This window comes from Dromaius novaehollandiae, chromosome 4 (assembly GCF_036370855.1).
Source record: "Dromaius novaehollandiae isolate bDroNov1 chromosome 4, bDroNov1.hap1, whole genome shotgun sequence".
Classification (NCBI taxonomy): Eukaryota; Metazoa; Chordata; class Aves; order Casuariiformes; family Dromaiidae; genus Dromaius; species Dromaius novaehollandiae.
Window position 1 is genome coordinate 72,081,542 of NC_088101.1, and position 72,089 is coordinate 72,153,630.

A 72,089-nucleotide genomic window follows, 5' to 3' on the forward strand; every position below is an offset into this window, starting at 1 on the left:
AGTAAAGGTAGGAGAAAAGGGAAATGACCAGGGATATGTGTCTGAGATAGGCTTCAGGATTCATTTTGTGCAACATTGACCAGAAAAAGAGTGTTCAAATACTGATAAACTGTATAAAGAGAGAGATGGTGGAAAACCTATTGGTATGCAACATCTCTCTCTTCCACCCCTCCCCCCTCCCCAAATCCTGAGGTAAAATTGGCATCAGGTAATGAGTTTTGCACAAATACATGAAATGAGAAACACTGTTTGCATTGATGCTAATGGGGGGATTCTGCATAAGCAGACTTAATTCTGGCATTTTTCAGGCTTCATAGTGCTCGAGTCAATGGAAATCTTTATCATGTTTTTTACTCTAGTCTTTTTTTTGTCTGTAGGAGCCTTTTTGCTCCCCATGCTTACTCTGCTGTAGCTCTGGTGAAAACTGCCTGTGACTTCCATCAGAGTAGGACTGACACCTGCGTCATCAGTTGAGGAAATGCTACAGGGCACAGGAGTAGGGTACAGACTACAGATGGTGCTCTGAAGGACTTGCCTGGGACTTCGGACTAAGCATTGTTAGAGAAGTATAACTGCTTCCAAAAAGGAAGGGAGAAGACCTCCAGTGAAGAGGAGATTTTTCCTTTTTTCAACTGAAATTTCTTCTGTTCCTCTTTGCTAGTGAGAACATGACAAACCTTACTCTTTTTCCACTTGACAGTCTTTCTTCTCACCTGCCTTCTTTTTCCTTAGTTATTGAGTTGTGGTTTTAATGTGACACAATCTCTGAAGTAACATTCAAACTGAGATGTTCTTTTCTTATTTCAAAGGTAGAATAAGCAAGAAGAAGGAACAATCCAATACAGAATTTCTTTAAAGATGTTTGATCTCTACCTGGAAGGAGATCATCTGCATTTTTCCCTTAAGAAAAATAAAAGCACCATTCTTGTACTCTTGAGTGAGCTCAAGGCCTGTTTTGAGAAAGATTAGCATGCTGTGTACTAACTACATGGGAAGAGCCACCACAAAACATGGCAAAGAAAGCTTCATAGTAAGACATTACCAAGAATACTAAAGACTCTTTGCAGTAAATTAAAATGAAGATAGAACCAAAAGTTAGGGAAATCTAAAGAGTTTGTGATGCCTCACATGAAATGAGACCCTGCCTGGTCTGGTGTGTCTGGAGCTTTTAGCTGGCTGACCCCGTTATTGCTGCCGCTCAGATGCTGAGGGTGGCCTTTCATATCCATGAGAGCTGGGCAGTTATAGGAGAGAGGTGTCTCTCTCCACCATGCAAGAAAGCGTGTAAGAAAGTTTCTATGTCCAAAGCGAATCATTGGGCTCTTGGAACTAGCTGTGAAAGCTAAGCCATCCCTGCCTCTGCAGGACCTTTCAAATGAGAGACTGCTTGAGTCTAGGCTCAGGGATCTGCTACTGGGCGCAAGAGAGAGATGCGCCTTTTCTTTCCAGCAGGCATCCAACACCCAGTTTGCCTGCTGAACAGTCCCCCAGTTCTATGTGTATGTTTATATGTGCAGAGTGCAGCATTCACCTGGGAAGGAAAATGTGAAGAGGTCTTTGCAGGGAGTACTGTTCAGAAATTTATTTATGCTCCTCCTAGAGGCCTTATAGGGGATAGACCAGTCCCCACTTACTTAGACTGGACAAAGTCCGTTTGACTTAGCAGCTGGACAAAATCTGGATTTACTTTCCAGGTAGTAAGAACAGAAATATGGTCTTGGTCGAGCTCTGTGTCCCATTCACGTATGATGGTGTGTCAGGAGGTCTGAGGAAGGCTATTTGTGTTCTGTCTCTGTCCCATTTTAAGGGTTTTGTTCTCACTCTTTTAGCTTTGAACAGCTAAAATTATTTTTCATGAAGCAAAAACACTGGCCTTGCTGGATAGGCAGCTTGAATGTATTTGATTTGTATTTCATTCTTATCATGAGGGTACTGACCCCATGTTTTCCCTCCACACCCATCAGGACTTCAGTACTAATGACAAGGCAGAGACATGATCTGGGTTGCTACACTTTAGGGTATGCTCAGTGTTGTCAAGGTTTTATAAATCAAATGTGAACAACTGAGTTTTGGTAGTGGTCTCTGCATTATGCATCTTAAATCTGCTTTATGAATACAAACGTAGAGAAGGAAGTTGAGAGAGGAATATGCTATAGTTCTATGGACTATCAAACAGTGCATTTCTTAGTCTATGCAGAATTGTTCCCTGTTGGCTGTCTTCAAGTCTAGTATTAGCATTGTGCCACAGGTGTGCAAATGCCAGAGATGTTCTATCATATTATTTCATTTCAGTTTTGCTAGTAATATGCACCTACATTCCTCCCCCTTCTTTGTCTTTACACACTAGTTATTGAAACATTTTTATATTCCCTATGGATCTTGTTTAGTCAGCCTATACATATCCAATACAGGCAGCTCCTCTGTGGGAGTCAGTCCTTCTATCAGCACCCTCCCCAAGCAAGTTTACATCTTCCTTGAATATGAAGTGTAGGCATACCCTTGGAAACTGAGTGACTTCAAAGAAAAACATCGTGGAAACATCATGAACTCCTCAACTCCAATGTCATTTCTATAATGACACTTTGATTTTCTAAGGATACCTTTATGCATTGGTATGCGTTGGGCAGAGACTTGGCTTAGAGGAAGCTGTTGTCAACTGCCATATGGTGAAAATATTTGGGGATTCCCAAAGCAGTAAGAAGAACCGGTGTCCCTAAACAAATGATAGCCAGCATCTAAACAAGTTAGCTGGGCCACAAGCTGGGCCACACGGCAGAGCTTGGAGGCAGTGCTGAACTGAAACGACAGTCTTGCACACTCGAGGTCATCTGAGCTGCTCTCCTGGCGATGCTGCTGTCTGTGCAGCCAGTCTTTTTGGCTTCTGCACTTCCTTTCCTTCCCCATTTTCCTATTACATAGTTACCATTTTTTGAACTTTAAAGTTTCAGTATCATCTCTGGGGCTATAGTCACTCTTCCTTCCTTCCCTCCAACCTTCCACCCCCATGTTTTTCTTAGAGCTGTAGAAGTGGCCATATTTTCTGAATTTTAGATCTTGAAAAGTATTTGAGGAAAAAGCTGATGGGAACATTCCCACCAAGCATCTTCAGTTTTAAGCATGGTTTATAAGTGTCTTAGTTGCATCTAACTCCACCTTCCAATGTTACTTTTTCTCAGGGTTATGCTTTTCAGGTTTTCTACCCCTTTTCCTCACTGTCTGCAGGATGAGCAATCATTCTCTTGGATGGCATGTTTTCAGGTAGCTTTCTATTTTGTTGCTCTCTGCTCATGCTCTGAATTGTTGAATTGTTCCTCTGTCCTTCGCCAGTACTTAGCAATATTTGAAAAAAGGACTAATACAGCTTTTTATCTCGTAGGTCATGAATGTTGATATTCAGATTGGACCCCATGCAGAACTAGCTCTTCTGGTGAAAAATCACCTCCTCTGTCATGAACAGGACTTATTTCCTGATTCTGAAAAGGATTCAGAGGTGGAAGTGCAGTTGACTCTTCACTGTCACAGCACTGACTGACTGAAAATAAAGTGTCTCCACAACCTCACTCTTCTATGAAAATGAGACTGTTTTAGCCTACTTGGCAGGCACCAGATTGGCAGTGACATTCTGCCCTTTTATGAAAAGTAAATTCAGTCACTGAAAATCTAAGTCTTAGTCCTGCAAAGGGATCTGTGTGGGCAGCCTGTGTGTCTTCGTTGAGGCCTATTGATCGAGGATAAGGGTCTGTCTCTGTAGATAGCTTTGAAGGTTCAAGGTCTCTGTTGAGGCAACATAAGCAGTTTGCTGAGAGCCTGTATATAAAAGGAAACTGGGAGATGAAGTGGAAAATCTTGTGTCTGGCCTCCCCCCTGACAGCATGGGAGGAAGGAATGTCAGCTTGGGCATTTTAGCTTTAACTATGAATAGCTTCAGTGGAGTTAATGATACATAACTAGTGTTTCTGTAGACAGCTAATCTGTTCTTCTTATCCTCCCAAGGCTCTCTGCCCTCTTTTCCCCTCTTTATTAAAAAATGAATCCAGTCGATGCAGAATTTTAACCTTTTATAACCTGCAGTCTTCATAAAGAGCTGGTTAGGACAGGAGGGATCACAAAGTTTGTGTATCTGATGGCATTGTTCTGGAGTATTTGTTGTGCTTCCCACTTGTGGTTTAGCTGATAAGCTCAGTTCAGAGAACAAAAAAAGCTTTGTTGACTGTCAAGGAGTGTAACAAAAGCAGATTGTGCTCTGATGGTATTTTAACAGAGGTATTCTTAAAAAAATGTGCGAAAAGTTGTGTTGTGTTTGGGGTAGATATTTCCTAAATGAAGTAAATACAGTGGAAATAGCAAAAGGCATCAAGATCTTTGAAATAAAAGAGATAAGACCAAAATTTGTCTGTTCAACCCATCCAGTTGCCTTTGGGATGGCCTAATTCTTGTTTATGTGCTGTAATTATGGCTACAAATGGACTTGACTTAATAATTTACATAATTAGGATATCGCTATGTGTCTTTAAAGAGAGCATGTATATATATATATACATGCATATGTATGTGTGTATATATATAAGGGGTCCAAGAACGGTACCTAATAACCACAGGGTTTTTCTCCGGACAAATTTCAAAGAAAGACCTGCATCCAACAAAGAGGAGCTGGAGATCTTCAGGAGAAGATTGGAATATTTTTTTGTATTCTAATAGTGCTGGAAACCTACACTTAGAAGCTGTAACAACTCCGCATATGAATAATATTAGTATGGTGATGAGATGCAGAGGACACTGTTGGGATTTTTTGCTATATGTTTTTAGGTCTTCTGTGTCAAGAGTCCTTCAATGAGGCATAACACACCCATATGGGTTGTGAGGCTTTTTGGAGTAACTGCTGAAATGCCACTGAATGAACAAGTTTGAGATCAGCTGAGCTGTTTTGATACAAAGGTTTTCCAGAGACAGCAGCTTCCTCAAGCTCAAATTCTAAATTTAGCCCTTTCTTTTCTCTTTTCTCTTATTTTTCTGTTTTCTCTTCTTTTCTCTTCTGTTTGCTTTTCCCTCTCCTCTCCTCTCATTTTTCTAAACATTGCTGGAGAAGAGTGTTGAGACAAAAGAAATATTTATTAACTTTGTAATGAGATTAAAGAGAATTGGAAGAGAGTATCGTTAACCCAAGGGATAAATGTTATATATGCAACAACTGCTATCCAAACCATTGTTCATCTGGAAAACCAATTTAAGTTAAGCCTTTTTTAATTGCTTCTCTGTGTACATTAACTCAAATCAAGGAAGGGGCAGAAATATTTATTTTCTCTCTGCCAGATTTTTGTTGTGTATCTCTAATTTTTTTTTCTTATGAAAACTTCTTATGGATATAGGCTTGAACAGAAATGTCTGCCTCACAGGCAGAATGACTCTGTCCATTCATGGTAAAAAAGGGCTCTCACTACAGGACTTGTGGTGCGGCTAAAGATGGCTAGATGAGACATCACAAGATACATTCATGGGATATATATGGAAAAAATTCCCATATCCTGCCTCATCACAATGTGACTGCATCATTACCAGCAATCTTTGTTCTGCACGTGATAATATTCTAGAGAGGAATTAACTAAAAAAATCTACTGCCTGAATAACTAAAAGTTAAGCTTTGGAGTGGCAAATTCTGCCCGTTGCTCTTTTTTACCTAAAAAATCCTTCTAAGAGCAAAGCCATCCTATAGCAGTCACTCTTCCTTCATCTCTCTTCACGCCCTTGCCCACACTCTAGCATCGAAGGCTATCCACCCTGGTTTCGGATCACAGGACAACTTGGGCTGGCAGGGACCTCAGGAGGTCCCTAGTCCAACCGCCTCCTCAAAGCAGGATCAGCTGTGAGGTCCCAGTCCGTTCTTGGGAACCGCCACAGCTCTGCACTGCTTTGGTGACGCATAAGGATGCCACCAGTTAGCTGTTGTACTCAGTTCAATGCAGAAACAGCAAATCCTGGAAACGTTTATAATATCCATATGTGGGTATGGGGAGAGAGTGGGGAAAGGCGCAGTGAAAGTCCTGAGAATGAGGATGCCACTAACAGATTCACACACAGCCCTAAGAATCAGGAAACTGAAAGGCGGAAACCTAAACAGCATTGCTGTTTTAGGTCAAAATGAAACATTACCTTCTCATTTTTCATTGGCTCTTGAAAAAAGGGAAATTCCTTGGAATACCTGCTACTTCTTGTCCAGGAAATATGTGATTTTCAGATCAACAAAAGTGTGCAGTTTTACTGCAGAATGGTAAATAGATGTCACAAGGGGACTTCATTGCATTAGTAGCTAGAATTCAGCCTGGTTAATTGTTCCCTTTTTGTCTAGCTAGGAAGGAGTTTCGAGATGAACTGGGCAATGCAAGGTAGAGGATTATGGTAACATTTGGGACATTGCTGGTTGTATTTCAATACCGACCTTGAACGCTGCCTTCTTGGTAATGTATATATTAAGCCTTTGAGAGCCAACATTATTTTACTGATGAAGTAACCTTTTGCTTGTGGTAGTACTGGGAAACCACTCCATGTATTTCAGTGCATTTTTTTCTGTGTGAGTAAAGAAACAGTAAAAAGCTCAATTTTACCAATTTCTTTTAGGTGCAAAACAGCCCACAGACCTCTGCATAAACCATTTTCCCTTTGTCAGCATATCAGAAGGTAAATGCTCAGTGCTAAATCTTGGAACTGCTTGTATATGGAGCTTCATGGCATACCTGTCAGATGTTCTGATTCATTTTTAGGACTCTGAAATATCACAGCTATAAAAGATTTAAAAGTTCAGCACAGATTCAGCTGCTCGATTCAAAGAACTGTATTCATTAACTGTTTACCTGCCCTTTGCATACCCTCCAGGCTCAGAATGGGAATTGGCATCTTAACAATGAGCAATGCACCAGCATTATGCTAATGAGCCGCTTGGCATATTCACCCCATGCCGCTCCACAGAAGTTCGTTAACTTTCACAGTACGCTATGCTTAAAGAAGGCAGCGACATTTAGAAAGGCAGGCAGCACAGACACATGAAAGTCTCAGAGTTTGTCAGACATGACTCAGCCCCCTTCCCACTTCCACAAGCAAACATATATCTACAAATGCAAAATGTTGTTTCTTGCAGTTGATGCAGACTTTCTGAGTGATCCCTTTAATCCTTCTTTCCCTTTACGCTACTTGCCGTCAGCTGGAGGAGTGTGAACACAGACAGGTGGTCCTCGCCTTGGAAGAGCTTCTCACATGTGCTGACAGCGAGGCTGTAGAGCAAGTTTTTCTTGATTTCATGGTACAGATTTCAAGGCTGCTTCCTGCAGGGCTGTCCAGTGTGAATGTGATCCCCCTATTCACCTGTAGAGCTGTTCTGAAGTCTTCATGAGAAGTGAGAGCCAAGCAGTGCCTAGAAGTGGTTTTAAAAGATGCAGATCAGCCACTGCCCCCGTCCTTTCCTCTTCAAGATCTATGTTCTGTTTACTGGAAAATAGTTGGCGGTCAGTCACAGGATGGTGAGTACCTACATGTTTCAGTGCTGGGAGATGTTGTGGAATGTAAACTTTTCTAATGACAGCTCCTTCAAATCCTTTTCAGTCCTGTCAATTTTACTTATTAATAGCAGAGAAGTAATCTTGCTTCTTTCAATGGCAGCAACTCTCTAGGCAACTGCTGAATTTATAAGAATACAGATGGTGCCTGCCATTTCTTTTTTCAGCACCACACTGCATTCCTCTTCTGACATGTGGAACTTGTTTGGTACCATAATGCAGCAGCTGGAGACACTTTTCTTAGAGGTAAAGCAGTTTTGCTTGCATTTTTCTTGGCAGCATTGAATTTTGCCCACCTGCAGGCAAGATTAATTTTTTTCTCCCTTCCGAGATAGCAGAGCTCATGATGGTGATCTGATTTGAAATTTTTTGGCACGGCACCTCTTCCACTCTGCCACCATAAACTGACAGAGCTAAGCATCCCTCTCCTTCAAACAGCAAAAAATGCAGGTGAGCATCTAGGTAAGTCTGTACAGTCTGCACATGGCATTCAAAGTGTTTGAATGGAAACATTACCCTTTGGGCTGCATCTCTGCCAGATGACACTGCTAATATTGAATTCTACCAAATTAAACAAAAAAACAAGCCCCTTTATTAGAAGAACTAAATTAACTGAACACTACGGGGCTGAGTGCTTTGCAGCTTGGGCTGATCTTTCCTGACAGTCTCGGATGTGCCGCTGACTCCACTGGGGCAGCTGGAAAATGGACAGACACAGGAGGATCATATGACTGAAGTTCAAAGCGCAAGCATGCACTAATCAAAAGGAAGGTGGTTATTTCTTAATCTCGCGCAGTAAAGCCTGCGTATTTGGTTGATCACATGCTGCTATTTAACAGTTATCTGGGATGTTTCTGTACTGTGTTTGTCAATAACTGTTACTGCAGCAGTTTTGACTTCAGATCTCTTGTTTTGTAGTTTTAAGTTGTCTCTTTCTTGATAGTTTTCAAAGCAGCCTGCTGGTCCAGTGCACAACACAGATGAAGAAAATAAAGTCTGACTCAGAATAAAATGGTGTAAAAATACCAGGCCCTTACTCCCAGTGCTGAACAGGTGCTCTTTTGCCTGGATATGCGTAATAAGCTATTTCCAGGCATGAACGTGTCTCTTTTCTCATTATAGATATACAACTTCAGCCTTACTCCATCACCTCTCTTTGGAAATAACATTCCATTGACTCCAATAACAACATCTCAGGGGAAGACTCAGACCACCTGGACACTGTTTTAATTTCAGCCTAACATAATTATGCTCTTTTGAAGCCTTTAACATCACTCACTTAACGTGATGAATTGGATAGACAGGTAGAACCAGGGTACCATCACTGATGCTTCAGATGATGCTTTCAGTAACTGCCCTGCTCCTGACCCTGGTGGAAAGCTTAATATCTCCTTTTATCAGATTTCAGCTCTGCACTACTTAGTAAATATTTGCTGCTAGAGTTACTGCCAGTGCTCGCTACCGGTTCTCACTGGTAGAGATACAAGGTTAGTCAGAGGTAAAAATTCTCAATCAGCCTTTTCAAAGAAGAGTATGAATCTCTCTTATTTGACATATTAAAGATTTCTTCAGAGTTTTCACCCTGAGCTGCAGAAAGTATGCTGCCAGATAAAAGGAGACACCCAGATGCAAGCAGTTTCATCTTAGTTTCTAAGAGAAGATGTGGATAGTCTGTTGACTGTCCTGCATGCAGGCAGAAGCTCCCATTTGTTACATGCATTTTGCATTAGCACATCACAAAAATCTGGTGCTGACTGTAAATATCAGCAGACCACTCTTTTCATATGTGCAATAAAGGGAGGGGGAACAAGTCATATTGTCCAGATGCAGCTCAATCAGATTATTTTCTTCATTTGTGTAGTGCACTGGCCTGTTGAGACGGCTTAGGTATTAAACAAAGCAGGCACACATATTTGTATATATTTTTTTATCCAGGTCACTTGGATCTTGAAGTGAATTACAAGATCAGCTAATCTGTCAGGCCAAAAGGAATATTTTTAGTTCCACAGTTAGTAAACCAAATCAGCAGGGCATGACTTTTTGCTTGTTTTCTGTGAAAACCAACTGTTCCCTAGTGCTGGAGGTGAAAGGGTACATTTTTTGCTTTGGCACATGAAATGCCTGAATCTCAGCCACTCCACGGTTCTAGCAGAGCTCGTTCTCTCAGCAGAGCTTGGTGGGCAATCCGAAATATCTGTTAGGGCAGCTTGACCTGCAGCTTATTTGGCCCTGCCCTAAAGTGCCTCTAAAAATTATATGAGTAATTTGCTAATGAGCTGTTGAAGATTATTATTCCTTATATAAAACATTGAACAGGAATGTTACAGCTTTGTGGGCTGCTTATTTGAGGCTTACATTTTGCTACAGCATCAACAAGGTCCCCATCGAAGCACAGGCACTGCAGGGCATGATGGGCAGCTGCAGAGATCTGGCATGACAAATCACTCTTCTCACTTTCCTCTTCTTATTGGTAAAACCTGATGTGACAGAGAAATGAGGGGAGAATTGCTGTGAACTAAGCCATAGGACAAGAATAATGCAACTAATTACTCCTGTGTTTCCTAGAAATCTGTAGACAAATGGCAGTATCACATAAAATCAGCAAGCTGTTCTGGTAAAGGTACCTCATCTGATGTGAGCAGAGATTAGATTAGCATGACAGGACTTGGAAAAGAGGTGAGTGAAGGGAAGATGACAGAAGTCTATAAAACTGTGAAAGGTACAGAAAAATCAAATAAGGAAAGATTATTTACTATTTCTCACAGTTTTGTTACCTGCTTTGCATGATCAGGTAACAGGGATTTAAAACAAACAAAATGAAATCTTTTTTGCATGCAATACAGTCAATCTGGGGACGCTTTTGCCACAGGACATTGTGGATGCTAAAAGTGTAAGTGGCTTCAGAAAACAATTACCTGGATTCGCGGAAAAAAGATCCTCAAGGGCTATTAAACAGAGGCAGATATGACAGCTGGCTCAGGAAGCCCTGGACTTCTGAAAGCTTAGAGGGCACACAGGGGAGAGTATCCAGGTATCCTTGTCCTTTTTCTGCAGCCTTTCCTTATACCTTAGCTCCAAGTTTTGGCCTAAATACACCTTCGATCTTTCAGTTTTAATATTGCTAAAAGCAACTTCTGTTGTTAAAGAAGGGTGGAAAAGGTCCTGTTTGATGCCTGTCAAGTAGTGTATTGATCTAATATTCAAGCCTTTCTTTCATGCTTTCATTATGTCTGCAAAGTGGCAAATTCAGAGGAATAGTTGTCAATTAACTAAAGTTCTAGCAAAAGCAGCAGAAATTCCTCAAATCGAGAATTTTAATTCTTCTCAGAAATAGTGTCTTTCCCCTCTGTGTGGAAAATTTCTGAAAAATTCCAACAGTGGAGCAAAGCCACTCATTTTGTAAGCCAGAGCTTAATATGTCAGTACTTCTCTGTGTCTCTTTGGATGGTGCTCCTTAAAGCTTTTCTGTGTGTTTCAGAAGGCACATGTTTGGTTGAACAACAATCACTATTCTATTGCCTCTGTCAGCACAGTTTTAAGTTCACTTTTCAAGAAAGTTTTATTTGCATTAGTTGTCTTTTAACTTGATCTGTATATGATAATTTAATGTTGCTGACTGTATGAAATGAAGTCCTGTTTTTATAACTCAGTATTTGGTACTGAGGGTTTCCCATTATTGTGCTATTGTAAATTTTGAAACGGTTAGATTTTCCTGGATTACATGTATGTTAAAGTTTATATTCATAGAATTTAAATATCTGTTTTTAGTGATAATGTTTAAACAATAATTTTCTTAATCACTATTACGGGTTTTGTGAATGTAGAAGTCTGTGATATGGGAGAGATTGAGAAAAGAGATCTGGGATGGCTCAGAGGAGCAGAGGTTCCTTTCAGGTCCTGTTTCTTGCCTTCAGAAGAGGCAGAGTTAGGAAAGCTTTGAGCTCTTTTTCGTCTCTGATCCCTTAGTCTTGTTTTGAGGGTTTTTTCAGAACAATCCGTCTGCTCTCCTGGAGCTTCTCTGTTCCACCTCCAGCTTTCTCCTCTGGCCCACACTGAAATCACAGGACAGATTATTAACATCTTTATGGTCTGTCTCTGCAAAACAGCAGAGGAGGATGATATGACACTTTTACCACCGATACTTATATATGACACCCTTAAGAGGAGGTTAATTATAGGAACTTTCTAAAGAGACTGTTGAAAAGGTAAGCCAGTTTCTCTGTTTAACAGCCCTGGCAATCTCCCCTTAATGAAAGAAAATAAGCCAGGTGGGTAGCAAGGCTTTGGGTGTTGGAACAGGCTACAACAGGCTGGGGGAAAACTGCAGCGTGATGCACATTGTGTAGGCTTCAGCCCCGTGCCAAGCACGGGTGCTCCAGCCCCAGGCGTTCAGTATACCAATATCATTGATATTGTCGATCTGTTTGTCTTGCAGCAATTCCCTGGCTGTGCTATGGTGTAAATCCTTCTAGTGTGGCTTCAAGCAAGGCAATTTTTCATTCACAGGCTGTAATACAGCTCTGTGTATCCTGCGCCCCGCCCCCCCCCCTTTCTGGGGTGGAGGTGTGGAAAGTATTCAGAAACAAAAGGTATAGGTGTTCGCTGTTGTGATGTTGCACATGTACACTAGTTAGGTGCCTGAAGAGAGGCTGATGAGGAAGCTAGAGTGTTACCGTGTAGGACAGTTGTTAAATCGCTTTCCCCATTAACTAGTGACATTTGAGTTAAACTAATGAGAAGCACGTCTGCTGCAATGCAGTATATACGCTTATTCTTGGAGACTGCTTTTTCAGCTTATGTACTCTTTCACCAACACTCAGCCACCATTACAACTGATTAATGATGCCTTTCATTAAAGGGAAACTATTATGGACAGCCTTATTTGATCTACTTTGAAACTTTTCTATTTCTGATCATCATCTTCTGTCCCTCCCTTCTCCTCCTCCTCATCTTTTCTCAGAAATGATAAGCGAGGCAAGAGATAATGCATTCACAGCCTTTGATCAACTGCTGTACATATGGCACATGATGAAAATCAGACAAAAAGCAAAGTGATATTCTCGATAAAACAGGTACTTCTACATTAATAATTTGCCATCATCTAAATTGCCATAAAAATCTCAGCTAGACTGATATAAGCCTAATGCCTCCTGCACAATAGGCAGGTTTTAAAGTACAAAGCTACATCTCATCTCTGATAAAATCTGTATTTTAATGGAATTTGCTCTATAAGAGATGGCCTCAGGATTTCTAAAGCTAGGGTATTTAGCTGCTTGCTTTAGGCTTATCTGACCTTGCCTGTTTTATACTTAGCTTTTTGCAAGGAGTTTTCTGTAATATTGGAAGGGCGAAACATTCAGTTCTGATCTTTTTGAACCAACAAAAATGAACGTCTGTTCTGGACAGACCTGCAGATCTATTGATGGAGACTGGCGGATGTGCCCTCTGCAGGGTATGCTCCCTCGCTGAAACTGGATTACACCATGTGGTGGTCTTTCTCATTTCACACAAAGAAAAGAAAAGGTGTGTGCAGGGGGAATGTTACCCCTTTGGTTACAGAGGTGTCTGTAATCTTTGGCGTTTCCTCAAAATGGTGAAGTGGAATGGCAGGAATTCCCAGAGAAGTGCAGGCTGAGCTGAGCAAAGAAGACCCTTCCAGGGGTTTTGGCATTGCCCTCTTCTCTGGTGTGACGGTGTGCAGAGGACCTGACTTATTCCCACTCCCGTTCAGTGTGCATTAACTGGTCACGGAAGAACTTTGTAAGATGGGGCAGGAAGAACCGAGATCGTACTCTAGAGAGGAAAATACTTTTTCAGAAGACCATAGACCAATTACAGCTTGTGAAGATTCAGAAATATTCAGACTACCGCAAAGGCAGCACCCTGTCTAATGCTATGATAGAAAGATGAGGTAAAGAGGGACAATGTTATGGGTACAAAGTTCCAAAGTTCCAAATATTTTTGTACCACGATTCATTAATCATGTAAGACTTACTATTTATGTACTGTATTCACCTCCATTCAGCTAGTCTGATTTCTCCCATGCTGTATCCTAATTTTCTTGAACAATACCTTACTCAGTCCAAGTTTGATTTCATGTTATCCAAACTCAGAGAAAACAAATAGGTTCAACAGCATGTCTACAAAGTATCTGGACTCAGAAAAAAAGATAAAGGCAGAACAGCCAAGGTTCCCATAGATGTGAGGCCTTGACTTAATTAACTCCGATCACAGCAGGAGGCAGCCAAATGTCTCAGGATGCCACTGCTGCAATGATGCCACTCAGCTAGAGACACCCTCTCTTGACAGTAGAGCCATTATCCACATTGTATTTAGTTCCATCACATCACCAAAACAAATAATCTCCATTAAAAAATTGGTGTAAAAAGTTAGAAGTTTTTTCTGGTTTATTTCTTTGTACAAACCACTGTTTTTTCTCAAAACCTTCCAGCAACTACTGATATAGCACATTTTCCCACTCCCTTAAACATCTATTGTATTTTTGTCCAATGCTGAGAGGTGTGCTGTGCACTATGCACACGGGAGAACTGCTCACCAGAAATTTTCTGGTAATTATAAGGGAATATATAGATATACTGTGTTTTGTCGTTTGGAAAAGAAAACCTTTTTACCCCTGGAATTGAAGACACAGTATTGTATGTGTGAGCAGCTTCTTAAATATGATAGAGCGTAGGATGTGAGGAACACAAGTGCAGTGAATGGTTTCTCAAGGACAGGAGCTGTTCAAAGCATTTCTGGCCCATAAATACTATTCCTATTACCCACTAGAACAAACGGGATGAGTATTAAATGTGGGACATTAGAAATCAATACAAGAAGATGTTATAGAACTCAGTGGACTATGATATTAGAAAAGTGCTTTATTTAAATGGATGTAAAGTCAGAATCTTTATTACCTTTATTCAGAGCAAGAAACAACGTGAGACAAGCTTTTTGTGATGTCTAAAATGTATTTTTAAGCTGAGTTCTTTGGTAATATTCTCAATTTGGCAGGTCTTGAGTGGTTTGTTTATGTGATTTTTTTTTTCTCTCTCCTTACAATGTATTTCAGCATTACAACCTCTTAATAGATGTGGACTTCTCAAAGTGTATTAGATACAAAGTAAAGGGAAGAAAAAGTCTGTGATAATACAGTGCTTTAGTTCTATATATGAGCACAATGAGGTGCACTGATGAACATTCAGTCTGCACTGAGGTGAAAGGAATAAGGCACACATTTAAACTGAATGCTTCAGTCTAGCAATTTTCAGCAACTAGTGTATGTACTGGTACTGATTTATCTTAGTTGCTCTTTAGATTGTGAGGACTCCTTGCACTGCACCTGCTATATGAGCGTTATTACTTTCTTAAGTAAGAGTGTGAGAGGGAGCAGAGCAGAACAAAAGGCAGAAAACAGGTAGAGTCAAGGGCCTCATTTTCCGTCAGTTCAAATCTCAGAGGACTTCATAGTGCTTGAGATCCCTTCTTCTCTCTTCTCCCTCACACTGCCCTTTTCGTGGCTTATCCAGTCTTTGAAATTCCCTATGTTTGCTGCAGACTCCATTACAAATTAACTCCAATTATGCTCAGGTCTTTTCTCAGAGATGTATCCTGGCAATTTCTAACAACCAGTTGTGGTTTTGAACACCACCTTATCTACTCGGTGCCTAATTATCAAGGGTTACACAGGACTAGCAAAAACGGCAAGTGGTGGTGATGACAAGTATGCAATCGTAACACCGCCTTGTTAATGCTGGGGATTATAGTGCCTTAATCTGAATACCTAATTAGATACTATGATTGTGGCTTATTTTTCTGCAGAACACATGAAAGTTTTTGAATGTAGATCGATAATGGTAGTTTGCTCTCCTGATTTTTTTAGTTTTGCACTAGAGATTTGCTGGCAGTCTGTAGGTTGGCCAGGTTGCTAAGGTCCCATATAGCTCTTCAAATTGCCTGATTTTTGAATGGGAAGATTCTTACTGTCTTTGGAAATATTTAGGAGTATCTCATTTTAGATATAAACTGTAACTTTTAACAGAAAAAAGTGATTGAATGAATTATGGTTGAAAAATGGGTAGAAATTAAAAAAAAAGTTTATTCTAGTCTCACTAGATTTAAATTAAAAGAAAAAGCTTTGCAGTGAAGTATTTTATAATATTTAAAGTTTTCCCCTCTTTCTTCTTTTATTTTTGGTAATGAAAAAAAAATGGAATGGGTGGCATTTCATCACTTTTGTCTATGGGAATAATGTGCACATTTCCCTTTCACTTGTTCATGTTTCTCCCCCCTCTCCAGCTCTCACACCCTTTTTTTTTTTTTTTTTTTTTAATTACTCTCCTCCAGGTATACTTGTGAACACTGCTATAAAATCCAATAATACATTCCAAAATGTTGAGCTTTTGGAGCACTTGAAACCATAGGCAGTTCTAAAAAAACTGGAGAGCCAAAAAAAGAAGTAAATTTAAATAAAGAAAATTCCTAGATTTCCCTTCTGCTATTAAAAAGTTTCACAAAGGAATAAAAAAAAGGAGAAAAGAGTATGAAGAGGAATTCCTGCCATTGCTAATTCAAAATTTGATATTAATATTTTGTTCTATGATTTTTTTTTCAGTTGGGAGATTTTCATGAAAATTTCATTTTAGATGTTTTTCCTCCAAAATCATGAGAAATATTTCCTGGATCTGATTTCACAATTTAAATACCTGCACACTAAGTAGGTGTCCCATGAAGTGATTCATGCTGTCTGTTTCGGGATGCAGTGAATCTTGCCTCTATCTCTCCGTCAGTCAGTGGAAAATGGCACTCCATTGATGAGAAAGAGACGAGCCTAGAAAACTAGTTTTGGAAAGATGCTTATGCTTTAGATAGCTGAAGTTAGAAGCAATGTTTTCCATGCTTCTTTACTTTTGAAATTCCCAGTGGACACGCTCATGAATTTTTAAGTGCTCAAATAATTGTGATACTCTGCCCCATAGTCTCTAGATGGCAAGTTCTTGAGGCACAAACTTTTCCTTAGCATGTATGTTCGTAGCACTGAGCGTAGCAGGGCCATGGTTATGGTTGGGTATAATACTGAATACTGTTACACAAAGTCTAATAGCTACTGTTTGTACCATTCTGTACACAAAATTATGTACAAATTATGAAAGTGCTGAGTCCATTGGCCTGGAATATCGGGGGTGGTCACCAAGAATGACAAATCGCTGGGATTCCCTTACTGAACCAGCATCTCCTTCTGTTCAGTTTTCTGCTGATTATTAGCTATAGCTGTTCTGGGGTACATGACACATTTCCATACCACTTTGTGCAAAAAAAGGCATGTGTTTGCACACAAAAAAAGGTTGGGTTTGGTTCAATTATTTTGTTTTTTTTTTCAGGAAGGAAAAGTTTGTTTGATTTCTCTGGAAGTGAACACAGCACCTGTTCTACCCATTTCTCTCTAAACAGGAAAGAGGACAAGCTTCCACCAAAATGTTTGAGCCCAGACTAGAGCAAAATGAGACCCAAATATGAAAGAACCCATGGTGAGTATTTGTAGGCCTGAACTCAAGAAGCAAAATACTGGAACTGAACTTCTGAAGACCAGCAGGTACAGGTAATGCTGCTATTCATGGCTACTTCCACTTTTACCCTGAGCTTTAGAAAACCCCGTAAGTAATCAGATTACAACTGAATAGAAAGGTGAAAGTCTGCAAGGTGCAGGCAGTATTTCAGAATATCCAAATGTGGCGCTTCTAAGAGCGGGCAGAGCATAAGGTTCGTCTTTTATCCTGGGCTTCTGAGAATGCAGCTGAAAGCAAAGGGTTTGGGGGATAAAGCAATTTATCTGTGGAGATGCCTGCTTTTCCAGCTCTGGTTTATATTGTTCTGTGCATCTGTATTTATTTTGGTATATTAATTTTATCATACTAAATAATGCCAAAGGTGTTCATGTTACATTGCCATATATTTTAGATAACATAGCGCACGCAGAGTTTAGCATGTGTGAAGCTGAAAATAACAAATACATGGAATTTCTTTTATGACATTAAACATTTAATAATACAAACCTGAGAGTGAGCCTAGCTTTGGAAGGATATATTACTACAGAGTGATCTATAGGTCTGAAGCATATGATTCAGTGAGAGCAGTACCAGACCAGTAGTTCCTGAGTCTGTCTGTTCCTGCTCCCTTAATGATATATCTACCATCTCATTTACTTCCTGACCCTTCAGTATCCCTGCTATAGATCATACATGCACTGTCCATAATAATTCAGGCACCTGGTAGATTTTCCATGCTAGAAGCTGTAGTTGGCTTCCAGAAGACTTTTTTACTAATTGACTTGAGTTTATACCTTTCTCAGATGAGTGTCACTAATATATCAGTCTAGTTAAAGCAGCTTCTAATAGTGGCCCTACCAAAGAAGTAACAGGCATAACAAAGACCTGCTGTATATTCTGTGAGTATCCAAAAATAGATATTAAAGCGAACTTTGATTGTAGCACTTTGACTCTTTAGTTACACTGGAAAGGATTAGTAGCTCTACACCACAGTTCACGTTTCCTAGGATTATAGGATAATTCAGGTTGGAAGGGACCTCTGGAGGCCTTCAGTCCCACCTCTTGTCCTCCTGCTGTGCGCTACAGGGAAGAGCCTGGTGCCGTCCCTCGCTGGCACTGCAGCTCCGGGTGCTGCTGGGCGCTTGGGGGCCATCGCTGCTCCAGGCTGAGCGAGCCGGCTCCCTCCCGGCACGCTTCTGTCCCAACCAGCTGGTCATCCTCTCCAGTTTATTGCTGTCTTTCAAACACTAGGAACCGCAGAAATACTTTTTGTTACTATAGACTTAGTCTAAAAGTAACAAATAGACTTAGTCTAAAAATTTTAGTCAAGGCCATTTGTTGGAAAATACTGTGCAGATGCACTTGGGCTTTTTGCAATGTGTACCCATTTTGACGAAAACCACCAGGGGAAAAAAATTCCAGTTCAAAGCATTTTGTTTTGGAATTACTATTCTTGGAAAAGATCAGAATTGTATTTTAAAATATTGCTTGCATAGCTGTGTGCTTTGTTTCTCCACGACATACTGGTTTTCCGCATGATATGCTGCGACATTTACATAGAACTACTACTGAGTGTCGTGAAATAAAGTAATACAAAATTGTAACAGTATAATGAATGAGCAGATTAAAATAGATACATTTTTGAATAAATACTTTATTTTGCAATAGGAACCAACATTTTGCCTAATCAACGTTTTCAAGGTGAGAATTTTTGCTGTTTAGCAGTACTGCCAAAATATTTGGTTTTTTTCTTCTACTGAAAATGGAAAAAAAATCCAAAATTCTACTAAAACAGACATGTCTAGTTTGACCTAAATGCTACCAGCCGGTGCTTTCTAATGCGTTGATCTGGAAGCCCAGAATAATCAATAGAAAAGACCTCAGTTGTCTTAGAAGGTAGCATGAATTTTACTGATCTTGGTCTGCACCTTATCTTGATATTTCAAGATTTCATTTTATACTTTTTCATTGTGTGGGTCCAGTTAGGGCATTGCTATTAATTTTCTTGACATTATTAATATTCCCTTTATTTTTGTATAATGAGTAAGTGGTCACATGAATTTTACTTGAGTACTTGATATACAACCTTAAATTGCATATATGAAATATATTTTTATGCTCGTCAAAAGACCAAATATAGAGCAAACTTTTTAGGCTGTGATCCACCCACAGACAAACCTAAAGGTCTCAGACAAAATCCTCAGCTGGTGCAAATAAATGACATCTTTTTGACTTCAGTGGAGGTACTCCAGTACATGCCAGTGATGATCAGGAATACGGAAGAAAAGCATTGCAAGAGCCATGAAGAAAACAAAAGCATTGAAATATTCTAATAAACCATGATTGTGTCTGGAGCCCTAGAGAGGTTCATTCTGGAAATACATTGGGAACTGCAGTTACAGCGTGGGTAAAGGAAGACAATGAAACCATCTCATTTTAGATTGATGGGGTCAGAAAACAGAAATTGCATAGCTTATATTTTACCCCTTCAAAAACAACAGATATTAACAAGGGAGGGATAGTAGAGCACTAGAAGAATTTGCTGCATCACATGCAAAAGCTTTTAGAAGCGACTATTTTCAGGTGCCTAAGGAAACAACAGTACAGAGTTAATTCAGCAAATGGGGTTAGCCAGAAATTTGAAGAGCTGAGGTGAAACTTGAGGTAAAGCTGCATATTTACAACCTCGCTCAGTCTTAATCCTAATGCTGCAGCACGAATACATTTTCATAATCTCTGTGCTTGTGAGTCATCCTGGCGTCCTTTGCAGCACAAATTCACACTGGGCTATGTAATTATTTTTAGAAAATGGGAACTTTGTCATCTTTGCCATGCAGAGGGATCGGATGATGCAATTGGATCCCCATCGCTTTCCTGAACTTGTGACAATGAGGAACAAGTTCATACCAGTGATTATTCATGAGCTTTGTCATAATCAGGATGTGTATATGTAGATACAGAGCTGCTGGGAACGCTTTCAATTAGAGCTCTGTGTGCTTGGGACTAGTTATGCCTGCTTCAGGCTTTGCAAGCCGCTGAAAATAACCTTCCAAATACAGTAGCTCAGACCTGAAAAGCCTGTGGGGCTTCCTGTCCTGAAGGAAGGATTTGGCAAAGGGAGAGAAATATTCTGCGTGATAGAATGCTTTCTTTACCAAAAAAAAGTGTGAGCAAGTAGTACTTGCGATTACCAGGAAGCTTAAGGGGCTGTGTAATGAGATATGGAGACCTTCACCTTTAGTTCATCTGTGACCAGAAGTCATTATCATCTGTCAGCTGTTTACTGGAATCTGCGAAATGAGTGTTGTCCTCCATCGCTGTGAGAAACATACACATCACACAACTACAGGCAGCCACAATGGCACGGATTGGCACATTTGCAAGCACAACAGAGGCCCTGAGGTCTAGTGTAGTTTTGAGGTTGAACTACCCCCCTCACACCTGGTTGTTTCTCTTGTGTATGGTGCTTTTTGCTTTAGATTGACCTTGACTGTAGGATTATTTCTGGAGTCTTTCTCCCCTCCACCAGTGACTATTTGACATAGAAGGCACACAGAGGGCTGGGAGTTGGAACCACCTCCCTTCCAGAAGGAGGTCCGGTAGCGTAGCCCTTCTGGTTCAGACCTGATGTCTGCTTAATCCGATACCCTGTTCTGAGTCAAAGTTCACAGAAGAGTATGCTAAAGAAGAGAAGTGTAGAAAGACCCTTCTTCTGATAGGTATCCTTCCCCAGCAATCAGTGATTTGAAGACTATTTGAGGAAGGTGAAATTGTCTCTGCCTTTGTACTGAATAGCCACTGATGGGCCTATCATCTGTGAATTGGTCTAATCCTTTGTGGAACACATTTATATTTTTGCTCTCTGCAGCATGCCACCAATGAGTTCAGAGCGTCCAGCTCCTTCCCGTGTGCTGCGTTCTCTTTCCAGCTCCATCAGTCTCCCAGTGCTGTCAAACAAGTCACAGCTTCAGTGGGAGAACCAATTAGGCAGTCTGAATCACAGCCTTCTGGTCTGGGCACTTCCCAGAGAGATGGAAAAAAGTAGGTTTCAAAACCCTATGGCTGAGAAAAGGCTGGAGACCCAGACTTTCCACTTCTCGTGTGCCTCCTTTAACCCTTGCTTCTTACACAAGGGGAGTGAGATGGATGTGGCTCTGCCACTGGCCATGTCACAGGAAGGAAGCTGTTACTGCTTTGCTTTGTGAGAAGCACAGTGCTGCTAGTGCATTGCACGTGCTCTGAGATGAGTTGTTATTTTGGGCACATCAGTTTCAGGGCTGTTTTTGCCTCTGATCCCGTTTTGTTGCTCACTTCTGCTAAGCAGGTAACAACCTTTGGGGCAGTCCAAGTAAGGCAAGGGAGAGACAGGACACCTGGTATTATTTTGGTTGTTACATGGACAAGGCAGCTGTGGTTCAGCAAGGCCGATGCGCCCAGGCTCGGGCCATGGAAATGTCTCCACACGGGGAAATGCACCTAGCAACCTCATTCCCATGCCTTGCCTTTGACCTGTCCCTTTGCCTAATGCATTGCCCTGGAAACAAAAACTGTGACTGATTGCCCAGAATGGAGAGCAAAAGGAGAGCAAAGGGAACTGAAGCATCAGCTGCCCAGTTTCCCTGCTCGTGCAATGCTGTCCATCTAGTTCAGGTTTTAAAGCAATCCAGTAAGAAACACTAGGCTGATAGCCTCTGGACAAGCCTCTGGATGGACTTTTGCAATAAGATCAAATTATTTTTTCATATAGATTTAATATTCCTTGTAATTTGTCCATTGATTAAACTGGACCTTTGCAGATGATCAGTAATCACAGTACACTTCTGAACAACATATTGAGGATCCTAAAAATGAAAAGAAGCTCTGACCACTGTCTCCTGCTTTCTGTATGGTGTCAAAAATAAAACAATCATCCAAATCCCCAACAATGAGGGGGAGGAGGGAGGGAACAGAAGATCCCAGAAAGCATTTCAAGGTACAACTGCTCTCTATAATGAATTTTGCTGTGTAAAGTTTGCATGTTGTCACACCACAGCTCGGAGCCTGCACAGAGAGTAAATTAAAGTAACTGATTAAATAATCTAGATAAAAAATAAGAAATCAAAAGCACGCTACATAAAATCACAAGTGCATAAACTCCACTACAGCAGAACCTCCCTCTAATGAATCCCATAAAAGTGAAACTCTGCGGGACCTCTTCGAGGTTCCTACCTTGTTAGGTAAAGTGCGTGCGTTTTACACGGTCCATGATAAATGAAAGCCGTCACGATGTCACAGCTGACTACACCTCGTTAAGAAGGAGTCACCTTACAGGTTACTGGATAAACATGGGTTCAATGTGTAGAGCCACTGACAGCAACAGTATGTTGCTGAAGGTGTTCTGGGGATGTCCTACACATATTTCTGAGGCAGATACAACAGTGCTTTACACACTGACTCATTATGCTGTTTCTTGATTCAGTGCCACTGGGAAATGTAGACATCTGTATCTTCTGATACGCTGAAGAGGTAACTTCTAGTAAAACCAGGCACCTAAATGTCTCTGAGCGTTGGTGTCTAGAGCACTAATGAAGCCATTAGTAATGCTTAAGTCCCATGACATTCTTTTCCTATGCAGCAAAGAAAAACAACAACAAAAAGCCCGTGATTGGACCAAACCAAAAAGTTTTGACCCAGTTCTGTAATTTCCAAAACTTAATGTTTTTCAGCTTAAAGCTATCTCTATTAACAGCATTTTTAGTATAAGTCAACGTGAATAAAATCGTTGTTTGGTGCAAGTGAAAAATATCCTTCCAGAGAAAGCATTACAGAGAATTCCAGTATTTTTCACCTTGGGGTTTTGCTCTGCTGTGTGAACCTCAGAGATTTTCATCTGAATGAATATTTTGAGAATTGCCTATTTCTCAATTTGCCAATTATGCTTGTAGGAGCTGAACATTTTCTGACTTAAATTATATATTTTCTTCAGATAAAGAAAATCCTACTTCTCATAAATATTTCATCAGAAAAATGAAAACATGTGAGCTTGTCTTACAGATAAGATGTCTAGGTTTTAGTGAAAAAATTGCCAAGAAGAAGTTGAATTTCAAAAAGAAAACTAAGGAAGAAATTCAGAATAAACTAAATTAAGTTAAAGAAGAAATATATAGTACATACATTTGTATACTTAAAGTGAGTGTGCAATTCCTGCTATTATGTATGCAAATAACAAGTTATTAGAAACTGCTAATCTTGATGTGGTGAGTAGTTGAAAATACAAATGCACATTTTATCATAACTGTATATTGAATTGCATATGCAAATTGGTATTTATTTTTGTATTTGCTAATTTGCAAAATATATTTTATCACTGCTGTATATACGTATGTGTGTTGCTTACATATACACTATGCAATACTTTATTCTGGAGTGCACTTGTTTTAGAATTATATACAATGAAAAATAGATTTGAACTACTTCAATTTGAATTCCAGTCCCTGGATAAAAATTCATATTACAGCCACTGTTTGGAATTGTTGATCTTTCTTGACATATTACCATTGCTGGCAACGGGATGCACTTTGTGAAATTTCAACTCTCCGAGTCAAGAGGTTAACATTTAATCAATAGTTCTCACTGTTATGGGCTCTACTGGGAAATACTAGGTTGTGATATACGCTATGCATCATGAAGCAGGAGTTAGAGTCTGCTAGAAAAATAATCTGATTGCAGAGTTTCATTGACAGTGCTCTACTCATGCATTTTCTATACTTCATTATTTTCCATAAAGGCCACATAAAATTTCCACAATCTTTTCCATTGTAGTGCCTAAAGGATGTCACATATCAGATTGTCATTGTGTTCTCAAATGTTTTTCTGTGCTTCTGTTAAAATCCAGGCATGGTTCCCTTTGGGACTTATCTAGGCATATTAATAAACTGGAGTGGAATGAACTGGTGCTGAGTTGTTCCAATTAAAGTACAGGTATGGGGGTTGCTACATGACATAACTGGCAAAATTGTGTATGCCTTATATTAAAATATAAAGATTGATCAGAACAAAAATCCTTGATCTAAATATTCCTAAACATTGAAAAACTTTAAATCCAGTGTCATAAACGAGTAGATTTTAAAACCAGAAGGGACAGCTATGGTTATCTAGTACAGGAAGAGTCAGCGGTGTTAGTCGTTAGTTGATCCTAATTTATAAGAAGAACTAGTCCGTGCTCTAAACTGGATACCCAAGGCATGTTATGCCACAAGCCTACCATCAAGTTGGGACAACATTTGGATGATGGCCTGCTCTCACAGTCAGCTTTGGTGGGACAGACTTCTGAGCCTGTTCAAGCCAGTCCTACTTCTGCGACCCTTGCCAAGCCAGCGATGTCCAAGGCAGGACAAACTTCTCTTAAACATATTATCTGCAGTCAAAATTTCTTGGTATTGTGTATACCTTTTACTTTCTCTGTCTGAAAGACATCAACACCTGAGTGCAGCTTTTCAGGACTAATTTTCATGTTTTGAGTGAGTACGATGTTTTCATAAGAGTGCACATTTCCCTATTGGCTCTGTCATCTCCATGTGCCCATAAGAGTCAGCAGAAGACTTCTCACCGCCTTGGCCTGGACTTTGAGGAGGGGGAATCCTTAAAAACTCCAGACATTAAGAAGTTTTGCTGACCACTGCAGACAATGAATGCTGATTACAGACAGTCCTCTCTTCCTAGATAATAACAGGAGGTGATGATAGTCCAGGAGAAGTTTTACTTCAGCACTTTATTTGGAGATAGATATTATATGAGGATACTGAGCAGACAGAGAGACAAGAAGGATCCCTATTTTTTTTTCTATTTTTGGCATATATGCTCAAAATTTTTCTCTCTCTAAGTCATACTCCCATCAGTAGTTCTGTATGTGTTTCTCCTCCTGCTAAAGCTGTTTTTTTTTTTTGTAAGTAGAATGATAACACAGAGGAATTGTGTGCTGTCTTTAATTACAAACATGCTTGCTATTCCCCTCACAGTCCTGAAAGAACAGTCAGTTAAAAGAGAAAACAGATCATTCTTTTGGTATGTTTGCCACAATTTTTACACTGCAAATAGCAATGACAGCTTTCAGTGTATCAGTTTACAGGGAGGTATTATATGGCAACTGTTTAGTATACATGTCACTAAAACTAGCCGTCTAACCTGAAGGAATCATTATTTTGCTACATAGCCTCAAGGAGACCAGTCCCTATAAATCACTCATGCACTGTGCATGTATATGTTTTTCTTTACTGCCAGTTTTGGGAGAACTTATAGAGTAATCCTCCAATAAATAATTTAATTAGTGAAATATAAAGGTTGTGAATGTGTTGCAGTGGAGCAGTACTGTTCCAAAACGTGGCTACAGCTTCCTTACAGGAACAGTATATGCTTAAAAAAAGATTGTATCTTTAGAATGCCTGGAAATGAGCTTCTAAGGAATCCAGCCAATTTCTTGTTTCCATATAATCTTTTATTTTTCACCATCCGCTTATACTACTCACATTCATCTTCTTCCATGAACCTGTGGGATAGTCTGACCATCACTTCAGCCGCAAGTAGCTGAAAGGGATGCAGATGGAGAAGAGCCTAATCCTGTCACTGTTAGATAGGTATTCTTTTTTGGCAGTGTTCTCCTGACCCAGAGAGTGTGAGACTCTTAAAAATCAAACCAAAGCAGACTGCATGTGGGATGGCTTGACATAACAACGTATGGTGTACACAACAGCTTGGAAGTAAGGAAAAAGCAGTGCCGCTTTTGGACAGCTCAGCGGTTCTCACCTCCATGTAGCTCTGCTTCAGTTGAGAGCTTATATACATGCCCACCTTTCCCTTCGCACACATACACCCCTTTTAGTACTAGCATCAATAAGTATGAATTAAATTTTATTTTAGTTAGCTAGAGGTCCCTGGTTTCCTGTAAAGTCAGGTCACATTCATAGGCTATGGATGATGGCTGTAAATGATTTGTGGCTCTGAAGTATCTTAGTCTGGGAATGCTGAAGTGCATAGCATAAAATTCATGAAGTAAAAAGTAACCATATTTGCTTTACTGAGTTGGTACTGAACCATTTCCCAATCAGTTAATGTTTCATGTTGCTTGTCATGTGACATACATATTTGACAATGCTGAGCGATAAATCTGGTGAACACAGCTTAACGGCCCATTCGAGCTGGAGCCACGGGTTCAGATCCCAGTGCGGCTAGCCGAGCTTCGGCTCCTGCTAGGGGAAATCCATAGTGTGCCGCAGCTCTCCAGGACAGCCAAAGCCCAGTGACAAAGCTCCCTTTGACTCTGGTGTGGAACTGGGATAGTAAACACCCACATCCCGATTGCCTCTCCATGGGCATTACAAACTGCATTGAACTTTTAAAATAACTGGTGTTTCACTCCAGGCTTGTGGTGATCTTTCTCCTTGCCCTTGCTGTTTGTATAGTGAACTTCCCCGCTAGCCGTTTCCCCTGATCTCAGAAGTGGGTTCACTTGATGTTTTGCTCAATATGTTCCTCTGGTCACAAAGCAGAGAGTATGATTTCACATCAGGGCATGGGACCCTCACATCCCTGCACCAGGGAAGATACAAGTTGGGAAAAATTTGGCTCTCTGTGGCAGAAAAGAGGGTGTCATCTGAACACTGTATCTAGAACTGGTGACTTGATACTGCTCTCTGATTGGAGTAAGACAGAGCAAAACAAAGCATGCAGATTTATTTGATGAAGATTCAGTACAAGGTAGTAATTTACTTTGGCTGCTGACTATATTCAGCTTGATTTAAATATCTTAATATTTAATTATCTACATTCATCTTACTGAAATGCACATAAAGGAACTCCTTCAAAGAAGGTAGCTTTGAACATTATTTACAGACAAGGTGACAGCTGTCTAGTTCATTCTCTTGTGCCAAGGGAGAACAGCAAAGTGATGTAAAAAGGTTTTGAACTGTATTATTTAATTCACACGATAAATTTCAAGTAGAGTCATGTGGTAGGATTCTGTTTGGTTCACTGTTTTTCTGCCAATTTTCTCATTAAATATTTGCACATCTACAACCAGCCCACCTAAATAATTTCTCTAGTTTTCTTGAAAAAACTGCAATAGCAAAAGACTGTTTTTCCAACACTATGTATTCTTTCTGTGTGTGTGCATATGTTACAGGAAACACTCTCAATAGCACAATATTATTTTGCAGGCCTCGAGGCAGAGAAATGTTAATTAAATGTAGTTGCTTTCCATGCTGGTGGTATACTCTGCACTGAGCAAGTTCTCTTCTGTGCTGAGCTGCTTATTGACCACAGCTCGATGGGAAATGTCAGGCAGACAACATTGCAGGTGAACAGCTAGAAAGACTTTGCGAGGCTCCATCCAGTGATGAAGGGAGGCAGAAGTTTTTTGTAGTGAAAAAATCAGACCACTTCTGGCTTTGATTCTTCTCATAAAACAGAGTTGGGAATGCTGTGCTCTGCAATTTCTATAATCCTTTTAGCACTGAGCTGTGTAATGCCAATCTTTCACTAAAATACTCTTGAGGATAAGGAAGAATGGATATACTTCTGACCTTACCAAACTTAGCATTTTGGAGAGAAGAATCCAAACTTTAAAGTCAAATAGCTAGTGTGTCAGTCCAGAGCACAGTAAGTGAAAGAAGATTGAAAAGATGAGATGTAAAAAGGTTAAAATCTATGTTTCAGCAATAGGCTTTGCAGAAAGTGATTGCTCTGATGTAGATTAAGCTGTACACTGACCTTTCTAAGAATAAGCATTTTTCTCAACTGTCACTGTATCAATGCACAAAACAAGCAATATCATTAGGGAAGGCACACAGGCTGGCAGACTTTGAAGAGATTATGTCGATGAGTCACGACCAACCCATTCAGCAAATACAGTGAAGGTTAAAGCTTGTATGTATAGAATAAAGTTGACTGAATAACTGCACTTACATTGCTCCCTTAAAAAAAAAAAAAAGATGCAGGAACTCCCCCCCCCCAAAATATGGGATTATTTAGAGTTAGCATGCTCCAAAACATTCCCCCCCCCCAAAAAAAGGGCTAAAATCAGCTGTGATGAACCCCTTAATCCTTTTGCACTTACATGTGTCCTGTACTCAATGGGGCCTTCATAGCCCATGAAGATTATTATGATTTCCAACACTTTTTTTTCACTTTGTATTTTGCAAAACATGTTGGAGAAATACCCTCTACAAAATAGTTAGCTTATTAGGACACAGCTACAGGAGCTTTGTTTTAAGCACATATCATGTGTTTAAGATGTTTCTTGGTGTTTTTTGTTGAACAATGTTTTTTCAAACACATTAGTAAATCAAAAATTGCTAGTGAAAAAATATTTTATATCAGAGTAATTCCTCACCAGCTCTGCATGCATGTGGTGTAATCAAAGCCTGACCTTAGATAGGAATTTGACAACTGATCTGAGCAAGTAAGTAGTTTTACAGCAAAGTTTTTGCAAACTGTACCAAATCCACCAACTCAACTGTATCCATACTGACGCTATATCATTCATGTGAGTGTTAGGTCTTTTAAGGCATGCCCAATGGTTCTTAGTACTTGGCAAATTGAGAGATTTTGGGATATTTTCCCTGCAGTTTACAGGAAAATGTGATTGTTCATTTGAACCCACAGAAGAAATTATGGCATCAGGAAAATATCAATGCGCAAAGGTTTCGGCTGTGCCAAGTTGGTAGATTATTTCTTCCCTGCGTGCTGCAGTAAGTTATAAGCACCTCAGATGAACCAGTTGCTCAGGTTGAAAGTGCTTCCACCCTGCAGGAGTGAACTCACATAACAATGGGTGTAATGAATGCACTGCTATTAGGCATAACGCCAAAATAAATTCAGTCTGACTACATTGGCCAATAAATGAAGAGATGGTGGCAGGAATTTCAACACTGAAATTCAGTGCAAGTCTGCCAGAGAGTGAGGGCTTGCTTGAGGAGCTGAGCTGTGTGTTACATCTTCACTGCACCACAACACGAACTAGCGATATTAAAACTAGATTTGGTATATTTACTCATGTTGCAATCAAACTTCCGTGATGGAGAACAGATGCTCTAAGTGCATGGGTTTTGTGTGAGAACAGTTGGTAGCTGGAGGGATCTAACTCAGGTAAATGTCTTGGTTAAAACAGCAGTCAAGCACAGCCTCAGACTGGAAGAACAGTAAACCACAAGCAGTTGAAGCCTTTTCTTCCACACGTGCAACTGGGAAAAAATGGACAATATCCAGCTCTCTACCAACAGCCTTTGCAAATGAGACAGATATTTCAACTCATAAAAACCACAAATAAGCAGAAAAAAATTGACTTCCCTTATCTGACCCCTTCATCTGTGCATGAAACCCAAGATCAGACTAATCCCTAGTTGATCACAGCTCACCGAACCACTTCACATATGTCAATCAAGGTTATGAATGCTACAAAGTGCAGCCTGACGGGAGGAATTTTACATGCTTGACTCAATCCCTTTGAACAGTATCACTGGTCTGGGTGATGCTAGCATCAGTCTTTGTCCTACCAAGTTTGAAAAGAGAGGTAGGAGAAATGAAGGCAGGAAAAAGAGGCCACAGCTGTACAGACTTCAGCTTCAGCTACTGCAAAATGAAGCCGAGGAGGCAGACGAGCGATACAGGAAGACACCAAATGCATCTTTCTGCTAATCACTCTTCATTCATTCAGTATGACTGGGAGACCAGGTGATCATTACTGAACCAAAACCTGCTTTATCAATGTATGAACATTGTAGTAAGATGGATAGAAGTGTTGTTCTGTGTTAATTCTGTGCCCATTCAGGTCACACTGTTCTGTAGATCAGGGCCTTTTTTGGTGAGGCCTATGAAAAAACTATTTTTCAAGTGACATTACATGCATATCCATCAGTAACACATCCCAAACATGAGAAAGTTTTATTGTAACATAGGTGAGTATTTAGAGCTAAGATATCCAGCAGATTAATAGCCCTGACTTGCCATGAAGCAAAGAACTATAGCTGAATGCATATGCATAAATCATTCCTATACATGTGTTTGACATCTGAAGCTCTACAAAATTTCAGAATGAATCTGGAAATCAGCGATCACAGAACAGAAGCTTATTATGCTCCTCTTCAGTTAAGAAGTACAGCATAGCATAGTACAGCATAAATGCCCTGTCCTCAACAATTCCGTTGATGGTGGAACTCTACTTGTGATGGATCAGTGCTACTCATAGTGAAATCCCATTTTCTGTCTGCTCACTGGCTTTGCGATTGAGGAACAGGTTTAGTGCCCTTCAGGCTGAGGAGGAGCTAGGCATGGCCTCAAGGGAAGCAACTGGACCAGCAGACCCTGTGCCTTGGGGGAACAGGCAGAAGAAGCAGTGAGTGATTGTTGTGGGTGACTCCCTGCTGCAGGGGACAGAAACACTTATCTGCCAACCTGACCTCTTGTCTAGAGAGGTTTGTTGCCTGTTGGGGACTCGAATATGAGATGTCATGGAAAGACTGCCAGGACTTGTCCATGTTTCGGACTAGCACCCTCTGCTGTTCTTCCATGTGGGGACTAATGATACCAAGGGCTAATTGGAAACCATCAGTCTGGATTTCAGAGCTCTGGGGATGGTGGTCAAGGGTCTAGGAGCCCAGGTCATTTTCTCCTCAATCCTGCCAGTGAGGGGGGAGGATGGGAGGAGGAGTAAATGCTTTTGGTTTCCACGATCATGGAACCCTGTTTGAAGATAGACAACTGATGGGCAGAGATGGGATCTACCTCACTAAGCAAGGCATGAGTGTCTTTGCCAGCAGGCTGGCCAGCCTGGTAAGAAGGGCTTTAAACTGGGAAAGATGGAGGGGAGTTATAGAGAGAGGGTAGTCAGCAAAATGCGGCTCAAGTCGGGATGCCTCCAGCAGGTGCATGCAGCCGGGGAAGTGCGTATGGGACATGACTACGGAGGATCCTCTTGCATGCTTCCTGGGAAACCTGCACGCTTGATTACCTCCCTGAAATGCCTGTGTACCAATGCACGCAGCATGGGGAATAAACAGGAAGAACTAGAGATCTGTGTGCAGTTGCAGGGCCATGATCTCATTGCAATTACAGAGACATGGTGGGATAGCTCGCATGACTGGAATGCTGCCATGGATGGCTACGTGCTTTTTAGGAAAGACAGGCCAGTAAGGCGAGGTGGTGGACTTGCTCTCTATGTGAGAGAGCAACTGGAATGTATTGAGCTCTGCCTAGGAGTGGATGCAGAGCAAGTCGAGAGCTTATGGGTAAGGATTAAAGGGCAGGCTAACATGGATGACACTGTTGTGGGTGTTTACTACAGGCCACCTGATGAGGAAGAGGAAGTTGACGAGGCTGTCTACAGACAGCTGGAAGTAGCCTCACGATCACAGGCCCTGGTTCTCGTGGGAGACTTCAACCACCCTGATATCTGATGGAAAGACAACACAGCTGGGCACAAATAGTCCAGGAGGTTCCTGCAGAGCATTGATGATAACTTTTTGACACAGGTGGTGGAGAATCCAACAAGGAGAGGTGTGCTTCTGGACCTTGTAGTAACAAACAAAGAAGGACTGGTTGGAGATGTGAAGGTTGGGAGCAGCCTTGGCTGCAGTGACCATGAGATGGTGGAGTTCAGGATCCTGCGAGGAGGAAGCAGGGCAATAAGTGAGATCACAACCCTGGACTTCAGGAAAACAAATTTTGGCCTTTTCAGGGACCTACTTGGAGGAATCTCATGGGTTAGGGCCCTAGAAGGAAGGGGGGATCCAAGAGAGCTGGTTAATGTTCAAGCATCACTTCCTCCAAACTCAAGATCGGTGCATCCCTATGAGTAAGAAGTCAAGCAAAGGGGGCAGGAGAGCTGCATGGATGAGTAAGGAGCTCCTGGCAAAACTCAAACAGAAGAAGGAAGTATACAGATTGTGGAAAAAGAGACAGACCACTTGGGGCGAATACAGGAACATTGTCAGAGTATGCAGGGATGCGATGAGGAAGGCTAAGGCCCATTTGGAATTAAATCTGGCAAGGGATGTCAAGGACAGCAAGAAGGGCTTCTTCAAAATACATCAGTAGCAAAAGGAAGACTAGGGAAAATGTGGGCCCACTGCTGAATGGGGTGGGTGCCCTGTGACAAGAGATACAGAGAAGGCAGAGTTACTGAATGCCTTCACGGGGATGATGGTTACCTGGTCCCCACAGTCCTCTGAGCAGCCTGACTGGATCTTCTCCTTCAGATATTGAAACAATGAAACAGTTTACTACTGCAAAAAAAGTGACAGTTACAAAAATGGAAAGAATGTATGGTGTCCCCATGCCAATGCATCATTTTTATTATCCTTAATACCTTAATATCATTACCCTGCTGCAAAGAAGGATCCTGCTGAAAGAAAAACTTCCAAGACTTGTTTCCAAGTCTCCAGAAAAGGTTGCACAGTCATCAGGAAAATATCTTGGTTTCTTAATGACTGCTGTTTTTCCTTTGTGACCATACCTTCATTTCAAAGTGCACCTATAAAGCAATATCTGAAACCTCACTGAAATAATTGGGAGGACTCTTTGACATCAGTGAATTGCACTGGACCTAACTACTGTGTGCCTTGATTTTGCCAGGCTGTACAGTGGATACACCATTATTTAACAATTGAAATAGGACTTTATGATTAACTATGGAAATGATCCTTAGCTGTTTAAACCAGATGTAGATTATTATTAATATAAATCAGTAATACCAGTCTGGTAATTTAATGATTGGTTTTATTTTTGTTTTGCAGATATGTGCAGTTGGAGGCTGATTTCACACTTTGAAAATAGAAAGCTTTTCTTATAACAACTTTTCTCAGTGGAAGTAATTGCCTTTGGAAGGTGAGATTTTCGTAAGTCTCTCCACAGATTAATTCTCTTTGATCTTATCTGCAGTAACAAAAAAATGGAACCTGCGTTTTCTTGCTGTAATTTAGGCATGCTAAAACATTATTACCACTCTCTTTTCTAACCCTTTAAGGATGGATAACCAGGTGGTAAAGAGATACTAGCCCTGTTTGCATTAGGTTTCAGCAACTGCTGGTATTTCTTCTAGGCAGACGGTGTTAGCTTGAACTGAGGGTTTTTTTGGCTACTAAGCTTCCAGTACACAAATTAGCAGTCTGGAGAAATATATATCTGGATTTTCCATTTTTTTCCTCCCTACTGTTTCATAACTAAGACACCAAAAATCATTCATTCCTGTGTACAGCTTTTCTTCTACATGCTCTTGTATTTGGTTTGATAGGCCAACTCGGGAAGGGAGGTTTAGCCTGTTACTAACTACTTGTGGAATTCACGGTGGAAAAAATTCTAATGTGTCTGTAAATTGCATATTCAAAGAGAGATGTAATATATTTGATATCTGTAATTTATTTGTTCATCAAAAGGAATATCTCACCAAGGTTAACACAGTTTCAATAGTCGCATAGGATAAAGCTTTTCCCCTTGGCAACTGTGCTCTCCCCCGCTCCCTCGCTACACTTGGCTGCAGTCCAATTCCCAATACAGATACAGTTTCCTGTTTTTCCCCAGTTTGTTATCCTGGAGCCTTTCTGCTTTGCTTATCACACCCTCACCCTTTCACATATGGCCACCACTGCAGTCGTGCTGTCAGCGGACAGGATGTGTTTCACACTCCAGCGACCGCGTCGGTGGCTCTGTATGGGCTGGCGGAGAGCGCGTTGGGGGCAGAATCCCCTCGCTCCCTCCAGGCCTCGCGTCTGGACGTGTCACCTTCATGAGATTGCTGGGCCACTGATGTGCAGAGACAGTATTCCTCGTGCCATTTCCAGGTCCAGGCTGCCTCTTGGCAGCACAATCGTTTTGCAATTACCCATAAGGATCTGTTCTGAGAAACCTAGAGAAAGTCAATAAACAACCAGAACTGAACCTGTGCATTAAAGAAACAGATAGCTCAGTGTAGTGCTGGAGCAATGGTGTCTAGTCACGATAACCCAATTCCTCTTTTTAATGGATGGCCAGAGGGGAAGTAAAATGGATGCAGAGCAAAGTAGAAAAAGATCAACAAGTTCTCTAAAGCCTTGGATGTCAAATGAGGGTATAAAGGAACACAAGGTACATCTTGTTTAAATGGAATTAAAAGAATTCTGCAACTTGCACAGTGTAAGAATGACTGATTCTGTTTATTTAGTATAATCTTAAAAGATATTTACTTAAGTAGTTTATAATTAATTGCAGAAGTACACTAAATTAGCTTTTAGTGTAAAGTACTTAAAAGATAAATATTTGTATACTCATTGTATTGATTGGAAGTTTAGGGAACATAAAGGCTCAGACCAGTATGTGCAATATTAGTCATTGACCCTTTAATTTTAATTCTGGAGGACTCCGCACCACTTATTTTAAAAAATTAAGCTGATCTGCTCCAGCCATGAATCTTGTCACATAGCTTCACTCTATGCTCGTCTCTGTAAGTATCTCCAGAACGAGGTCCTGTCAGAGCTGAAATGTCCTCCATAACTATCTTATAGAGGTTAAAGCACCCTCAGAGTAAGATTCAAAATAGAAGACAGGAACTGGACCTGGCAGAGCATTTACCAGAAATTAGTGTCTATACTATTAGAAAACTGTCTTTTAGCAGTAAAGTTTCTATCCGGGAAGGGACAGTAGCAACGGATTGCTGAACAGTTTAGGATTCAATCATGCTGACCAAGCACTTCTCTGTAAAACTATGGCAAAGGCCTCGTGCTCTTTGAATGTACAAACAAGGATGCTGTGATTAAGAGATGGAAAGTGATTTTACTGCTTCACCTGGTATTAATCATACCAATACCAAACTGCTGAGTCAAGTTTTGAAGCTCAATTTAAAAAAATGGTATAAGAAAATTGGATACAAATTACGCGAGGACTGAAAGAAAATCTCTTACAATGGAAAACCTAGAGATTTAAGTCTAGTTAATTTATCCAGAGGAGACCAAGAGAAGCTTTGATTCGATGGTATACATGCCACTGTGAAGAGAAAATACCTAGTACTAAAGAATTTTCTAATCTACTAGAGAAAGACACTATACCACCTAGTAGCTAGGAGTTAAAACTAGAAAGAGGACTCACAGGTGCTTAACAGACATTGGAACAAACTGCTGAAGTAAGTGCTTAATTTTTCATTTCTTGAAGCCTTCATATCAAAACTGGAAGCCTGTCTGTAATTGCCTGAATTGAAACCACGTCCTTGGGCTCAATAAAGGCATACCTAGATGTCATCCTTTGTCCAGGATGTCCCACTGAATAACCTAGTGGTCCTTGTTGACTTCAAAATCTGTTAATCATTCTTCTTCACGCTGAGTGAAAAAGAAAGAGATGAAGATTATTTCCCTGTTTTAATTTTTTGAAAGTACTCAGAGAAGTCTGATGCTGAGGTACATATATAGATGCATGGACAGATGAGAAATGACGTCTTCCTACCTTGAAAAGAAAATTCTCATACTTGCAATATAATAAAAGAAACATCAAAATAAAACCAATTAATTTCTCCTTTAATTATCACAGTTTCTACAGCTGCTGAGCAAATTATAGCTTCTTTAATATGCCAATTTTGAAAGTACTTCATATTATAACCAGCAGATAACAAGGGAATAAGAGTAATTGGAATTAAATTTATACAGTGGAGAATTCTCAGTTTTAATGTTGTCTAAATGGGTTTTAACATATTGAAACTGCCAGAAACTCACATGTGAATAAAAGCTGTTAAAGAAAAAGAAGAGGAAATAAAAGTAGGAGATAAAGTAAATACTGCTCCACAAAACTTTTGGAGTAAAATAGCACTATGCAACTCATAGCTCCCAGGAAGTTCCACTATCATTGATCAGCCATTTGGTTAACCTTAGTGAAATGCCAACACTGTTAAGGAATGAATGAGTCTCACAAAACTTGATTCTTCTGGGTGACAGGTTGCGTTTTCCTGCATGACTTTAATCTTTTATTTCTCAAGAGATGAGAAGCCTCATATGAAACTCAGAGGAGGGGGATGAACTGCAGTTCTCTCACAGAATGACATTGTCTTATGACACTTGTATTTGTTTTAGGCAACCGCCAGTCACACTCAGAGCCCCTGCTGTGCTGTGGTCTTGCACATATGCTGTTATGCATTTGCTGTTCTTGCAGCTGAAATAATCCAGATAGGTTGTAGGCAACAAATGAAACAGAGGCTGAGGCAACTTGCTCAATTAACCACCAAGCATGTGATCGAATCCAGGTCCTGGGAGTCTGAGCACAGCCCTGTTTGCTGTTCCTAACTGTATTTCCAACCTTGTACCAGGGGTATGTTTTACAGCTGAATCCTATGGTGAAGCCCAAGAGAGCAATCTCTGCTAGACCTACAGCATCTCCCTGCTGAACCAGCTGAGGTGTCACTGGACGGGCAGCAATCCATCGCAGTGCCGTTCGTGTGGCTTGCTGGCTGTGTACACAGGAGAAGGACAGTGTTTCCTGCTCTTGCTCTGTCACTTGAGCGCTGAAGGAGGCTTTATTCATCTTCAGTGTGCATAGGTCTTGGACAAAATCCTGGCTGCAAGACTATTAGCAGAAAACCTGCTGCTGAATTCAGTGGGGACAGGATTTTGCCTCTCAGGTTGATGGACAAGAAAAACCCAAAGATGGCTTTGAAAGCATTGATTCTGAATGGCAACAACAGGACTGGGACAGTTTTCTGGGTCATGATGGATGTCAACTCCTGATGTTAGGATTTGTTCGAACTAAAAAATATAGGAAGAAGCAGTGCTCCTCTGCATAAACATCAATCGTGGGTGCATCTGCATTAGCATTTATTTGCATTCTGAGGTGGAAGAAGCAAATTTGAAAGCAAATGTCCCCATTTACTACAGTTGTATTCACATTGTAGAGTGGTTTTGGCACACATAAACAGGATACCTTCTGGGTGAAACTAAACCAAAAGTTGTGCTCCAGCAGGACAGCTAACATCCTCCAATAACTAATGAATGATCAGTCCACAGGACTAGATTAGAACTAGTCTGGAGTAAACTGTGTCGAAATGTGATTGTGGGTGCTGGATCAGCAGCATCAAAGATTTTGTTCTGCAGATCTGCTCTTATCACACCACGTTCCTTGCTAATATAGGCACATCCATATTTTTAGTACAATTTCAAATCCAGATTAGTACCAGATTGGCACTGGCCTTTATGCATACCTCTGTTTGGGTGCAACCTACAAAATTTAAATTAGTGCCCTCCATTATAAGGCTTGTACCTCATGTTGTGTCTAAGCAGTCTTCTCTGTATCTGCATGAGTGTAAGAGAGGTTTTAATTCCTCTTGTAACCCACATAGATCCCAGAGATATTCCAGACAGCCTGGAGGCTAGTTCTGCTCTAAACTTAGGGCTCATGTAGATCTTTAAAGCACATTACACCAAAATCATTGAAATCATTGAAAGAAGTCAGAACAGAGAGATCCTGAGGTCTGTGGCCACCCTTTTTCTGTGGTGAAGACCAACAAATGAGAGTAGTTCATGAGTCCACAGAGGTTTTTAACTACCTGGGGCACCTGCTAGTGCTGGGTTATACCCATACTCTGCAGAGCACAGGAGATTTATCAGGACCATGGGCTGGCCCAAGGCAAAGCTGTCATGTATCACCAGAAAAAATATTCAGCTGATACTAAATCATGGTATTGCCTGAGGCAGTAATGAAAGGAACTTTCGTTTCATGTGCTTTAATTTGAATCCTTGTCCCTGTAAGAATACACTGAAATTAGATGTTACCCAGTTGCCAGCTCGTGGCCATGATTTTCCCAACACAAAGGCCCTCACATCTAGCTTCTCACAAGACTTTGGCAGGGAAACAGAGTTCTGTTGCTATTATCTTTGCTTTTTAAAATACTGTTCTAAACACCAAAACTTAAGAAGGAACAATGTTGCCCATATAGATCGTAATCCATATGCAGGAATCAGTCAGATGATTAATACTTAGCTGAAGTATTAATAAGAATCTAATACCGGCTGTATCAATCTGGACTGTTGGTTTCTATGGCCTTTTCATATCTAATTTACAGTCAATAAGATTTCTGAATGGCAAAAAAAGTGCTTTCTAGGTAGCTGTATCAAGGTAAAAAGACAAAGCTGCCTGGAAGGGCCAGAACACAATGTTCCCTAGAGAGCAGTAAAAAGATGATTTTATGATATTATATTCTGCCACTTTTTGAATCAATTTTAATGAAAAAGAGACTTTTTTTGTTTTGATGAATCTGGAAATATTTAACCCCCCCAGGCTTGAAGGAAAAAATATGTTATTTTAGTGGAATAAAATATGCTATGTCTTTGTATTAACCATGAGTTTTAGAGCTAAAAGAAGATCAAAATACTTTTTCCCCCATATTTGCTTCACAGAAACTGAATAAAAGCAAGAGTACATACTTCATTCTTCTATCAGTAGCTGGGATCTGTCTATAAATTACTATTGCATATGGTACCTTACTTGTATTTTTAGAAAATGAAAAGATTCCACTTTCTAAGCTATCTAAAGTTCCAAAGGGCTAGATAAATATTTGTCAGAATCATGAATTAATTAAAATCATCTTACAGTTATGTATTCTAAAGGATCAAAGCACTTTACACATACACGTGCAAAGAATATCTGGGAGTGTTTTGAATCCACTTGTGAAATGCAGCTGTTTCTGGGGTGAAAAATATCAACTAATTATAAGTAAAAGTACATAATAGCTTAAAACAGCAGGTGGATAAATCTTTTTTTCCTTTTGAAGCTGCAGCATAATAAAAGTAGACAAAATGCAATTATCCAGCTGGAATTGGAAATGGATCTTACAATTAATAAATGTATTTTTCTAAAGAAAATGGTGGGATCTACATGCTACAGTGCAAAGTAGAATTACCTCAAAGAGACTTGCTACATCAGGGCTTTGTTGTTGTTTTCATGGAAATAAACCAACTTCGTAGTATCCTCTTATCACTAGGAAGAAAGATCAGCTGAATAACAGCTTGAATATTCACTCCCACTAGCCTTATTTCTAAACTTGTCTTACTAATACCAGCCTATAGGTTCTGTAAACATATTCTCATGCATTTCTCTTAAGAAAGAGTCAGCCAATAGGAAACTCTGCTTGTATTTTGCTGGTGGTAACACTACCTGTTGCCATCATTTCCCATGGTGGACTATTTCCAAATTTTGTATGTTCTACAAGAAAACAGGCTAAACTGATTATATCTATTCTTTTAATGTGATTTGGGTCCAATCTGGGGATTCATAGATTCATTTTTCTTTGCTTTTTAATATAATGAAAACTGATAAGATACTCTGCATTCTTAATTCTTTCCACATCTGTCTTACAAGTTTTGCCTAACCTCTGTAACAAGTTATTCTTTTATGCTCAGCTGAGCTATTTTCTGCCCTGGCTTTGCATTCTGTTCAAATGATGATGAATCCAATTCATATTATAATTATCATCATTACTGTGATTATTTGCCAAAATGAAGGACATTCAAGTTGTCCCAGAAGCTTACATATTACATTAGCAAAAAAAAAAGCATAATGCTGGAGATAGGAATAGGTGAGTCAGATTGAACGAGATAAACTCTGCCATGCTAGCAATGTGATAGGAAGCCGCCTTAGTTTTAGACATAAATTCTCTCTCTGCAAATGCCAAAGGATAATCTACAAGTTTTGTGTGCTATTTGAAAGCTGCTGTTGCTTCAAATGCACTGCATAGTTATGGCTCTGTAAGTACCTGATTTCACGATACACATGTGTGTTAATGGAAAAGCTGTCTATTAAGCTTTTGCACTCCTTAATGTTAATTACTGCAATTAATGAATGGAACTGCAAGTGGAGTTCAACTGAGGGTTTTCTAAACTATTAATGGGGCCTCATTAATAATGTTCATGACTGTCTACTAGGAATTATCTAACAATCCTGAGAGATGTTATATATAGGACCTCAATTTGAACTTTCATGACTCCTTCTCAGATAAATTAACGATGTCCCAGAAACTCTTAGGACAACATAGTCTGCTGTTAAAGTGCTCTGGAAGAAAGACAGTTTTAAAGCCACCTTTGCACCCTACCAAATCAAAATGAAGTTTTATTACTGAATACATCAAGGAAAAGATCTTCTGGGTGAGAAAATTTACTTTATTTTTCACTCTGTACTACAGAATCCCACTTGGAGGACAAAGACTGGCTTAACATTAAATCTAAGCTTCAAGAACAGAACTGCTAAAATTTTTTTTTAGGTCACTGCAGCCTCAGAGATATTTCACAGCAATGAAGTAAATTATGCCTCATCCTTTCAGCTAATAATGTTCCTGTAACTGTGACTTCTTTAGAGGTATTCCAGCATAAAACTATATTTGTTCTTAAGACATCTGTGTCTGGTCCACAACACAGTGGCACAGGCCTCCTAGATGCACGTCTGTGAAGAGCTACATACATACATACATATCAGTTTTCTTGCCTTTAAATTATTTTTTCTATTAAAGCTAAGCCTATGCTCAGGTGTCTGCACGTTTGGATTCCTAACCAAACAAGTAGGGCTGCCAAGAGTACTTTGGCTCCATCTCCGACTTCTCCTTCAAAACAGGATCCAATGAAATTTCATGCTCAGCTTCACAGTGCCCCCATCAAAGAGGCCCGAGCTACTTCTCCATCTGTGTTGATCCTCAAGACAGTCTGTTCCACTGCAACCACAGACACATCAGCCTGAGGAGACAACCTGCTGTGCTGAGCACATAGGCTTTAATGGCAGCTTTCAGGCTGGACCACAATGACCATGACCATGATCTTTTTCACATCAGCCCCCACACCAACTGTTCTTCCCCGTAACAACTTCATTACAATGGTTTTCTTTGAAAATCATCCTTTCTCAAAAGTATCCCTTTATCTATCCAGCTTCCACGTATTCATGCAGGCTTTGAATGCAATAAACAGAATTTCCATTGCACAAGAATACCAATATTTCAATAAATTTCACGAGTGTGTCAATTTTAACAAAATGTGAAATGTCCTGGTTTCTTTTTTTTAATGTCTATATAGCAAAATAATTTATTTCAATGTCACCAATATAGTTTGCTTAGAAGTCATTGTTTTGCCTGGTTTAGGTTTTGTTATGTTATGAAAGTGAAAATGATAAGGTTGAAATCACCTGTTTCAATAATTTTTCAAACAAAATATGACAGGTTTAGTACATTTCCATCCCAAATGTTGATATGTGGTATCAAAATTTGGTATTTATTCAGCTGACAATTTTTAATGAAAAGCCTGGAAGATTTAGTGCTCTAGACAAGTTGAGGTTAACAGAAGCCGTGCTCACATAAATGAGGTGAGATCAGTGTATGTTCCAGGAGATAGCTAGAAGAACAAAGAGCCTCATTAGAGGTTAAACTACATCCCCTTCTCTCTTCCTTTCTTTCAAAAAGAGATATTTAATTATTGGACACATTTTACTAAATTTCTTGAGCAAGGAGTAATGGATATCAATTTGGTTTACACTGTGGGGTGTGACCTGCGCTTACCTTTGCTGACATAGCAACATGGACACACACTAAAGCATTACCCAGGGTGGCATTAATGTTCTTAGTTTTTGGCTCATGTTCTCTTTGGATAACTTAAATCAGCAGTGCTAATAGATGTCTAGTCCATGTATAGCAGGAAGAGTCTATTCAGAGTAGATGCTGTCTGTGTGAAATGCTGACACTGAGCTGATATGACAAACCGAGAACTTCCCTTTGATTTCTGTGTTCATCTGCACTTAGTTGTGTCACATGGTAAAGCATGGCAGGTGAAGAATGCAGAGATTTCCCAGATGTGGTGACAGGGAAATAGAGCAGATGTGACACGTTCATTGCCTTCAATGCAAATATAAAAGCACTAGCAACTGGCTAGCAATTCTCACAAGAATTAAACAAAAAATGAACTAAATGAGGAATAAAGTAAAATAAAGGGTAACATAGTCTAAAGATGAGTAAACAAACACATCAGAACTAAGTCACTTGAGTTAGCACAGCATATCTCCAACGGTTTTACAATACACTGAGAATTCACTCAAAGCATTTTCCCCTCTGCTGTTCATTGTCTTTTCTTCTTGTGGTTTGAATAGGAATAGTGGATTAATGGATTGGAATGAGGATCAGGAGATCCAAGCTTAAGCTCTTACTCTGCTACAGATTTCATTTGTGTCTTGGAAAACTCCTTTCACCCTTTGGACATCCCTATATTGACTGTAGTTTGGAAATGCTGGTGAATTAGCTGAGGTACTGGAAGCAGTTTAGCTATGATTGCACCTGCAGAAGTGCTTCTTTAAAACTAGCCCTTTGCAATAGATGATTATCTGCAGTAGCTCTTCCCAGCAACATTCATTAGTATTTCTATAGTCCTGAGACAGTAAACTTCTGGGGATTGTGTTACTAAGATTCACATAAGATGTATTGCTAGCTTGAGGAGGGTAACACCAGAAAGGTCTGTTGATTATAGCAGGAAGTGACCACAGGACAAGCAATTTATTTCATATTAAGGAGGATGAAAGAAAAGATGGATCTCTGGGACCAAGAAGAGAAAGAATGAGTTAGATTGGCTTACCTATTACTCTGGATGCCAGATAAGTGCTTTCCAACACCAAGATGAAGCCTAAAAATTCTTTGGTCCTCAAACTGAACAGAGGACATTGAACTTCTATGAAGTAAATAGTTACCATCATTTAGATTTTGCTTTAGTTGGGCTAAAATTTCCATTCAGGATACTTATGAATATACAAATTTAGATGATGCCTAATTTTAGACACTCCTTTGAATGCATGGACTAATGTTATACATACTGATCCTATACTGGAGCAGCCCTTTGGCTGTAGCTGGTAATACATACAAGTGAAATTCGTATGAAGTGTTTGGGAAAAGCGGAAGGTGAACTGAGGGTGCACAAGAATAGAATCTCATCAGTGGCCTTAATTCTAATGCAACAGCTGGTCTGCGTGGGCCTGAAGTTCCCATGGATCGGTCATGCTGACTATCTTTTAATACCAGAGCCATGTACACTATAGCTTTGTAAACAAGTAAAACTGGTATGAAGAGCAGATACAGAGTACAGTCTATCATGCCATACCCAGCAGGCACTAAATACTCAAGGGGATAAGCTGAAAATCAATTATCTTCAAATAGCATAGCAGAAAACTCTGTTCTCACTTACCAGCATCAGATCCATTTAAATAACAACATCTCAAAGCACAGAAGTAACGTAGAGCCTCATGAAAGTCTGTTTCAGTGAGGACTCTGCACTACCCCAAGCCTTCTTTTGCTTTGCCTCTTCAAGGAACTCTTTCTCCCTGATGTAGAGAAGAAGAATTAATCATCCTGTTACATAAAATGCATACTCCATAGGGAAGTTGCATAAAGCACACAAGAGACGGATGGATTTTTTTGTAGAGTAAGGTCACCCTCAGGGGGTGAGAGTGTAAGGAAAAATGCTCACTGAGTGATTACCATTTCTGGAATCACTGGAGAATTGCAGGCCTGATACAATGTGAAAGAGCCTATGATTTTCAATTAACTCTTGATCCTGTAGATTGGTAATTACCTCAGTATATGTTGGGGTGCTGGTTTGGGCTATCCTCAGCACTGAGCTGGGGAACTGGAGATGGTCCAATTTGCCTAGTGTTTGATGACTGCCACAGGCGTTAAACCTGAGCACAGCTTTCCTGAGCTGCTAGTTGAGAACAGGGAGTAATCCCAAATTCCCATTAAGACTTGTACTGTAACGGTGGAAAGAGCAAAGAGTGGAGAGTGGACCCCATGCTCAGCATCTTCATACCTGTTCCCAGCTAGATATAAAAATACCTAGCAGTGTCCTGCTGGCCAGGTGACCCTGACTGCCTAGAGCCAGCCAGGGTAAGCACAGTAAACTGGGACTTCAGTGGCATACGTAAAGACTATGTAAATTTGGTCCCTGCTGAGGTAGTAGCTACAGTTGAGGAAACTAAGAATAGAATATTAAGAGGAAGGAAAATGAAAGACAAGAGGATTTTTGAGGTGAGAAAGAGGAAGGGAATAGAAAAGAGGATGTTTTAAGGTGTATCAGGCTACAAAGGCTTCACTGCATTTTAATTACTGCAAGCTAAATTTCCGAGAGCCTGCAGTAGCTTGTTAGACACATACTGTAGTTTTAATTAAGTAATTAGGGAGCTTGATGAGAGAGGCAAGGATTTTAGAATTTAAAGTATTCTGGAGAGCGTACAGACAGGGGAATCTTCTTCTCAGGTGTCTCTATTATATAATGATTAACCTTGAGTAAAATGTTAAGGGAAGGACTGCAAGCTTTTATTTGTGAGTCACAAGCAAAAAAACCTGACCCAAAATCCTTTTGAAAAAGCTTTCAGAGAAGAGAACTTTGTCATTGTGAATCTTGTAGGACTTCGCTCAAAATGTGCATTCAGGGCTAGGTAAGGTTTAGCAGAACAACATTTATCTCCTGAAAGGAGAGACTTAATGAGCAATATCCATAGAAGTAAGCAGAACTTCTGTTACGTATGTTGAACACATCATGCATCTGCTTTAGTTTTCGTGTGACACTAAGTTTCAGGATGTTTATGGGAAAGTCTTGAAAGAAATGAAAATATAGTATGAGGAAAGGAAAAATATAGCTACCATCATAGCTCTCTTATTTCTCCCATCATTTGTTGTGTAAACTTACAGACTTCAGTGTGTGAAGTTGCTGAGAGCTTCATGTGAAGCAAAAATATGATTTTTATGAGAAAGGTACCTCTTGAGAGACAGTGTAGTTAGATAATTCGATCTCATTATGGAGACTGGAATCCCAGGGTTCCTGTATTAGCGCAGACAAGAATACACCTACAGAAGTAATATAGCCATATTTCCATAGTTAAGACATAAGACTGAAAAACACATTTAAAAAATACGTGCTGATGTACAACTGCCAGAGTGAATCTCACTCCATCCTGCTCAGAAAGGAGCATTTCTATCCACCCGGTAACTTTGGGTTCTGAATGAACGAACATATCCTGGGACACTGAGCATATTTCATTAATCTTCACCTTGAGCGAAACTGTGGTGTTGGTACAATATGTACTCACTCAGGCAATTTTTTGCTTTGATTATTATTTATTACTCTGAGCTGACAAACCAGTAGTCTATTTATTTCCGCAACACTGAAAATGTTCTACCTGGAATATCAACAAACCCTTAACGAACATTTCTGAAGTTTGCCATTTGACAGTTCCCACCTCTCCTAGCTGGAGTTTCTCATTGTTTGGATTCAGTTAAGTGGCTAAAGTTATGTCAGGTGAATCTTTTCGCCCGTTTCTCTTCCTTAAGTCCTCCATGAGTAAAACGGGGTGGAGAGATGTAACAGGTGAGAAGAAATTAAATGTAAATAATATTTGCTGTGTTCAGATAGACTGGAATATTATGGGGGAGCCCAGAATGATGCATGACAAATAAGGCTGCAGATCATGTTTTAACTAGCAATGCAATTATTTAATTTCCAAAATATCATTAATCCTGTTATGCCATTCTAAGAACTTTGAACTAGTCATTTGAAGATGAATCATCACTAAACCAAGAACTAAAAACCCCAGCTGTGTCAGAAAAGAAAATACACATCCCATCCACATCCTTTTCCAGAGTGCTATTCTTTTTCTCTGGCAAGTCAGCTAACTAGTTGGAATCAACTAACTAGTTTTGTCTGAAACAGATCTGAGTATGGTTCTGGGGATCGTTCACTCCAAGAACCACTCCTAAAGGCAGCAAGGGTGAAACTGCACCTGATTCGGCTCTGTCTAGCCTACGCAGTCCTCCGACACCATCCCAGAAGGCTTTGCATCATCCAGCACCCCACACATTCCCTCACCCTCTGAGGGACATCTGCCCTCAGGTCTGTGCTATGAACCACCACCACCACTGTAAGGCTGAAAAACAGCCCTTTTAGCTGGACCCCCCCACCAATTACTACCTCTTAGGGCAACAGTGGGCTCGGAGGAGACCACAATATAATAAACAATATAATCTCTGTGCTGATAGCATGTGTTTGGTGACAGTCTGGTTTATTATTAATAAATCAGTATATTTTGCTCGGTGGGGCAGAGAGACACATTTAATCTTGAAATATCATCTGCATTGTGTTATTTTGTACCATGCTTCACCTCAAAGGTTACTATACTCACTTCATCCTGAGTAGAAGGTCTAATCCATCAGTTAATGCCATCTCATTATTGTTGTATTGGGGCACCTAATGACTGTGGATATTACAGATTCATTGGTGACTTTAAAATGTGGCTCAGTTCACTTGGGAGGTGCAAGGAGCTATTTTATATCTGAGGGGATTTAGAATAAAGAAAGAAGGAAACAGGAGCTAAATAAAAAAAGAAGTAAGCAATCAGAAAGAATAACTCAATGACCATTAGAAGCAAATTCTTCAACAGTTATTTTCAGTATTTTCTATGGATGACTGAATATTTTCTGTTACAAATACAAAATTACATTCCAGAATTGTAATTATAATGGCATCAATTATATCTATAGATCTATGTGTGTATATATATAGTATATATGTACAGACATACACACACACACGTGGGGTGTGTGTGTGTGTGTGTGTGTGTGTGTGTGTGTGTGTATATACACATATATGTATGAATTGCCTCTTTTACCACTAAATAAAGCCACTTCTATGCTGGAATTAATTTTTTATTACAGCTGCACAAATGGTAGTCAGAAAGAAAGAGGAATACACTATCCAGCTAAAGAAAAGGCAGAATGTTATACTGAAATAAGCTAGACTACTATTGTCAAAAATACTACAGAAACATTAATAGAGCCGCAAATGGCCTGGCACCATCCTTTGTTCTCAATTTCATAAGAGATTACAGTTCTGCAGCAGTAAAATACATTTCTTTACTTGCAGATTTTACAGGTTGATATAGGCTGGACATTAAATCAAGCCAAAACAGGGGGAACTGCTAGGAGGGCGGCAGTTGCCTGTTTTTGCAGTTATGTGTGGCTCCCACTATTCAGCTAGTTTTATTCCTTTCTGGTTGCAGTCTCATGAAGACATGAACTTTGTCTTGTTCTAAGTTTGGAAAATGCTTAGCATGTCTGTATCATAGCATTAATATGTATGTTTGACTTCTGCCGCAGACTCTGTAGCACTGGAACAGGTTACCCAGAAAAGTTGGCCATGGAGGTTTCTCCATCTGTGAGGGTTTTCAAGAGTCAGCTAGCAAAGCCACAGCTGACCTGCTGTGGTGCTGATGAGAGACTTGCTCTGCACAGAAAGTTGGCCTAGAGACCTCCAGAGGGGTCCCTTCCCACCACAATTTCTGTGATTCTATAGATATGTTTGAGTTGTGCTACTAATGCTCCAAGGACTTTGGTGGAGGGTGACTTGTTAAAATATTATGATAATTTTAACCAGGGAATTTTGAATATTTTAAATTTCTCATTAATTTATTCCTGATTTGTGAACAGATAGAAAAACCTGAAAATTAGCCTGACTCACAGAAAACATTTTCTATGAAAAACTGCTGATGTTAGCAATCCTTTTTTTGAAACTAGGAGTTTTAGACCAAAATGAAAGAAAATCTGGTAACTGAGAATGAATTTTAGCATTATGCCAGATTGCATCATAAGGTGAAGAAATTTGGGATGATGGCAATAGAACCACAGCACTGGTTTACTCTGTTTGGGATATTTAGGGTTTTGCATCAGTAACTCACTGGAGACAGACAGGTCAGCTTTTTTGCCATACTTCCTGTCAATATGCAATGTTCACTTAAAAAGTCAGTAATCTCTCCACTGGCCTGAATCAGTGAGTCTTTGGATGCACACATCTTCTAGCCTGAAGCAGGAGATATTTGTACCCGCATCTGTGGATGCCGGGATGACCTCCTGGTAGCTTTCTTTGGGGAACAGCCCCCCATCTCATCCCCTTCATTCTGCAGTGCAAATTTACAGCAATTGCTTAGCAGATGGAAGTGAATACCTCAGTGCAGGGAAAAGCTGAAAGAACCCCACATTGAGGCTGTATTCCATCCTTTGGATATGCAAGGCTTTTTCTCAGAAAGGATGTCCAGAAACAGTTCAAAATATTTTCAAAAATTACCTTTATGTAAGCAAAACCACCACTTCCTGAGGGGCTCTCACACATAACCTAGAGCAGTGACATGAATGAGGATTTTTTTAAGCAAAGAAGCTTATTTTAAACATGATGAAAAAATGAATTTGTAAGTGGGATGACATATTGCTATGTTGTGGTCTGCAAGTCTTCTTACAATCCACTCAAAATCTCCTGTTTGATAAATATGAAAAAAGTGCCCACTATGGTCAATGGGACATTTTCCTAAGTAGAAAGTCAGAAAAATGTATTATGCAGGACACTTGAGAGAACTGTATTTTAAAGAGTGCCGGTACGACTCTGAAAAATCCTCAAGATAGAGTATTGGACACCTGAACTTAGAATATGTGTGGTAATACTCATGTGCTGTACTGGAAGAAATTTAGCATTGTAACTATGACTACTGACTGTTACAGAGGATCAGAGGGAGAGAGAATCTGTGTGTGTGTAAAAGTGAAATAATGCTGTTTATTTTCATGAATGTGGAGTAACTACATAACTCATCAGGATTGCTGCAGCCTGTATAGCCTACCAGGTTCATAACGCACTGCATCACAGAGAATTAGTTCATAACTCATTCAAAGCTCAACTCGGTATTACTTGACTGACCACACTTCGTTTGCCGCAAAATCTTTCTATTTGTTTGGTGTGTTTTTTTAAAGAAATGGAACTTTGAACGATGGCCTGTTGGCAGATTTATTTGTCTCCCAGGGCCATGAGTTGCATGGGTGTAAGCGAGGGCAGAGCTTGGCTCTAAATGACTAAAATGCTACGCTCCCTTGGCTGAGAGACACAGAGGGAGTGCATAAAAATAACACAGAGCATGAAAGCTTCAAAAGTAGCAGAAAGAGTGGGCTGAGCCACCGTAACATGCTGCCTCCTTCCCAGGGGGCCTGCAAAGAAGATTTCTGTGCCTTCAGTCGGCCTCGCTTACCAGCGCTGTATGTATTGGTAAAAAGCAAGGGCATAGGGCTAGGGAGACGCCGTGCTCCAAAGCGAACAGCAATTCTCTTGTCAATTAAGCAAATTGTGCAAACGCCTCTGATAGGGAAGGGTGGGCTGGAGGATGTGGGTGGGTGCAGTGGCGGTGGTGGATGAGGAGCTTCAGAGACCCTCGGTGATGGCAGATATGTGGAGGACTGCGGTGCGCTGCGTTGCCCCGCGAGCAGGTTTGGGGCCCCGTTCCCGCAGATGTGGGGTCTGGCAGTTTGGGAGGTGCTCTCGAGTCATCCCGTGCCATCTTTCCTTTCTGATGGCAGCTGTGTCCCTGGTCACTGCAGCCTCCCTGCAGTATAGCAAGACGTGCCTGTACATTTCTGATGAGTGGTAGCCTCTGTAGCTTGTCCCTGTAGCCAAAGATGCCTTGTGTGTACATCTCAGTGAGAGGAGAACGGCCACATGCACTGCCTAGTAAACTCTTTCTGTTTTCATTCATTATAACCATTGAATTTTTCAGAACACCGATTTTTATGTAAACTGAAAATGAAAAAAAAAAAGTCAAGTTAGGTTCAATATAGAAGAGGGTCAGTTTAATGAGAGAAAAGCTAACACTGCAGTTCTTTTAAAACACAGGGGAAATTTAAGCGTGGAGTACTAGAAATGGGATTTCAGCCTTTGTTCGTAATACATGTTGCATCTAACAATTCCATTTGTTCCACTATTCTTCAGTGCTAGGGCTAAGCAAATAGTTCACCATAAATAATGTAGCCTTTGAATTTAACCTTCATTTCTGCTCATGGAATCCGCATGTGCTGATTGCAATTGTTTCAGACTTATTTGTAATCCCAGATCATGCAGTTTTTAGGGGTGAAGGAACTGAAGAAATATTTATTAATGCACTGTGTCAGTGTGTTATGACACTTCCAATTGATCAGAAGGTGGCATTTGTCTTCCCCGGTCTGAGGGCTGCGGTGGAGGCAAAGCGAAGGTGGTTGTTTTGAGAAACATAAATTTCTCCTTCTGAAAAAAATAACTTCTTAATGCTTTTTATGTGGGAAAGTTAAAAAGGAGGTCTTACTGGAACAGACAAGACTATTTTCTGGCTGAATCATTAATGTTAGATACTTAACTTCAGGATTTCATCTAAGGGTCTGCTGCTTATAACAGGGTACCCTGAGACCTCTTCCAAAAAAAATTACACCTTTTGCACTGTGAACCAAATCTTAACCTATATATTTATAAGGGAAGTAAGGGATTTCCTGATGCCTTGTGAACTTATTGCATATGCCACCCCATGCTGCAGTCAAGCAATGCCTCTGCCCTGCTGCCGGGTAGGGGGTAAGGGAATGGGCAAAGTCAAGAAGCTGACAGAGCCTCGGCCACATGCCGTCTTTCCCCTTTCCACCGCAGTTTGAGCTATGCAGGGGAAAAGTAAAATCAGTCAGGAAACAGGCTGATTCCCTTTCTCCCCTATAAACAGGACCAAATGAAGCCATGCTGGGCTGTGTTTTCGTTGGTCTTTCATTCCTTGCTATGGTAAAATTTATGATTATAATCTGATCCTGAGAGACTGTTGCTTTGCCTCAGATAGGGCCAAATTTTTGTCTGATAGTTGAATGAGCTACAAACATTCAGCTAAAAAAATGCCCCAGAATGGTTTCTTGCACTGCAGCACAAAACACCCAGGAGTAAGCTGAGAGGATTTCTGCCTAGCAGCTTTTCCATCAAGAAGACAAAGTGAAGTGCAAGTTGTACATGCCTGACATCATAAAATACTACTATGGCAACAGCTCGCTATTTATCTGTGTAAGCATCAATTTGGAGGAAAAAAAGAAAACAGTACAAACATGAGAAAAAGAATTCTCTTATATTTTATCTGTTCTTCCTCTGGTGGATAGTTTCTGCATCAAATATACCTTTCAGTTTTTAGAATGAAAAAGGGAAGGTTTGGGATTGCTAAATTATGGAATTAGTCTTTCTCTCGATGATTACATTAGAAAGAGTAATTCCTCATAATTCACTCTTTGGTGGAAGGTTTCAAAGTTTTGGAGGACTAGAATAGTTCACAGAAAGCTGGAGTGCCCTGATCTATCCTCCTTCCAGTTCAGAGATGGGAGGCTAAAACACTCAGGATGCTTTTAGCAGCGTTATTCAGCAAAAGAGATTTGAAATTCCATATACAAACAGGGGAAGAAGCACTAGAAGAAAATAATAATAAAATGTTATCAATACAAAAAAACCATAAAAGCAATAAGAAAGAATGTAATTGATCACTCCTCTTGTAAAAAACATTTAAGTGCTGAAGAGTGCAGATAGGCACACTGTTTCTTAAAGGCATCTGGAAGCAAATCTTTCTTTAGCCGCAGTGACAGATAGGTACCACTTTTTTCAGGACAGTAACGAGTGAAATCACTCAACTTAAATAGGATCTTGATAGCCTGTTATTTTTAGAAAACTGGACACAGCTGCCGAAATGCTATTCAAAAATCCATTAATTTTTCTCTCTTTTTTTTGTTTTAAGTAACCTAAAACCTAACAAAAGATTGAACCTCTTTTGGAGATACAATTTAGCTTCTTAAACTACAGTGACACTTTGAGATGTTTTCTTTATTTTTCTATCTTTATCTCCTTTACTGCTTTCCTTTTAAAATAATGTAATCTCCTTTATTAATTGCTACCTGAAGTTTCTCTGTTTATTTGTTTCCATCTCTGAGAACAACAAGCAATTCACTTTCCAGGAAAACTGGATAATAGAAAAAGGAAAAAGAAAAACTACTTCACATTTTAATGCAGAGATACTGGCTTATGTAGAAGTAAATGCCAAGTACTATGTGCAGTTTGAAGATAATCCTTTTGTACTACATGAACTTGTGAAATCATTATCCCAACAATTAACCAGCATGATTAATGAGACGAGGGAAAAAGAAAAGGTGCTGTTATTCTGTTTGTGCAGAATTTAAACATCCCATGACTTCTTCTTTTTTACTTTATATCTTGGTTCTGTGTCTTCAGTCTTTCAGAGAGGCTGCCATCATTTCTTCGCCCAGCTATTTTTTGTCTGTAGCGAATGTTAGATAGATATTTTCACACTGTCCCAGCTACCGTTCTCTTTTTCTTTCCACTGAATGCACCAGGGTCTTATTAAATAAATCAAAATTGGGAAAAAAAGAAAAAAAAAGGGATGGCAAAAGAGAAGCACAAATCAAATGAAAGCAGAGTGGGTTCTGTTTGCAGGCTGTGGCCTTGTTCCCACTGGGCCCACGCAGCACGTGCCCTTTTATCTTAGTGCCTTTAAGCTATGGTGGTCTGTTCAACCTTCTGGGGCTACATATGTCTCTGGGCCAGGATAATTGTTCTCAACAGCATGAGCTTAACTTTATCATCCCTCCTGCCTCTAGACTTACTGTAAATTAAACAGTGGTTCCATGAAAAAATGAAGCTGGGAAGTTTCAACAGCTTTGTAAGACTATTTTTTTAAAACTGAACATGTTATTTTATGGGTACTGGGGAACATTTTTCTAGTTTCTGTGTGATGAGATGGAACTAATTTAAAATCTTTTTTTAAAAAAAAAAATTCTGGGCAAAGAACAAACAGGAAGAAATTAGATTAATGGGAAGAGAAGGCTAGACTTGGGCATGGAATATATGCATGGAAAACATGCAGGAAGCCAAACTGCCATTCAGAGTTCGTCAAATTACCCATTGCTTCTTTCAAACCCCTCCTTATAACTCCCCGTTGTACGCAAAGCCCATAAGAACTAAATTAATAACAGTGTATGAGTATCAATTATACATTGCAGATGTAAATTTTACAAGCCCCCTCTACTCTGCGGGAGAGGGGAGCTCTTTATTATGTGCGGTAGAGAATGCACTGAGTAAATAATAAAGAGCAATAACAACAAGCAGGAAGCTTCTTCTGTTCACTGAGTCACATTTTAACTACCTGATCTACAACTCCTGCAATACAAAATTTTCATTGATAATCTTCATCTGTACCACTAAGGTGCTTTAACTCCTTAGAAACTCCCAGGTTTTTTTAGGTGCGTCTCATCTTTTTCACTTCGTATAAAGGAAGAAACACCAGGCAATCTAAGTCGTCCTTTGCCTTGATCCTAATGCCTTTCCCAGCACCTATTTCAATTTAGCTTAACTTTTTTGAAGATGGACTTGAATTTAATCTGTCAGATGAGGTTTTATCAGTGCCTTTTATGCTGACATCCGTATTCTCCTGGATCTCCTGTCTCTACTGGACCTGCCTGATTTGTATTCTTGATTTTATTTTTTTTGGTTAAGAGGAAGACCAGAAGAAATCTTTTTTCAGAAGAACACAAGGAATGGAAATCACCAAACCAGAATTTTTCTATTCTGCCCTGGAAACTGTCCAAACTGGGATGAAGTCAAACCAGCTAAAATCATGTTAGCTTTAACTCTCTCTGCTCTAGGTAACCATATATTTCTTTATATGCATTAGTTACTGCTGTCTGCAAAGGCAACAGCTCTGTGACTGCTCAAGGTTTCAAGTCTTCCTTCTAGGAGAACCATGATCTCTCATAGAGGGTTTCTATTTTCTTTAATTTTGATTGCTGTCTTCCTTAGTCTACAATAAAAAATGACTTAGTCTGAAAAGACACAATGTTCTTCATGTGAAGAAGACAGTTTATTATCTACAGTGACGCTGTGCAGTAGCAAGATTCTTTGCTGAATTACCTGTTTTTCTTGATCATACCCTTGGTCATGTGCTGAGCTGCAGAGACCAGATCTGTAACTTAGGCAAATGTTGAAAAGGTCTCTGTTCTCTTGGCCTCAGGCTTATTCAGAAAGTCTGCATGTCCTTTTCAGCCCTTCTTGCATCAAGGATTTGAGGTTAAGCTCAGAAGAGAGTTTTTCTGACAGGTCTCTAAGGCAGTATGAGGTTCTTACCCAGGTTATAAAGCTCTTAAGGACATTTGCATAATTTGAATCTTTTCCCCTTCCCCATCCCATTAAAAAGGGCTGTGTGGGGTGGACAACTGCAACTCTTGAATAGCATTGCACAAGATCTAAAATAGTTTTTCCCACAGTATGAAAAGGTCCTTTAGAGATACAGCTTCTAATTTTAAGTAATGTGTAATGATCACCTTCTTCATCCTATCAAATAATAATTTCTTTACTGGTGAATAAAGACATAAAATTCGTTATCATCTCTGCAACTGTCTGGCTATACTGATATTGCTAAAGACAACATGTTTCATTGCTGGGTTTGTAGCAAAAGCAGTAAAAACTTTGGTTCTTTGATACACAACTATCTTAGTGGAATTTACTGTAGAATGCTGCTGTAGATACTTACTGAAACAGGTATTTATTTGAATTATATTGCTATTTACTGAAGTATGAAGGTGCCAGTAAGTCCACATAGACAGTTCATTCAAAATAAGCGCTGGGGCATGATATGTTGATAAAATGCCCAGATCTACAGTGACTGCTGTACATATACAAGCAGACAAGATTGTGGCCTCAGGGCATTTGTGATCTAAAAGGTATGTGGACCTTACTTCCTTGGTTTGTAGCATTTACAGCCAGCCTCACACTGACATTCGCCTGAGCGTTTAGGAGTGCAACTCCTCTGTGACAATTGCTGGAGACCTTCAGACAGGATGGCACAGTGTGCTCCTCATGTACTTGAGGATCTGTGAAAGCCTCGAAAAAAGTAAGATCATGTTCTCTTGGGCCTACAGCAAGGCAATAAAAGCTGGACTCAGCCTTCCTTGTCGTCGTGGTCTTAGCTTAATACTCCTGATATTGGCATGCCTTGACAAGCAGTCTAAGCTGGCAGATGCTCCTTGCTCCTTTCCATCACATCACACACCAGAGAGCATGTAAGGCTAACAAGAAGGCACGCTGCCTTTCACGTGTTAGCTGAAAGACCAGTCTTTGGCCCCCACCTTACCCTGTCTGGTTCTTAATCAGTGCGGATAAGCTGAGAGATCTGCAGTGAGATAGCTTTGACTTCCTTCTGTGTTGGTTGAATAAAATAATTGTGTCTGGTGTGTAACATAAATCAGTTTTAAGCTGCATATTTTCTACAAACTGTCTACATTTTTTCTGAAGAAACAGTTGGCCTCTTAACGTTACACATTGCTGTATGTGTGGAATTTGGCAATGTCTCCTTCACAGAGCCTGTTTAGAGCCTCAAAGCTGGCTTGATGTACGTATCTGATTCATAGACCAACCCTGTGCAATTTGGGCCTGGTGCAAAGCCAGCTTAAGTCAACACTAAAATAAACCAGGCCTCTATACAGTCTGATTCAGGCCTTCTTTTCCCCTGTCTCAGTTTTTCGATGCCTCTGTTTTTTGAGGTATAAAGCTTCCATAAAATGACGGCTGGTCCTATTCAGAGGCTAGTTTCCAGGAACCTCTTTATCTCTTATTCTCCTGAGATGGAGGCAGACAAAATGGTGTGGCTGATGTGTCCCAAATCTAAAATGCAGCAGGCAGGGGATGTAACCTGCACAGCAGACTGGGCAGGACTGGCCCTAGTCTCTCCACTGGTACCAGCAATCCCAGGAGACTGCAGCAAGCAGGTCCTACGGTTTTACAGAGTGGGCCAGAGGCTTCGGCTGCACAAGTGGTTTCCCAACCACCCCCTGAGACTTTAGGCTGGCTTCTGCTCCTTACTTAACCAATTCCAGTCATTCTGGCTCAAACGGGGAGCGCCTTCCCCTGCTCCCTGAATTACAAGGGAGCCCAGGGTGTTTCATGGGCAACCATCTCGGTGTACTATATAGAGACAGGTTTCTTCAGCAGAGCAGAGCTGTCTCATGTTGTGCAGACACACCTAATACCCTGAGGCCCTGTATTCTGCTGGGGGTCTTTAAGTACTCTTGCAATGCACATGAAAAACTAACAACAGGAAGATATATCACTTTGCAAAGAACTTTGCAAGCCATAAGAATTTCTAGCACTTGAAGCATTTGCTTCATGCTCTGCCACAGACATGTTGTGTGACTTTGGTGCAGTTGAAAGGAGTTTATGCGCTTAACTCCTATTCGAAGTATTTGATCGTTGTCTTCCTCTGCCAAGGAAGCTAGCCTCCACTGAGTCAGTCTCTTTATGGGAGTGCTCAGCAAGGATTTATACTTGATGTTTTAGGCATTCACATTAAAAAGCTCTAACCCAAATCCTTGTAAATAATAATAGTTGGTTTCAGTATAAATAAGGTAGTAAAGCTCACATTTTAAGAGCTACTTGGGACTCAGCCAAAATACTAACTAAATAAATAAACCTTACACATTTAACTGTTGACCATATCGAGTTTACTGTGAGGCTAAAAATGAAGGAAAAAAGCCCCCAGAAACCAGCAATCCATGTTAGGTCAGACACAGATGAAGAGGTTTCGAAGTTGCAATGCAGGGAAATGAAGTAGAGACTCAGCAGACAGTTAAAATGCTGCTCTTGTCTCTCTCCAGAAGCCTGACCGCATACAGGTAAGAATACTGTTTTATTTCCAGGGCTTACGAAAGCTGTGATGAATGTGTATCTGGACTGTATTTCTTCTTATGCGAATGGACTACATATCACTATCATTAACAGTAACTCAGTATGCTTATCATGGTATATTTCAAGGAGGTGGGAAAACACACAGGTTAATGTTCTAATTCTGCAAAAAGTCACACAGCCAACAACGTACTCATTGTTTTTAGCATAAATTTCATATTTCAGATGCTTTTTTTTTCTTCCTCAGAAATGGCTTATGCAAAATATTCTAAAAATATATTTGAATTCCGTGTCTGAGTCTTGGTAGCATTTATGCATATCAGCTCAAAGCAAAGAGCATTTCTTCACTAGAATGTGTCGTGTTGACTGAATAATGTGTTAGTGCAGTCAAGAATACAGTATTTGTCATCCCAGCATTTTGAAAAGATATTCGTTCAAACAGAGTTCAGTCTGGTTCTGTAAAATATTTATTGCTAGGCTCATATTTACCATTCATAGGTAAGGTTGGTTGCCTCTGTTCTTTTTAGATTTGTTTCCTCTACCACAGTGTTTAGGATCCTTGTTGTTTTCAGCATCCAGATTTCATATCAGTAAGAGGTAATTACCTCCCTGAGAAAATCCCCTCTCTTCCTGATTGAGGCCGTGTCACTGCAGCAGAACTGTTATTCAGCAGCCACTAGGCATCCTTGGTGGTGACATCTGTTTGGTTGTCTGTTGAGGGACTGAGGTATAATCAGTCATATAGGTGTTGAATAGTATTGGCTTCCTGACAGACCGTTGGAGTAGCCATAGCAGCAGTTTAAAAATCAGCCTGTTTGTTTCTGCCACCCAGTGAAACACTGTGATGTCTGGAGATCAGTTTTATTTTCGGTATTGTGTAAAGCAGGAAGAGAATTGACTTCTAAGCTAGAAAAATATGACAACAGAAAACAAATACGCTTTGCCTATCAGATTTTTCTTTACTGATTTCTGAATCATAAGATGACTAACTGTCCTACAGCATCATTAATAAAGAGTTAAATCTCCCATCTTTTCTAGAATTTCTAAATGGATTATGTGGCATTGTCTAAGGCTGAGATGAAGGTAAGGCAGAGCTTGCAATTCCATTGTTATCAGTTAGTGAATAAAAGATGAAGATTAGCATGATTAAAGAGAAGTGAAACAAGGGTTCGGCAGTATTAACTCAAGGGAGTAATTCTCCTGGACACTACTGGGACTACGTCCATGACTGAGGACAGAAGAATTATGCTCTAAGGAAAGCGAAAGCAGAGCCTGTCTAACTAGGCATCCTCGGGGAACGGGGAGTGATTAGAGGGCATGCTGTTGTCTCTTCTTTTATGGGCATAGGAAGCCACCTGGAAAAAAATGTGAGGGAACCGATGCTAACTAGCATGAAATCTAATGTAACTGAATTCGGAAAGGAAAAGACGATTATGACCTGAAATTTGCGGAGTGAGTAAAAAAAAGGGACATAGTCACTGAGGCCTGAGCATCTCACGAGCTAGGCCCAAAGTACCAAGCGGCTGGGTGACTTCCCTTGCAGCTCGAGGGAGAGGACACAGACAAAAGAAGCGGGCGCAGGGCTCGACTTTGCTGAGGTTTAGTGTTAGTTTAGCTCAGTATAACTCCATGGCACTTGGTGGATGTAGCCTTGGCAGGAAGGCAAGCAAGACGAATTTGGGGGATTCATGTCACCTAACTAGACATTACAGCACAGATGGCTACACCTGAGCAAGTCATCCCAGCTCCCTTTAAAGTCAGTAGCAATAAATAGTTGCTTTTAGAGTGTAATTCATCTCAGCATCAAGTAGACATTTAAAATGTGTGAGAGTTGTGCTTCAGGACTGACTGCTTCTCTACATCGACTACGCAGGGCATCTGAACGAGTTGCTCAGACGTGGTGGCGTGGCTCGTACCCTGGTGTTTCGGTGGGGTGTGAGAGGAGAGGCTCCAGCATCGCGCACCGGCGGTCTGACGCCGAGCTGCACCCGCAGCGGCAGCTCTCTCCCCGTGCAGCCCTCCCTGGGCACTTGTGGGGGGAGGCTGCAATTAAACCTGCACTCCCCAGAAACCTTCACGTTCATCTGTACTGTCAGTTGCTCAGTGCCGCCCCCTCTGCAAGCCGTATTTGTAAGAAAACAAAAGAAAAGAAAATAATGTGATTCCTTGTTGATTATTAAATAATCAAAACCTTTAAAATACAAAAACAAACAGCTTCTAAATATAATAGCATTTCAGGACGCATTCTGCTAAGATAGCACAATTTATTTACACATAGACCTGTGTAAGCAACCGCTTCGGCTGCTGTGGAAGACCCCGCATTCCAGCCACGGCCCAAGAAATCAGTGTTCCTTTCAGCCAGTTAATTCTGCTTCCTTCCAATAGTTTCCTTGCAAGCTTTGCCTAATGAGCTATCCAGACTCACTGCAGGCAGGACGCTCAGCTATTCTGGTGTCCAGATTCTATAGCTGTTGGACTTGAAAAAGAACAGTGAGATCTTAAAATAGGGAAATTCAACCTACAGCAGATAGCTAGTGGGACATATTGATTGCAGAACTACGCTTAGGACCCACTCCAGTCCCCATTAAGATCAGTATTCTGAGAGGACTAAAGAAATGGCAGATGTTCTATTACTTACCTGACTTTATTAACAGCATAGGCACTGCAATGTACTTCCAGAAATGGAAATATAAATCATAAAAAAAAATCCTGTTCTTTTGGGAACAGGAAAGCTAAAAAACTGGTCCTTTGATAACATTTCTGGAGTTATTTCTGGCTAAGCAACTTTATGGCAGACAAAAATAAGATATTACAGAACCCTTGAAGTAAAACTGCCTCATGATACCATTAAGAAAGATACTGCAAATGTTCTTGCTGTCTTTTCTCTAGCTCTTGAATTTGGACTTATCTGCTGTATAATACTAGAACATTTTGGGTTACAATTCAGATGTGTTTCCTGTGACTGATAAAAAGCTGATGTAAGTCACAAAATACTGGTGCAGCTGACTTGCCAGGGAAGAAAATTCCCACATGATGTTGTAAGGAACTTGTACTTTGGTGCACTGTGTGTTTTATTTACCCTTCAGTATTTCTTTAAAACCAGTTAAAGAAGTTGTGATTCTTTGAGCCCCATTTTACTAGATATTTACTAAGAGCTTAAGAACCAAAAGGTCCATTTACTCCTGTATTCCTATTTCTGTGAGAGGCAGTAGCATAGACCATTTCAGCCTGAAATGGAATTAAAAGCCCAGATATTTTGCTTTTCTGCCTTTAAGAAAATAGGTATATTTTAATGGGCTGTATTTCCAGTGAGAGAATGAAAATGCATGGTAATGTTTTTCATTGTTCACAAGCCCAGAAAGTAAAATATCTGCCTCGGAATACTGTGATTTTAAAAAGGCATACTGGAAACTATATTCTCCAGCATATGCCTTCCTGCCTTCTAGCAGGGACCGTCCTAGTTGGAGGTCACACCCATACTGCTGTGTGTAATAGCCAGTCTAATCCCTAACCCATTTATATTTTTGGCTTTTAGAATTTCCCGTGGCCATGAGTTTTACAGTTTATATGTTGTTCGAAAAAGTACTTCCTTTTGTTTGGTTTAAGCCTGCTGTCTAATAATAGTTCTGTATGACCCATGGCACATGTCAATATATGTTGTCCCTGCAACTGCTCCCTGGCAAACCTGATTTGATAGACCTCTATTGTATTTCACCCTCACTCATTGCTTGAAGAGTCGCATCTGATTTAGTCTTTCTTCCGGAGGAAGCCATTCAATAATCTAATCTTTATTGCCCTTTTCTGCACCTTTTCTAGCTCTACTCTATCATTTTTGTAATGGGGGGACCAGAACTGCACACAGGATTCAAGAAATTGGTGTACCATTGATTTCTACAGTGGCATAATATTTTCTGTTCTGTTTTGCTCTCTATTCCTGTCCTCACAATTCAGAAGATGCTGTTTGCACTTTTGACCACTGCTAGGCACTGAGCTGACGTTTTCTGAGAACATTGACAATGAGTCTAAAATCTCTTTCCTGAGGGTTATTAGGTAATTTAGAGGCTCTTGTTGTATACATGCAGTTAAAATTGTTTTCCTCACATGCACTGAGCTTACCAGCACTGAATTTCGTCATTCATTTAACCACCCAGACAGTCAGTATCGTGAGATCCTTTTGCAACTTCTCACAATCAGCTTTAGACTAACTTTGCCATCTCACTATCCACCTCACTTTTCACTGCTCCATCTGTAAAACCTACCCATTTCTGTCTAATTTACCAGTGCAGTTAATTTTTGTATCCGTGCAGCTTATCTGAGGTCATATTTCCTTGGCATAAATTGCTTTGGGGATTCCTTTAATGTACTTTTTTTATAGTGTTACTTCTTCATCATTGTGTATGCTTGGTCTTTTGAGACTAGGACAGAAAACAGTAGACCTGTGCTGTTTGAAATATTTCTCCTTGCAGCATTTTTTTTGCGTTGCTCTCTCTTACTATAAATTTTGAGTTGCTATTTTATGAAACAGTACAATAAAATATAAAATAATAATGAGTATAGAAACCATTAATCCGTGACATACATAGAGCATTTGACAAAAAGGAAGGTGAGCTAAATAATGATAGATCACTTGTCAGTAAGCAACTAAATGATGGCACCACAGGGTCTTCCACTGACTCTAGCACTAGAGTTGTAGGAAAACATATTGAAAACAGGCTGTAACCTCCCCCCCCAACATAATTTACACAGACACACGCACACAATTCCTCAGACTTGCATAACTTTAAAACTTGCATTTGCTTCATTCTTCATTCTGCACATGAACAAATAAGATGTTTGAATAACGACTTTGGATTTAAAATGTGTAAATATATCCAAATTCTATAATACTTTTTCCATCCAAAGACTTCCGCTTGATGCACTTGGACTTATCTGAAGCATGCCTTTCATAACAAATCAAGTCTTGCAGGAGCTTTTCAAAACAGAAATGCTCTTTGTTTTCTGTTCTTGCTGCTCTTCCCTCCTTGTCAGCTTCAGAGAAGTTTTGAAAACTTCTATCTCCTTGATTCTGATGTAGATTATAGAGTGGGAGGATTTGGTACTGCAAAAACAAAGTCATTGCTTCCCTACACTGTAATGAAAGCTACTGCATGAAACATGACTATCATGAGTGATGATGGCTTTATCTGAAGCACTTGGTTTTATATTTAATTCTAGTGACTGTACTGATTATAAAATAAAGAGTTCAGTCCTAATGATATGTATGTATTCATTAGGGAAAACACTTTATTCACTGGCACTGTTCCCTTCTGCACTGACATTTCTGAATCAAATATTAGCTATGAATTGTTGGGCCTGATATTCTTCTGGCTGGGCAAATTAGGAATAACTCAAGAGAAATCAGCGAAACCAGTATAATCCTAGTTTATCTGTCTGTCCATATATATTCCCATTTCTATTCTTCTTCTCTCAGTTCTGCTCCCCTCTACAGTTTGCATAGGGGCAATTTTTGAATGCCTGTGCCTAGCAGGAAGAAATCCCCTCGAGTACTTCTAGGGAAAAAATATGTAGCACAGCACAAAGGAGAGAGGACACCCTGATGTGGGCGTACGGTAGGTCTGTGTTTCATTCTGGTCCAAATGACTTTCTTCTACAGACGATATCATCCAGTTAGGGCTGAGCTTTCCTGCAGGATTGTTTCTACTTCATCATCCCTGTTATGTATGCACTAGTTTTTCAGGGCTGATGATAAGGCTTTCTCCTCAGAAAGTGTTCTCAAATGTTTCTGCACTGTGGATGTGCATATTTCTAGCAGTGCACACCTTTCTGTGCCCTCTTAAGTTACTCCTGCATGTGGCCCTAGCATCCTCTTTTCATTCCCTCTCTCCCAGTCTCTCTCAGGATGCTTGCACACTTACTGCTCTTCTTGCAGCTCCAGTTCCTGGATCATGTTATTATAGGCGATATCATCTTTTATGTAAACATAAACAAGCAAAAAATTTAATCATGATAGTTGCAGAGAAGAGATGGAAACATAATTCAGGTACATCTTAATGTCAAAGCTCTCAGTACAAATTTTTGAAGTCTGCCATTTTTGAATACAATAGTTATAAAGGAAATTTCATAATCCTGAGAAGGGAGTGCAGATGTTGTAAAACACCGTTGGACCTGATTACAACTTAACTGTCAGCCATTAAGGATTTTCCAGTGTTTTACTTCCTCATATAAAGGAATTCTCATTCCAAATCTCCCACTTTCTAAGGAAGGAAGAATACTTTTCTACTTCACAGGCATATTATGAGCTCTATGCAAGATTCTAAATGTTAAAGTTTTTTAATGAACATAAAGGCAGGCTTAAATGAGGCCTTCTTGTTTTATCCTTCCAATATAGAACACAAAGATTTCTTTTTTAAAAGCTTAGAAAACTGGAGGGCATTTTTCATCAGATCAGAACGTGTGAAATATTTGATATTGTCCCTTGTTATGTCCGTAGAAATCTGTCTGTGGGAATGCAGAGTCTTTTGCAGGGTGCTGTTATTTTTTTCCATAGTGGGATAACTTTCCAAAATGGCCTTCCAGTTTTCCATTTTAGTGATGTGCTAGACAAGTAGATTCTGTAACTGCTAAAGCTATTTATTGTTTTCCTGGATGTGGATTATGTTTCTTTTGTTGCCTCTAAGAAAGCAGTCATGGAAAGAGATAATATTGTCACTTAATATTTATGAATGGGTAGTTTTCTTTTAATGATGAAATCAATACTTGTTGTTAGAACACTTTGTTTTACTTCTAAAGCAGAACAATGAGCAGAACTGCCAGATAGCCCTTCAGATTCCACAAATGAAAAAATATCTGCTTTTAGCTCTTTTTTATCCGTTCCTTTGTATTACATTCTTGAGCCAGTTACACGGTGTTCAAGAGAGGTCACTGAGTACCTCTCTAGTTTTATAATATTCTCCTCCTTGATTGTGCAATTGACTTTAATACCTGTTCCATATTTCACTGAGGCTTATACATATAGATGTGGATGTGTGCATCTGTGTGTGTGTTTATTTATGGAATTGTCAGTCTGCAGAGAATTATCTGTGACGTAGACAGATTTATTTATCTGGTTATTTGGAGCATGGTTTCAAAATAATTGCCAGGTGAGATTGAGATTTTATTGCTAGTCCTCTCTATTTCACAGCTTTGCTGGAGTGGTTTAATTATCAGCTATTAGAGGTGATAATTCATGCACCAAATCTGAAGAGCACTTTAAAAAAAAAACAGCCCTCAGTGCACCATCAAAGCTAGAGAGAGGAGTTCTACTTGCTATTTATAGTAATTAAACTTATTTTACCATAGCCAATAAGCCATGTTGTAATGCTGGTTCTCCTGGATTTTTTTTTTTTGCCACTTTGTCTTTTCAGTTCTGCTCCCAGCCCCTGGTCTCGCCAGGGCTCGGGGGCAGGTTCGCTAGGTGATGCTGCAGCGGTGACGCCGGCACGGCTGCTGTGCTGCCTGGCGGCTCCCATCCACGGCCAGCGCGGAGCTGCTGGGCAGAGGGTGCTGCTGACGGTGCCGACAACGGCAGGTTGTGCAGTACTAAGGCTTTACGCAAGGGCTGCTCGCCGAGGCTTTTTACTCACTATTGCTGAAAAAATGCAGACAAAATATCCTTAAGCACACCTTCAAAGATAAAGTACTTAATATTTTTAGAAGGTGTGTAGCTGAAGCTGTGAGATATGGGGAAAAATTGGGAAAACCAAGCCCCTGGGAAGATCCCCCTGTGGATTGTATGAATGAGCAGAACTTACACAGCCATAATGCCATGATCCTGCAGACATGGCCCAAGCCCATGATGATGTGTTGGCAACATGCAGGGTGTTGATGTGGGAATGCATGCAAAAAATTACCATTTCTGTGAAACAGCACAGAATGTCTTTTTTTTTTTTTTCTTTTTTTTTTTTTTTTTACTATTTTTGGTTTGTATTTACTAGAACAAAGATGTACCCTGAAACTATGAACTGCTCCTGTTCTTTCTTTGCCTCTGAGCACTGTCTTTGTTTTCAAAATAAATAAAAAAATAGTTTGGGGAGCTAAGTAAGGGAGGGACTTTGCAGATTACAATTACTGCTAACAAAATGGAAGGCAGGCTTTCTTTATTAAAATTATAAGGTTTGGGGTTAGTGTCTTACCTGGAGAAAAACTTGTATTTTGTCTCTGTCACAAGCATTTCTATATAACCTTATATAAACACATAGAGTAACCAAATAATTGGTATGGTTAATATCTTAAAATTCTTAATTAAAGTTAAAACTTTTTGAAAGGAAGTATCTTCCATTTTCAGCTTTCTGTCTGGAAAAAATACTGAAGCTGAATAGTCTAAATGAGAGAGTTACCCCCTGATTTACAGTGAAGTGTCAAATATTCAGAAAATAAAACTGACATAAGAGGAAGAGACAAAGAAAACCAAAACAAGATCGAGAAATAGAAAAGCAGAAGGACTTAACACATACAGGATAAAGCATTTTAGTTAGTAAAAATAAAAGAAAATCTAGCATATAGAGAATAGAATACAAATATAAATAAGAATAAAAATATTTTAAAAGAAGTGGCGGGAAAGAAGAAAAGGTGAATATACCAGTTATATAAAATGGAAACTAATGCAAAAATAACAAAGGCAGAAAGGCCACATGGCTTCAGTTTCAACTTTCCTGATATTGAGCATTAAGAGTTACCATTTTGTTAAAAATGATGCATTTCTAAAACTCTAAGCCACCTCCTGTTTTTTTGTTTTCTTTTGTTTTTTCATGATAAAATGAAATCATCTCTCATTTGAATCAATCTTTTCTTTCACCAGTATGGCTATTTCACTCAAATTTAAAGTAGTATTCCCTACTTCTCAGGTCCCAGAGACATAGGGAGTGGAATTATTGTGTTATAGTTTATTTATGTTGTTAACTAGCATTTGACAGAAAGAAAATGGATGAAACGTCTAATGAAACTCCATTGATACCAGTAAAACGATACTGGAGTGTCAGTTGTGGGAACTATGGGCAGACCAGAGGAAGTACCACAATCGAGACGTTTGTACAGCATGGCTGAAGACAATGAAACAAATTATGCACCTGACATTAAACATAAATTATGTGCTGTGGCTTTTATTCCTATAGCAGGCTTAGCTAAAATCCCTGACAAGTCTAAGGCGTTATCAGACAATACTAGTTTAAGTATGTTATAAATGGGGGTAGGGTAAAGAGAGGTAGAGGAAAAGAAAGGAATTTGTGGGATGAGTCTATGGATAAAAATATAGTTTTATTGACTCATTTTACCTCAGACGAGCATGTTGGGAGGACTTTTAGCTTAGCCCCTTATTGCAGCAGATGGGGATCCCAGCTGCTTGTTTCTTTCCATCCTGACAATCTGGTTACATCAGTTTTCTAGCAGTTTGCACGTCCAAGGCTTTAATCACAAAGAAAGAGGCTAGAAATGTCCTTTCTTTAGAAAAGAAAGCTGAAAGTGGAAACCAATTTTCAGCTTTTCTTCCAGTTGGGTCATTGGTGATGATGATAGCCACTGAGTGCATAGGCCGGCTTTGTTAATACAAAAGTGACCAAAATATGCCACAGACAACCTGCTTCTCATTAAACAGTCTGTAGTCCTCTTCACCTTCAAAAGAGAGATGTGGTGAACAGGTCCATCAATCCAAGACCTTTCCAGTCAAACTGGGACACGGAAACTTTTGCATCTTTTGTTTGGACCTTGCAAATCTGCTCTGGTTAATAAAATTTGGGGATTTTATTTCATTCCATTTTAGGGTAGTTGAACAACATGAACTGTAGAGCTCAGTCTCTGAAAGTCTTATTCCAAAAGTTCTAATGATTACTTATTTAAAGTAAAAAACATTAAATTAATGACTATGACCCCCTAACCAATTGTCTTGAGAACCTTTACTTTCACTCGTAAATGAAGGAGGTTTTTTTCTGGGTTGATAAGACAATGTCTAGATGATACTGAATCTGAGGGAAGGAGATAATAAGTTACTGAAGGACCTTGCAGAGTGAAAGGAGAAGAGAAAATGCATTAATTACTGGAAGCTAGATAGTCCCACTGAGAGTTTCTTCCCTGGTTGAAAAAGGGGGAGAGGTAAGAAAAAAAAATCTAATATTTTATTTTCATTAAGCATGGTGGAGCAGAATTTCAAAACATTATAGGTGAGGTCTTGAACCCTGCTTCAGCTTCCCATTTAAAACAGAGTGAATGTTGCAAAAGGTGAAGCTAAAAGGTTTGTTTAATGAGGTGTTTTCAGTAGGACCTCTGCAGAAATGGGAGAATGTGCAGGAAACAAAGCACGGTCTGCAGCAAGAGGAAAGGAAGACTTACAATTAAGGCACTTACCTACTTATATGAAGAAACCTGTGTCTGTCTCTTTTATTATATTCTCTTTTGATACTAAGCAAGACATTCAAACCAAACTTTTTACAGGTGCTCATAAATTTCTTTTTTTTTTTTTCCTTTTGTCCCATTTTCTAAACATTTAGCTAGGATAAAGCATCCCAGGATCTGGTTTCTGGAAGTTCTAAGAATTCACCGTCACAAGTTAAATTGAGAAAATCTGGTTCCTTTTTCGTGTCAAATGCTATACAGTGCTGCGTTCTAAAAATACCAGATGTTAGGTGCCTTAGAATGGGCACTCAAAATTAGTGGAGATTTTGACCTTTACACCTCTGTACTTTCTTTACAGTGTTTATTTAGTACTCCTTGCAGAACACTATTTTCAATTCCAGGAGGAAATGAGCAGTCCTCTCTCCAGGAAGTGTTTGAATAGTGTGCAGTATGGGGCCACATATTAAACAACTCTCCATCTCGATAACACTGCTTCATCTTCTGTGAGATGCATATTGGGCTTGAACTGGATGAACGCCAGTGCCATAAGCACAGAGTGAGCGTTAATTCCTGAGGGGGCTATTTGGTAGCCTGTCTAGAGCTGTAGTAAATAATGACCAAGTCTGTGAGTTACATAGACCGCTAATGCACTATGCATTGTGTTCTCTATATGCCCTGTCTTGCTTAGTAGTTGGTCTATTATCTTATATACTAGTCTGCAGTTTCAGCTGATGTTTGGGCAGTCTTTGAAGAAGACCATGAAGAATCTCACAAGAAAAAGTGCTCTGCTCTTTGCTACACCCCAAAGTCTGGACAGTTATCCAGAATTTTACTGAACTATTCCAGCATCCTTTACTTTTTCAACCTGGCAAAAAATCTCATGGGTACTGCTTTGCAATAGAGCCATGGTTGGTTTTCTTGTGCTCTTTCACCATTTTGAGTCCTAACCTGAAGCAGGAAACATATTGCTGCATGAAAACTTGACAGTGCTTTCCAAATATTTTCTCACCAGCAAAAAGACACAGTCTGCCTTCAGATTAGATTCCAGCCATTGTGCCGGTTTGTCTCAGTGAAAAGTTTATTCTTTTCTGCTAGCAAGACCAATCAGAACAAAAGGACAACACAGGTTCCAAAAAGAGGGGATACTCACATACAGGGTAGGATTCACTGTACCAAACATTATCTGTTAATTATCGTCTCTAATCTTGTTGTCTTTGTTCCCTCTAAAGTCAAAGGAGAGAGAGGAACATTTCTAAAGGCTGATTCATCCCATTCTAAGTGTCTAATACGGATGAGTGAACTGCCCTCTGGATGTGCCTACTGCTCTGTTTTTCTCTCTCCGCAGAATCTAGAGGGAAGCTAGATAACCAGCTTAGACCAGACACTTGATTTTTAGATGGGTAAAGATAAGTGAGAAGATTCTTGCCCTCAGGAAACATGGTGTGCATCTGTATGAGAGAAAGTGTATAGCTGATGAGAGAGATAAAACATGGGCACAGTCTAAACAGTATGAGGGTTATCTTACTGCCTCTCTCTGAGTACTGTTTGCATGCCCAATGTCTATACATATTTTGGTTTGTGTGATTTTCCTTTACTCCAGGACTACCACAAAAATGCTATCTGGGATCCAGAGCAAATGATTTAGCAAAAGGTGAAAGTATCAGTCGTTGCATACTGCTAAGATATCCACCTTCTCGAAAATCTCAGGGGCAATACTTCTAAGTACAGCCTGGAACCTTTGGGCATGGGATCTTAGGGGTTCGAATGGTTTGGAAGTGAAATATCTTCCATCATACCTGTGATTTGCACGTGAAATTGATTTTACTGGATTTATTTGACTAGGAAGCACAAATTTTCTTCCCAAGAAGTATAAACATGTTACTACAAGCAGGATAGTGGTGTTCCATAAAGCCAGGCAACAGCAGCTCAAGGTTAGCAATTTTTATGGATATTTTGTAAAGTTTTGATTATCTGTATCAGTTCATGGTAATGCAAGATAAAACAGATGAAAATACTAACTTGGGTGAAATTCTGGTTGATCAAGAATACCATTTACCCAGGCACATTCCTGGCCTTGAAATCTATCAATTTTTTCTCTTAAAACTAGAGACTCTGCTTCCTCTCCCTGATTATTAATTTTCTTTGAAATGCTAACATTTATTATTTATCACTGCTCCCCATTTAAAAGCCACTTTTTATCCTTCGGTTATGACAGAGCAAAGCTTAAAAATATTACACCGGCATAGGCCTGTTGTCTTCAGCAGCCTTAATTGCTCAGTGGTGGTGTATACGCGCACTTGCAAAGAAGCGTACTTATATGGACAAAACAAAGCACCATAAGTTGCTAATGCCTTATATTGCCTGAGTAACCTCCATGGCACTGTGTGGAGATGTCAGCCCTCCTGGAGTTAGCTGGGTGATCTCTAGTATGTCCCTTTCCCATGTGCACACCTCTTCAGTGGTGCTTACCATGGCCACTTCTTGCTTAACAGTCTTGAAAAATAACATTGATTTTTACCCCTTACTATTCTGGGCCAGGTAATGAGAGCTTCAAAGGTCCACTTGTTAGTGGTCACTTAATGTCCCAATGGCTTCATCTTTCTGTAAAGTACAGAATCCATCAGCTCTGCCGGGGCTGCAAGAAGAGGCCAGCCTCAGAAGGTCCGCTTGAAGCTGACCTTGCTTCTAATGACAGAAAACACATAGCATATCAGCTATAAAAAGCAGAATTCATCTCACCTAAATTTAATCGGTAGAACTTAGGTTTTGGGTGAAGCTTGTTTGCCAGACTCTTCTACGGTGAGTGGAGAGAGGCGTGCTCTTCCAGAGACTGATGCATTTCACCTGTGTTGGCTGATTCACTCCTGAAAGTGCCCCTGCCTTCAGTGGCAAAAGCAAGGCCCTAGGACACTTAGGCTTAGGTTAGGCAGTTTTAAAATGATCTCAGCTCTGTCACGTAAATCCCACCCATGTGGTAAGTCCTTCTTTATATGGATATATGGATTTTGATATGTGGATATATAGGGGAATATTTTAAGCACCTGCTACCGATTAGGATTGAGCATACACAGCTAAGTTGCAGATATATCTTCTAAGGCTTGCCAAACTGGGCTTAAATGTCATGACATTTTATACTTTCTTCTCAAGATGCCTGAGAAATTCCTCATAAAAAATGCTAGTATGGTAGTAGGGCATATGAGATTCAGACACATCAGATACAGGGAAAAGTTATATGGGGTGGAATTTAGCTGATGTAAATTGTGGTGTCTTCTATGTTGAACTCTGAGTCTGAGTTACTGGCGTCCAAAGTAAATGGAAAGAATAGGCATTTTTGAATTGCATTTTTTCCCCTTCATTTAGATATCTAATATCACCTTAGTGATGACTGTTCCTTTCCATTGATTTTAAAGGAAGCCTAGGATAATTAACTCAGATATGGGCATACATACTTCAGACTTTTATATTTAGTAAGATGAATCCTATATATGAAGTTTCTTTGTCAAGAGATTGTATTTCAATTTTTGTGGTAGAAATATTTTTTTTATTATAGCTGTCCACCCAGTTTTAAGTGCAGGATGGTACGCAGTAAATTGATGACAACCCCTCCTAAACAAATTAATTAGTCCAATGTTAACATGCTTTTATTTATGAGATTTTGCTCTAACATTTTCAACATTACACAAGTTCTTCAATCAGATTTACAGAGCCAAACCACAGGTAATTAGAATCTAAATTATCTAATCATTCAATGTTTGAGATAAATGGTCATGTGGTATCTCTTTTCTTATATTTAGATTGACAGCTATTGGGGAAAGGGACTCTTCTCTGCTAAGTCCAAAATCAAGCATAGTGTTGCAGGAAAAATAAAAAACTCTGCAATAAAAAAATTTCTACAATAATTCAAGAGGAAGGCTTTTGATTTGGAGGAGTGCCATTTGCGTAAGTGCTTCTAGTCACATAAAAGCAACAAAACTCAGGCATACACTTTCTTGTTAGCCAGAATGGAGATTCCTTCTGTAGGTTGTTAGAAACCAATGTTACTGCGATTCTTAGATTTGTAGTCTTTGATTGGTGTATATAATAAGGTAGAATTATGGTTGCTGTAGTAACGGTAACTTAGAATTTCCAGACTTTTGTTTGTTTAAATGTAAACTTAAGATTAACTTAAAGTTCTTTTTCAAAAAAAATCTTTGTTTTTGTTAAAAAAAGAAAAAGAAATTTAAAACTATTAGTGAATGTGAGAAAGATATCTGTCTTTTTATTTTTGAATGTGAAATGAATCACACTTGGCTGTGGTTCCTTAATGATTGTACATTTAAGGAAACCCCGCCCAAAACTCAGTACTTTGAAGAAATATAATGAGGCATCGGGGCCCTCCCTGAGGATGAAGAATCTAGACAAACAGAATTGTTGAGCATAGAAATCTTACAACTGTTGAGCATTTTATTTTTATTTCTCAGAGCAAAATTAAACTCTTGAACTTGCTCACAATGCCAAACTCAGTGATTTCACCAGCCCCTGTGTCCTTTGCCCCAGAGTGTCTGGACTTCCACTTGGAGAGGTGAAAATAATTCTCTGATATCAGCTGGAGGAAATCACAGTTGCTTGGGGCTCAGACCACGCCATGCCCTGAGTCCTGCGTTGGAAATCGCTAAGTGTGGTCCCCAAATGTTTGGAGTTATTTCTGGCTAATTCATGCTCTGAACTAGAAACATTCACAGCATTTTACTTTTTTACCCTAATTCAAAGTCTTCCTTCACATTTTCCCTCTCTGTGAGATCTAACCTTTTTGGGCAACAGACTGCTAGTCTGCTGGAACTCCTTCCAAGGAATGGGGTCCGTGCTTCTGCTTCCTTATACTCCCTTCTCTATGTAGCTAGAGCCATGCGCTTTCTCCAGTCTTGCAGTTAGGTTTTAAGCTTTTGGGGGCCTTTGCTATGTACATCATCAAGCATAATGAACTCCCGGTCTGTGGCTAGAATTTGGAGGAAGTATGGATGTAAATAATAAACATTATATTTTCATCTTTATGCAAGAACATTAATCTTGTAGTGTCCTGTAGTGGTCTTTGCTCACCTTCAGCTGCAGCACTGGCTCATCCAGCACACGCT

At 39.9% G+C, this 72,089-nt stretch overlaps 1 long non-coding RNA gene across 2 annotated transcripts; it reads left to right on the top strand.

Moving 5' to 3' along the window:
* The first annotated feature begins 7,257 nt into the window (after positions 1-7,257).
* On the top strand, positions 7,258-19,401 carry LOC112996506 (uncharacterized). 2 transcript variants are annotated; one of them, XR_010389238.1, is made up of 5 exons: positions 7,258-7,508; positions 7,712-7,790; positions 7,876-7,994; positions 16,995-17,071; positions 19,262-19,401. It is a non-coding gene; the product is annotated as an uncharacterized LOC112996506 (long non-coding RNA). The 2 variants fall into 2 exon arrangements; XR_003262462.2 differs by having other exon boundaries at positions 7,880-7,994.
* The last annotated feature ends 52,688 nt before the right edge of the window (positions 19,402-72,089 follow it).